The 72089-nt window shown below is 37.1% G+C and overlaps 1 protein-coding gene across 1 annotated transcript; it reads left to right on the top strand.

Annotated features, from left to right (window-relative positions):
* The first annotated feature begins 17955 nt into the window (after positions 1 to 17955).
* On the top strand, positions 17956 to 66869 carry NDUFS4 (NADH:ubiquinone oxidoreductase subunit S4). Its single transcript, XM_049795798.1, has 5 exons — positions 17956 to 18111; positions 38463 to 38541; positions 57776 to 57948; positions 62185 to 62258; positions 66661 to 66869. The coding sequence occupies exons 1-5, from the start codon at positions 18026 to 18028 to the stop codon at positions 66762 to 66764; spliced, it is 516 nt and encodes a 171-aa protein (XP_049651755.1). The 5' UTR covers positions 17956 to 18025; the 3' UTR covers positions 66765 to 66869.
* Positions 66870 to 72089: the final 5220 nt, after the last annotated feature.

The raw sequence follows: 72089 nt of genomic DNA, 5'->3' as shown, positions 1-72089 counted from the left end.
CATACAATGGTTTAGGAAGCCCAAATTCCCCAGAGAGTATCAGATATCCACCTGGTGTCCCTGAGTGCTGGATTTCACATTTAGATCTCTGAATTAACAGATGTGTACAGTCACATACAGGCAGAACGCTCCTTCTTGATACTATGTCTGAGGAGGCTCATGGGCACTGTTTATTTTAAGAAAATCATGGGATATCTTGTGCTTGTGAAATTTGTTCCAAATCTACTCATTTTGGAATGCTAATAACCAGTACTCTGCACAGAGCTCAACTTCTAAGTTTTAGTTCATAAAGCACATCTAAAAAAGATAAGTGTACTTACTGTAATATGTTTCCAAAAAGAAAACAGCCACGATTTGGAACAAAAGCCCCTGAATCTGAAAAACCATACTTTTCTAATATATGCAATCCTATTAAAAAGTACATCTTATGCATTTTTGCCTGAACATTTCGGTACATGAGATTCAACACATTTTAAATCAACTCAGGCAAATAAAATTTATACAAGTCATTATTATCAAAACTATGAAGAAGGGAGGTCACAGAAAGAGGGAATTTTATTTAAAACTTACAATATTTCAGATCCTTCTATTTGCTGTATTAGAAGTGGGGATTGTAAGAGCATTTTCAAGCTTTTTCTCCACAACTACGAATGCTAGAAATACAGTGTAATATGAAGCACAAACTTTTATGCATTCATGTTATACAAGAACTTGAGGATTTTAAGAAACAAACCAAAAACAAATATTGAAAAATATCATAAAGTCATAAGAGTCAGTACGGCTGACGGCCAAGCAGGGAGGACTTCATTTATTCAGAGCTGGTTTGTGTCTATGAAACTGAAGCCTTGTCTGCACTTAAGAACGTCTCTTTTTATTAGCCCCACATAGGGCAATCATACCCCTCATCTAGAAATGGTAATTCTAGCTTAAACATGTTTTAAAGGTATATCCTCCTTCTGGTCAGTGAAGCAAGAGTCACATCTTCAGCATGAGTGCCAGAATACCTACACCTGTGGTAGGGCAGTGTGAAGCACAATCAGGATGATGAAAAAACCTGCACTGCTAGCAAACATAATCATGTCAGTAAAACTTATTAAGTATAACCTAGACTTGAATACACTATTTCCTGAAGAACCACAGAAACCAAGCTGACATTTGCAATTTGCTTTTTCACAGGAGCAAGCAGCCACAGCTGCTTATAAAGTTTTAATAGCTGTTTTTCACTACAGTAGCAAATCATACAAGAACATATCAAATAAGCTTTTATTATAGTCTTGTAAAATATTCAACAGCATGTATCAAGCCCAGAACCTATGTTGTCACTCTTTGTTGTGAATATGCTAATAAAGAAAAAAACCCATAATATTTTGACATATCTGATCCACAGAACAGTAAGCGTTGACTATGTCTGTCATTGTGAAATCCTCATCTTTTCTAATGAAAAGCAAAATATTTAGGTCAATTTTTCAACAACTCATGGAAAAATGCTTGCACATGCTATTTGGATATTCAAACCAAATAAATGTCATTACAATCACTTGATGTGCTGTCTGTGTTGGGCAGATTGGCTGCACTGTTATGTGCACAGAATCCTCAAAGCTTCCTCGGGTTTCAGAGAAACTGCAGATCATAGATGGTATTTTTGTTTAAAGCCTCCATGGGGGGGACGGTGGCTCAAGAGAGTAGAGGGAGTGTAACAAGTGTTGCTTATTTTCACGGGGGAGGTTAGACAGACCAACCATTACACGCACTTTCTCCCCTCTCCCCAGGTTACAGAGCAGCACTGCTGCCCATAAATAAACCTAGGCTGAGGAGGGAGGTGGAGTTTTTTGCCCTTCCACCCCTTCTTTGAAGGCAAGTAGCCCTAAGCCACTGGGCTCGGTACAGAGAGCTGCTCTGGGGCTTAGGTTACTGAGCTAGAAGGCGACCCTGAACAGTATCATAAGGCAGGCAGGGATACAACAAAATCTTCTGATAACACTGCACTGAAAAGGTCACCAAGGCCACAGCACAGGTGTGTGAGTGTAGCACAAAACTGTTATCAAGGTTCCTGGCATAGTTTTAGCTCAGGCCAACTACTCCTCTCCCACCATTTAAAGCTGTATTTCAGGGATTTGTACAGGCCAAGGATCACCCCCAATAAGTATACGGTTAATATAGCAGAAGGGCAAAAGAGCTAGCCATATGGACACAGGGCTTGCCATCCCACTTAGCTTCAGGACCAAAGAACAGCCCTTAGTACATTTTATTCACTAATACAGACACAGCCTTCACGCTGTATGTGTGAAACCCCTTATTTATGTGGTCTAGGAATTGCTTGTATAACTTGCAAGTGATGGAATGACATAAGACAAAGCCACAAATGAGCTGTGCATGATACTCATCTTAATTCTGTAGCAAAAGCACACGTGTATCAACCTGCCTATGTTCCTTACTCCTTTAAATGTACTGCAGAGATTTTTCCTTGGAGAATCAGGAAAGAGAGACAGCAGGTAAGTGAATATACTCAATTAATATCTTAATATGCAAATAGTGTACAAGTAAAACACTAATAACTGAAAATGTGCTTGTTATTAAAATACTTGGGGGAAAAAAATTGATTGATTTGAGTAACTTGAGTGAACTTCACAATCTGTGTTTCTGAATAGGAAAAATGCCAGATTTGGAATAAGTAGTTGCCTTATGGAATCTTGGCGTTTTCTCCTGCTCAGAAATGCAAACTGTGAAGTTCAACTGAGCTATGCAAATCATCTTGTCTTATGCTTCTCTTATTAGGAAATTCTGTCTTGATAGTCTGAGTAATGAACTACATAATACAGTCTCAATGGTACCTGGAATCAACATGTTACTTCAAGAGCTGAGACATTCTCAGTAAATAATTGCTTAGAATAGTTTCTTTCATGCTTAAATTAAAGAGCTGCTCTCTCTTCAGTCTGCTAGGCAGACTGAAGCAAGGAATGAGAAAGAATGAAGCGCCATTGGACACACCTCGTGGGTTCCTGATATCACTAGGAATATCCCAGGTGCTGAGCTCAGTCTGAGATGCTATCTAAACCATGGGATGTGGGCAGGTAATTCACATTTCCTTTCTTGTATGTCACTGATCTGTTTGTATGAGAACAAGTTATCTGACCTGCTAAACAAAAATAAATCATGAAGCTCTGTTTTAGAAAGGTTCACGGAAATTTTTACAAGGTTAAAGCAAATACCAAAATACATCAGTAAAAGACAGAAAAAAGGAAGAATGCACAACAATAAATCATATTAAAATAGCCAGACTACTAGTCTTAGCAAGCGAGTAAGAGGAGTTAAATCACAGATCCTTACATGCCTTTGTTTTTATTTCAGAAAGCTGATTTTACAGCAGGTAATTAAAAGCTACCTGCTTGTAGCATCCTAGTGCAGAGAAAGCACTCTAGTTTTCCAGAAGTAACTAAGCAGAGTCAACGCTATTATCTTCTTACTTCAGAACAGTAAGATAACTGCCTTGTCTCCATTAGGATTTCACAGACTTAGTTAGCAAGTACTAGTGGGGAAAAAAAAAAACAAACTAACAAAAAAACAACCAAGCAAAAAAAGAAAGCAATGAAACTACAGCTTCTGAGACTTCACTGCAATGCCAGCTGGAGAAATCTGCTGGAGAAAAAGTTTGAGCATCCAGGTCAGACCAGGAGCTCAGTGCAGTATTACTCCTGACTCATGAGAGCTGTACTCACTTTGTGTGTGCAAAGTTTGGTGTTCTTTGGAAGATCCACTTTTTTTTCCCCTTGTAATAAGATGAGCTGTTCTCTAATTTTTCCATTGGAAGAACTTTCTGTCTTGGGTAGAACTTGTTTGAGGGTCTCGGACAGCCACCAGCACTTTGATGATTTTAGCTTAGATTTGCACTGCAAAGGTTATGGGCAATCACGCTTGGTAAAAGTGAAATCCAAGCTCTAGCAACATAAAGGCAAGCAGTGAGAAAGGCACAAGAAAACTACAAAATAGTGAGTGTTGCACTTCTGAGGCTAATTTTAGCAATGTGATTTGCTAAGATTCACTAATTAATCCAGCAGACCTAATTGCAGCTAAAGACATCTGTCATAAAATTATCTTGTTATCATCTGAAAATAAAGTCTTGATCTAACTTACTTGGTCCATGCATGGAGGAAGAAAAGACTGTTCTATTTTTTTATTGACATAAGGATTTGTGAGCCAGTTGCCTTTTTTGACATCAACTCTACTTCCATCAAGGTATCTAGACTGCTTGTATACCCTTAAAAGGTACAGTCAAGAAGTCCTTTACCAGGGAAGTCACATCCATCCCTAGAAATTAGGCTCTTTAAATGAAATAAAATGTCACCCATATTTTAAAAAACTGGGATTTTTTTTCTCTCTATAAAAAAAATCAGAATAAAAAGATGGAAGTTCTGAAAGATCACTACAACCATCCTGCAAATTACCAGGGATCTTTTTTTGTAGTAGTTTGCAATCAAAATCCATAAAGCTATGGGGTTTTAGCTTCTGGAAAACAGAAGTCATTAAGTCTGCAAGAGGCCTTCAAGTCATCTTTGGACAGGCTACATGGTAATTGTAGTCTAATTCTGGAAACCTATTGTCAGGAACTGGTGATAGGGACATCAGGTGCCTAGGATACTACAAAGAAATACAACCTTCCTCCAAATATCTAGGTAGAATGATATGGAAATAAAGGACCTTTTGTGACTTCTTTTTACTGACTCCTCTCCACCTACTTTTGCTATAAACAGGATGACTTATGTCAGGAAAAAGCATGACTTGGTGAATTGTCAAAAAGGGAATGAATAACACAAAAACAAAAATAAAATTTGACTAGGCTAGAAGCAACTTCCAATAAAAACACTCCTTAGGAAGTCTTGAGTTTGGAGCTTATTTTTGCATAAAAGTATTTAAACTTCCACTGATATTTACAGTTGCAGATATCCCAATGGTGCCTTTTCCCATTAGTAAGCAAAGTTTAGTTTCTGTCTCACATATTTCAGCTGGTTGACACAGCAAACAGCAGAAGTGAAGGACATTCAGGGAAATCTCTAGCTCGTAGTTCTTGGTTCTTAAAGATCTGGCAGAAAAAGCTTCAGGTTCCATGAGGCTTCCCTATAGATAAGATTATTATCTATAATTACACCCTCTGATCAGAGAATACATAAAATTGCATCTACATTTGAGAAGGGCCAGGAAAGTGATACAAGCAGCTATGGGCTTGCTAGAATGGCCCTAAGAATGTGCAAAAGTTCATAGCAGAAGGCAAGAATAAATGTTAAAAAAAAAAAAAAAAAAAAAAGGAAGCCAACAAGAGATGAGTAAAATGTCAGACATAAATTTTGTCATACTGACATTGTGTGGTCAGATGCTGACATTCTTTGATCAGATAACATATTTGCAGATAAAGGAAATGCAATAGAGATCATCGACCTCAGCATCAGCAAAAATTGTGTTACAACACCATAAAGGAAATTCTTAGTTACGTTAGAACAAGATGGGGATTACTGGAAGAATGGTAAGGCAGTTAAAAAAATGGCCCAAAAGAGGAAAAAGGAGATGATAACAAGTATTCCTTTGAAATGAAGTATCAGACCAGAGTGTTCCTTAAACATCTTGTTGAATATATTCGTTAACTTAATCTTGAGACAAAATCCAAGTATACACATGTTGATAACAAACGTTTAGATACATGGTCAGTACAGATGAAGCTACAGATACCACCCAGAAAAGAACTGGATGACATTGATGACTGGTTAGTTACAACAGAAAAAAGAATGAGACTCCACACTGAGGGACTACTCACAATGATACAAGATAATTGTGTGATATGGATATACTACGAGTCAAACACAATCCCAGGACAGGACAGAAAGAGCAATGAAGCTCTTGAACAGTCTTCCAGAAGGAGTAATGGGGCAAAATTAGCCCAAATCATCTTAAGATGGAACTTTATAAACTTATTAAAAAGGTTATAGGATGTGGTTGCCTGAAATAGGAGGAGACTGGATGAGCCAGAAGATCCCTTTCAGTCCCTATATATTCTTGGTTAAAAGGACCAAAACACCTTGCCACTATTTCTAGAAATGTGATTTACAAGCACAAACCTGCATTCAACAATTTTCTATTAAAATTTATTTTCTTGTTCCAGTTCTTCATGTTGTGAAGCTATTACTGCAAAACTCTTTAAGCATTCAAGACAAGAATCTGAATACAGAAATCCAAGTTGTGAAGGAAAACTTCTAACCTGATGAGACAACACTCAAACCATAATAAATACAGGAAAGAAACCATGGGCTTTGCCACTGTAGAGAGACCTTTAAGACTGAAGGCTGTGGTGATGGAGAAGGTCATGAAGATAACTATTCAAGGCAAAGTTGAAAATAACTTAAATAAGCATTCATGAAATTCCCGTTCATTTTGTAGCAAATCAGTAGCAATTAAACAAAGTTTAATATCAATGTTGAATATTCTGGGGTTTTGCTGGATATGTAATTTTCCTGCTGGCAAATCAAACATTTCTCATTATTTAACTACAAAAATTGTGGATGTTGTGTATGGACTTCATAACTTGGAAATTTTTCAAGAAATGTCCCCAGAAATTGAAATTCAGAAACATGTAAAAACAAGTTTCAACACTGTTGTCTGTGTTCTGAAAGACAGAAAACTAACAAAAGGGAAAATTCCTTCTCTACATTTACTATACTTTATGATTCTAGTTGTGCTTCTGAAGTGCAAATCCCAAGCTGTGAATAAAGAGGGTATTTCAAGTCACTGCAAAATTCTGCCTTTTTTTTTTTTTATCCAAGAAGAAAAATGTGACAAGCTTTTTTTAAAGCTTCTTCTGAAAGTTGTACTTTATTTGCAGTTGCTTCCTAGTTATTTCAGGCATTTTTTTCAGTTCATTGGACTTGGAGGCCTCAGTTCAGCGAAGTATATTAGCATGTTCCAAATTTCTTTGGGGCCATGAATATCACCATTGAATGCATGAAGGACTGTACACTACATGAATGTGAGAAATAGAGCTGGGTTTTAAACACATCTGAGGAGACCTTATAAAGTATTTTAGGATAAAATATGTTCAAAATGCATTTGGTTTTGAATATGCATTTCTAATCAGGTAATATAAATTAGCAATACATTGAATATCTAAACATGAGGATAAACAGTTCCCTTTAAATTGTCTGAACCTGTCAGATGTTACTTATACAGTTGTTACACACCCTAACAAAAAATAATCTTTGTGAATCTTTTGTGAATATTTTTCCATTTCTAAGATTTATCAGAATTAGAAAGAGACATGAGGCATAAGAGGAAATTTAAGCTTCCAGAAAATGTTGCTAATTTCTTAATATTTTTCTGAGACCCTTTAGTTCTCATTCAGAATGACAGTGATCCTCTCTAGACCACAAAGATTCAATAGAAAACCTTGATCATTATGTCCATTTTGTTCATAAACGTACCCTTTTATTTCATCTTGTGCTCTCCTTTCAGAACAACTACCACTTTCTGCAAAAAGGAAAACCCTAGTAGCACTTTTCTCCAGTGAATTCCAGTAAAAGGGGGCAAGCAATAATAGAAGTATGGATTCATGGGCATTAAAATGAAACCATATGGAAACACAGGCAGAGGATCTGAGCAGGAAAAGCAGTGTTTAAAAATTAATCTTTATGACTTAATGTGGATTGTTTGGAACACTGCAGAAGTTCTGAAAACTCTTAATTCAATGCTGCTACAAAGCCAATGCTCTGGAAAAGCTAAAACATCATTTATGTTGTCAGACTGGCTCATCTTAGAATGACAGCCTGGGAAATACACTTTGTGACCTAAATCTAAACTAACAAAAGACTCTGAAGAATACTTATTGTATCTGTCATTTTAGTCACAATTTCTGTGACCACTGACATGTACATGTGTACAGGGAATTTATTACCCTCTTGTAATATTACTACCCTTCACTTTCTTGCAAGGAAAATAGAAAATGAGAAAGAGGAAGGGTGTCTGAAGTCTCACATGGTAAATAAAGTACAAAGAAAGAAATATGAGAACTATAGTAGTATTTAGCCTGTTGTTTATGAAGTGGTGTGTGTGTGTGGGGGGTGTCATTTAAATTACAGTATTATTTCTGTCTGTCTTTCCACTGCACTTCAAGGGTATAAAAAGGAAAACATATGAGAAAAGTAGTCTCAAAGAAGGGTTTTTTTATGATACTTTCCAAACTGACAAGAAGAATACACAGACACAACAGGGATTACAAGTCTCTTTGATGAAGTCTCTCTCATTTAAACTTGTTTCTGCTTTCTTCATGGAATGAGATAATCTCCCCAAAATGAGTATTTTTTTGAAAAAAATGACTCAAAGGTCATTGCTAATGTAAGGCTTAGAGGTCAGAACAAATGTGGGAAGAGAGGTAAGGAAAGGAATAATAAATATGTAGATAAAATTAGAAAAGGACCAAAATGAGGTAATTTCACAAGCCAATTAATCTAGCAAATGCTTAACTGTTTCACTGAAAAGCAGGAAAAGTAATGATCATATAGCCTTTTGTATGAAAGAGCCTTGCTTTCACAACATATGGATGAGTTAGATCCTCCCCGATTTAATCTTGACATGTTAATATCCAAGTCAAAAGGCACAAGTATGAATAACTTCACTATTTGTATTAACTAAATTTAAACTCACTAGGAATACTGAACTGGGTGGAAAAGACCTATTTGTGTCTAACAGTTTCTGTTTCAGATGAAATATAAATTTATTTCTGTGGTTTTTTGTTGTGTTGCAATACAACTGCCTTTGGTGAAAACTAAATCTGATACAAAACCAAAACAACAACAATTTAGTCAAGAAAATGTCACAGAAAATGGAATAAAAAGTGACCCCAAATTAGAAAAGGACTGCATGAACTATTTTCTATTATCATTATATGTTAATTATATGTTTAGGGAATTGTTTTAATTTAAATGATTTATTGCAAAATAATAGTTCATTTTCATTTGACAGGGAATTAATGTCACTTTTGCTTTGCCACTTTCCTGTTGGATGTAAGTCATCTGTTCCTCAGTATGACACTGTCCTGCAGCTGAATGGCTGATAGTGGCAAGCATACTAATATGCTAAGCCTTTTAGTGGCATGGGGCGGAACCATCCCATTCTCCCCAGATGCTGAAACAGGCCTACAACTTACAATTTAATTTTAAGACTCTGACATTTGACTTGGTAAGACATCAAGCTATACTCTCCAAAATTAAGAATGTAAGTATTTCTTATAAGTAGAACTCTTGTGACATTTGTAGTCCCAATCTTGTTTAATTAGACGATGCAAATGGAGTGAAATTACTAATTTATAGCACTTTTTAAAATTCTCCAGACAAATTATGGTATGCAATAGAAATCACATGACTACCAGAATGATAATCTCTTAATTAACTGTTTACACAACTAATGACAAAGCAGAGCTCAGGCCTGTAGAACAAAACTATACTGAGAAACATAGGTAAGTAATTAGATTTATACAGGCTATACTATCTCAGCAAGCAGAAAAATAATGCGCATCACTGCTGTCACTGTGATTTAACCAGTGAAAAAAAGAATTTATAGAAAGCCATTTAGAGAAGAAGATAAAAGGGAGAATTATTGTGACTAAGCAATTGGGTGCCTTAATTCATAAAAATAACAGGACATTTTCAGAAAGGTGTGGTGGGCAAGCTAAAGCTTCCATTGCCAAGCATCTATATTAAAAAAAATTATTCCTACAGCATGTAACTTGACCGGGGGTTATTTTGAGAAGGGCATGGTGTTCCTTCACCAGCACATTGAGTAAAACCAGCACATTCTTCAACATCGCTTATAAACAACAGGGTGTTTTTTTTCTGGACATTTTCTAAATATTCTATTTAGAAAATATTCTGCCAATATATATTTCGGTAATTTACTTCCATGGAAACAGAATCACTAATCCTTAAGAATTCCAACAGCTGCTTTACAGAAATTGTATTATTTTCCTGGCACCACAATCTTTTTTGCAGGAACTAATTGTGTCTCCAAAACCACCATTCCTGGTGCAGTTAATACAGTTATGGTCACAGTCAAAATTTAAAGTACTACATAGCATGCTGCGTTTTAGTAGAAGATTTTGATATCTTCCATCCAAATACAGAAGGTGCAGAAATACATGTGTGGTCTCTTCCAGATCCAGCCTGCCAGTGCATAAGGCAGACAGATACAGAACTTGTAATTCCTTATCCAAAGTACTCAGAGCCAAGGCAAGCATAACCCAACTGGGTTGTTGCCTTCCTTTCTGCAATCTCCTGATTTCAGATTCCAGTTGCTATAGGGACATCCATCTTTCATTTTTATATGGACAGCCACAGATACTGCAGACTTTTTGGCAGCTCTTGTGAATCTTAGACTCTCAAGCTGTGCACTTAAGAGAAAACTTAATTTTCATTTTACAACAAAGATCCAAAATAAAGTTCATGGTTCTGCAGGATACGTTGAATATGCAAACTGAGTAAACCTAAAAACCCCAAATGTCTGGAGGCAACCCATGTTTTTACTTTTTTTTTTTTTTTTTTTAACAAACTCATGACATTTGGGGCCAACTTCTCATTTCTGAACAGTTCAGCAGTGCTAGGTCTGTGACAAATGAATGAAACTTCACACAAGGTATACTACGGTCAGCCTTTTGACCAAATGGAGACCCAGGGATTTCCATGGCAGGGGAATCCCAAAACTGCACAGCGCTGAATATACACTGCCCTGTCCCAGATCATGCTAGACAGGGGAGCTGATTGGGGTCTGCTGCTAGTTTGAGAGCCTAAACATCAGCGTGCTCTGAGCGTCACACGAACTCCTGCGAACAGCAGAAAGAGAGCTAGAAGTAGCTCTTTCTTCAGTCTGGTCAAGAAAAGAGGAGCACAGTGGCAAATCACACACAGATTGCTGCAGCTAGGAGAAAAAGCAAAAGCACTCCTTAAAACCTCTTGCAAATTTTATAGCACAGCAGTTAGATTCCCAGTCTTGTCTGTGGTTCTGAACTGCAGAAGTCCAGCATCCAGTTCTTGCTTCGGTTTGTATGCGGCAGAAACAAGCAGTTGGCCTTGAAAGTCTCGTTTATACAAAAGGGAGGTGGGGCTTATTCAAAACTTAGGACAGTAATTTTAACCCCTCCCCCAATACATAACTGGCTTGCGCTGTTTACTACCACAGAATATTATCAAGCTCATTAAAACTGCATCTTTAAAAGAACATCTACGAGTAGCAAAAACCTTAGTGTTTCAGGATATCACTTAGGATGAGAACTTCAGAGTGGAAGACTCAGTGTCATCCTTGCCTGCATCTATGAGAAGCATCTCATAGTGGTAACTACCAGGGGCTACTTTCATGCTAACATGAAAGGAACTCAGTCTGATCTAGTATTGCACTGTTAATATAGTTGTGTTCTGCATTTCAGCTCTCATAAGGCTAAAGCAAATTCTTTTCCAATGTGTTTTAGTGGACAGCTCAGTTGCTTCGTCAAAATACATTTTTATTACATATTTTCAACAACTTCCTGCTAATTTCTCAAAAACATTAAAAAGCCCCTTCCTTCAGTGAAACTGGTGCCATTCAGTATCTATCTATAGTTGATGCCATTCAAAAAACAGGCAAGCTGAAGAAGTGAGAGACTATTTTAAGCAATTAAATTTGTCTTAAAGAGCAATGGTACTCTGCACAGTACCTATTGTGAAATCCAACTCCAAAATGAGTTATGCATCCAAATGAAGATCAGATCAATGAGAGAAAAGCTTCGATTTGCACAGAGCAACCCCCCCCCAAGTCATAAGTCAGACAAAAAAACGTTAGTTTCAACACTATTCTATACCTGTACATAAATTAACAATTAACCAAGTAATCTTTCTCAGAATTTATTTTCCTAACTTCTCAAATGCATGTATTTATTTTAGCTTACCTGTGATTGTTGTTTTCATAAGGAATTAGAATCCTTTAGATATAAATATTTGAAAAAATACTTTCAGTAATACAGCAAGAAACATTTCCTAATCTTGAATGAAAGGAAAATACAGTTCAGAAAAATGGTACTTCTACTGCACTACATATTATTATATGATATAGTGTTTTCAGCAATATTCTAGAATGACAATGTAAAATCTTTTTATTCCATATTAACCAGTTAAGGTGTTTTTATCCTAAATTCCACATATTATTTCACAAAGCTCCTAAAATCTCATCATCTGAATTTAGGGTTCAAATACTATCCAAAACGTCAGGTATAGATTTCTATAATGGTTGGCTAGAGAGGAGCCTTTTAATTTTTGCAGCATGAATTGGAAGACTAAGCATCAGCCAGAGTCATACTCTGTCAAGACTGGAGAGAAACATTTCCTGAAGCGTTAATTTTCCAGGAACCTCAGGAAAAGCTAAGAAGGAAGAATGACTACCATTAGCATTATCAATCAAGGAGTGTCCAACCTGGACAGCTAAAAGGACTAGAATCTCTAAGAATTGCTCTCCTTTTATTATTCTATGGCTCTCCCACTAACAAATAGTCAGACACACCCATGATCTTTCAAAAATCATATGAGAAAGCAGATGGCTATAAAAATTCAAAGACTAAAATCTGTTTTACCTCCAGTTTAAAAAAAAAAAAAAAAAAAAAAAAAAAAGAAGAAGAAGAAGTGGAAATTACCCTACAGATGTTAATAATTGTCTGGGGTGGGAGTCAGGAAGGGGGGGGGGGGGGGGCTGGCTTCTAAGTAAACAATGCAAAAAAAGACAAAGAGGTCCCTGCTGATGTAAAACAATAAAAGTAGTTTTCTCAGCAGTGTCAGCTTAGCAAGCCTGAGGGTCTGTATTTTAAACCCCAGTGGCCTGACGTCACTCACCCTGATGGTGTGTGTGAAGGAAGCTATCTCTCCGCGATGACCGACCTGAAAAGTGTTTTCAAAGCCCAGTGGGCTAATGTCACTCACACGGACGGTGGATGGTGGGATCTCTCAGGGTGGCAGCCTGGGGGAAGTGAGCTGCAACACCAGCAGCCGACCATCACTCACTCTGATGGCAGGGGGTCAGCTGGGATTCTTTGGTGGCCTCCCGGGCAATAGTTAAAAAGAAGATTTTGGTTCACATGTCAATGTCTAGCTTGAAAGCAGGGAGTATAAAAAGTGATTTTTTTTTTTTTTTAATTGTGGTTCACCAGTGGCAGCAGTGCAGCCAGGAAGGGGAGTTTCCCTGCGAGGCCGTTTGATTGCATGTGAAGCTTACAATGGTGCTGGCTCTGCCTGGTTTTAATTTTTTTCTCCCGTATGAGCTGAGATGTTTTATTCCCCCATACCAAAGGGGGGGAAAAATTAAATCCAGACAGCTCCAACTGCACTTTAAATTTCATATGCACTCAAACAGACTTTGAGAATATTGTCAGCTTCCTTACCAACCTGTCTGCCATATAGAGAATGTAAATAAATACTAAAATTCCCAAACATCATGTTCTTATGCTAACTCATCTTCTAAAGCAGAAATTGACATTTGGGACAAATTCTCCCATTAAATTTATCCTGACACCTAAAGCATGATATGGTTTGCAAAAGACTATGTAAGAGCTGTAGTCTTTGTCCCACTGCAAATACTCAAAAAACCTGCAAGCATAACTGCAGCTGATATTTTGTCAGCAAAAAAGATTATTTTGGACAGAACAGGGCCAAAAGAGTCATTAGTTACAGATTATGATTTTACAAAGATAAAATTTTAAAAGTAGAATTTTCAAACTAAAAATTAGTATTTTAAAAACTAAGTTCCATTCCTATAAAAGTTAATTAATGTGAATTACTTAGTGCATATTAAGCTGTCATGCCTAGATGTCTGAAGGGTTATGTGAGAGTTATCCAACACTGAAATCATAACTTCTGTATGTAAAATCAATACAACCAACAAACAAAATGGAACTGGGAATATAAACAGCTATAGCCAGTATAATCAGTTTGTTTCTATGTTGTACCTCTTTTCTACCAGTTTGCCGCATTAGACTGTCGACATCTTTGAGGCTGATGCTATTGTTTCCTACATAGTTCCTCTATGCCACCCAGAAGAAAACAAACCAATTCAAAGCAACAATACATTAAGGAATAGCTCTAGAATTCTGCTTCTCCCTGCTAACTGTGGTTATTTGAGACTATGAAATTATTTGTACCAGAATTGATTTGCTTGGGCATGGAGTAAAGCTGTGCAACCTCAGCCTTGCAGGAAAAAAAGTAAAAGGTTGAATTTTCCTCTCCAATTCTCACAATGTGTGCAGCTCACATATGTGAAGAGAAAATATGACTCTAACTCTGCATAGTTAAGCTGATAAGCTTTCTCATAGAGTGAGACAATAGGAACTGTGAGCATACTGTACAGCACAATAAGTGCTGGCACATGAACTGTTTCAGTCTTGAGGGACAGTGTTTCACAGTATATCAGTGACAGAAGACCGACCAGCTTGCAGCCAGAATTATGAATGAAAAGTTTAAGCCTTCATATAAGTATGGACTTAGAATGATTCTTCTGCAGTCACCTCAAAAATTGATGAATTGACTTATTTTGGGGAATACAGCATTTAACAGTTCATTTTCTAAGACTGTTACACACACAAATTTATTAGTTTAACCTAAGACATGATGATTTAAAAAGGTGTTGTATTATATGTGTGATCACATTTACACAAATTTAAGCCAATCAGATAGAACAGTATACAGGCAACTTAAACCTGTGTAGGAGTATCTTACAGGTCTACTTCTAAACCGGATGAAATAGTGGGAGACAGAAAAATTCATATCTCTCCTTTTCTCAGGCACCAGACTGCAAGGGACTGTTGGTGCATATTAATTTCATGGTAAACTGTGTACTTGGAATTGCCACACATGCTGTCTCTGGAGAGCTATGGTTATTTGTCTTGAAATAGTCTCTTGTGTTTGTGACTACTACACAATACTTCAGCAACAAATGCTATGGTTACATTAATATTAGTAAATAAACAGTCCAAGGACCCTTTTGTACCCCTGATGCAGCTCAGCTTACGTGGCATGGCTCATATCCATGGAGCTAAACTCTTTCCCCTCTTCTCCCCTGCTCCAAAAACCGAGTCCAAAACCCAGAATGGCCTCATCCACACGGCTTATTAGGAACAGTCCCAGGCCCACGCTAGTTCCCAGGCTGTGCTCAGACATTGTTTGGGATGGTGCTAATTGGCCAGGACCAAAACAGTTCCAGGGACTGTGCTAGCAATTAGCAGCACGTTCACTTGTGCACATGCTCAAGCCCATCGGTCACTGTAATCTAGCACAAGAGGGTCCTGTCTCAGGCAGCTCCTGAATTTGGCACCCTCCTTTGACAGATTCAGTTAATAAGGTGGCAGCTCCAAATTCCAGCTGCCATGTACTTACCTCTGTCCTTCCGCCACCCAAAGAAGAGGTAGCAGGAATTCAAAGAACTGAGCCACATGAAGCACAGAGGCCATTGCGTGCTGGCCAAACCACCAGCTCCATCTCTGACAGAGAAAGAAGACACCAGATACAAAGCTGGATCTACCCCAAAGGTCTTTGGCTGAGCTATGATGATCTGCCAGCTGATGCAAAGTAGGCAGACTCAAACAACTTGCCTCAGTTTACAATGGAGCCCTCAGGCAGCTGCCCTCACCGAACCACTGGTGCCTCTGAACAGCTGTAAAATCTTCCTATGCTTCCACAAATTACAAGACCATTTCTCCTAGCTGAAGCACCACAAAAGGATGGAGCTTAGATTAGCTGAAGTAAATCCAAGTTGGTGCGAATGCCGCCTCTAACCTACCATCACTCATGCACTAGAAAAAGATTTTGGAAGAGAGAGAAAAAAATTCATTCATTTCCTGAGATACAAATATTCCTACTATGTCTATCTGCATGGGACTGAAGGTTCAGTGCAAGAGATAATATGCATTATTAGGCTGATAACTGATAGCTGAAAAAAACCCAAAAAACTTCAGGGAACAGAGTTTTTTAAGTCTTTCTCTCAAAATCCTGAAGAAAAAGTTCAAAAGTTGGGGGTATTTTCCCACCTGCATTTAACAATGGATCTCACCTCCCCATATAAGCCATTTCAATTCATCACTGCTACAAAATCACTCCTGCTGTCTTACTACATCTGACTTTGAACATATTCACTAATGATTGAAAAATTAATTTTAAATACTCCTATCTGTAAAACCACCAAACTTGCAAATCACTGTCCTTACTATGTCTCTGCGTTATGCAGCCCAAAATGATTTTTCCCTTTTCTTCTTTTTCTGCAGCATTGTTGCTGTTTTGAAAGGAAAAACAGTATACATTTTCTGTTCCCCACAATTCAGAAATATTTGATGGGAAGAAAGCATAGGAAATTTCGTATTTGAGAGTGGAAAGTTCTAATAGGATGATTTACAACAGAAAGTGTTTTGCAACCTTTGCCTAATACAAAGACTATGAAACAATGGCTCTAAGTCTGACATTTAATTAGGATTATATAATACAAGGGTGTTTCTTGTTTGTTCTCATCCGAAATTAATGCTCTGTTGATCTGATAACTACAGATGACATTTGTTGAAAGTTTGTTTAACTTTTCATTAGAACTGTTCTTCTTCCATCTTCCTTTATTTGGGGCAGGAAGATGCTGAATTTACTTGCTTATGCAGAATTTTTGTATCTGACAGTGTCAAACTGTGCTGTCAAAATCGAGAACAAGGCCGGTTCTCCTGGAGGAATGCAGAAACAGTTAGTCAAAACCAGCATCTCCTCCTATAGGAATTTCATCACTTTTTAAGAAACTTCTAAATACTTTTTCAGTAAAATTGAAGCTGAAATTTTACCTAAGCTTTTTTCAAAATGTCAGCAGATTTTTAACATAAAAATAATCGGAATAATTTTAAGAATACTCCCCCCCTGCCCCCGAACCAAAAACTTGTCAGTCCTTCACTGTGTTACAGATCCTACCATAACACTGTGCTGTTGCACCATGCCTTTTTGTAAACTTTATGTCATTTGAGGTTTTGGCACTGAAAATGATTGTATTTGACTCCTGATTTACAGCAATCTGTCTTCTTTAACCATGAGCACAGCACCATTAATACTTCCAGGGCATAAGTACTGTTATTTACTTCCCTTTTGCAGTTAATGTATTAAAGGCATGACTCCACTTTAAGAGAACAGGAGTCTTGCCAGTCTTCCTTGCTTGAATGTAGGAAATAAGGCTGCAATTGGTTTAAAACCAAAACAGAATTCCTGAAAGCACCACAGTTACGTTAAAGACTTGCTTATCTTAGTGAACCAGTAACATGGATCCATTTTATAGAGTGAAACTAAGAAATATGTTAAAAAACAGGTGCAAAAAAAACCCCAAACGTATCAAAGCTTTGACATCTTTGTACAGAGTGCACCATTCTGTCTGAGAAACGTAACGGAGGAAAATGGGGCCAACAATATCCGTCCACGACTTCTGGGCCGAAGCAGGAGGGGCTCCAGTTGCTGGGGTCCCCAGGGCTCGGAGCTCCACGCCCGCCCTCCCTCCCTGCCTTGCTGGCCCGCCCCAGCGACCACACACCGGCCAGCCCAGCCACCCTGCCGGGGGCGGTGAGGCCGCAGAGCCCGCAGGCCTGCACCATCCCTCCCGGGCGCTCGTCCCCTGCCGTCGAGAAGATGGCGTCACGCCCGAAGGTGCCAGAAGACGTTTCTGGGCCGAACGCGTAGCTGGGGAAAGGGACGACTGCTCCCCAAACGCATGCATGGCTCCTCCACGGGCCTGCGGTCATCAGGCCTGGCCCTCCTCAGTGCTGGCGACGGGGTGTCAGCAGCCCCCCACCCTTCACCTTCTCCCCTTCCCCAGCCCCCTCGCCATCGCACCCTAACCCCCTCCCTCCCTGCCTCCCTCCCAGCCCGCCGCTGCCGCTCCTCTCCTCTCTTTCCGCCCTCGCCTTCGCGTTTCCTGTCTGGGCGGAGGAGGTTTGGCCCTGCGACGCCGCCGTCTCCCAGTGGCTGCGGCGAGCGTCATGGCGGCGGCTCTCTCAATGTCAGCGGCTCTGAGGCACCTTGTCGCGAGGAGCGGGGCCGCCGCGGCCCGCCTGTCGCCGGCCAGGTAACGGGCACCGCGGGCGCTCCGCCGGCCGGCCGGCCGCGCCGCTGCCAGGGGCATGGCGGCGGCCCGCGGGGGCGGCCGCGCTCCCGAGGAGGCTGACCCGGGCCTAGGGCTTCGCCGCGGCCGCCTCGGGGGCTAGGCCGGGGGCGGGGGGGGAGGGAGGGGGGCGCGCAGGGCCCCGCCGCGAGCGGGGGGCGGCCGGGCTGGCGGCCGGCCCTTGCCCGAGGCCTTCCTGAGGCCTTCCTGAGGGGCTGTGCGTGTCTGTCTGCGTCCGTCCTTGCCGTTTGCCTCGCTGTGACCGCCCTCCCGGTGTCCTTGCGGCGCCCGGAGGTCGGGAGCTGGTGGAAACGGCAGAGGAGCCCCGCCGTGCGCGGGGCGGCGGGCAGGGAGCCGGAGAGGACGATGGCTCCTTCCATCGCCGGCACGGCCTTCCGACAGATTTGCACCCCTTTGCCCTATTCCGTACCCTGTAGCTTTTCCTCTCCGTCGTCTCCCCGAGGTCTCTTGATTTTTTTCAGGAGGTGCGTAGCTACTCTTTCACCAATTATTCGAAATAATGTGGGAAGAAAGTTTATAATTTTTGGTGGCACTTTGCTGTTTGTTTCTTTAATGCAGAGACCTGTATTGAAAGTCCAGTACGTGACCCAGGCTCTAGTTGAAGATGCATGCATGTGTTCACTTCTGTGCATGTCACAGGACTAGGATTTTTGTAAGACTTCTTCTAGTCAGGAGAAAAAGTATAGTTCAGTGCAATTAACTATGATTTGGAGGGTTTGCTTTTCCATGCTACTTAAATCTTTACATATAAATACACATACAAGATAGTTTCAATAATTTTTTTTAAATCTGTGGGGTCTTTATAATCACACACACACACACACACATATATATATGTATGTATGTATAAAACACAGAAATCTATATATACACACATACAGAGAGAAAGAAGGACTGTGACCATACTGTTTTCCCCCACTTTTTATGTTCTGACTGTCCCATCAGTTATGGCTGCTTCCTCCCTCTTAAAATGGCACCTCTTTTACAGTGCTAAAGATTAACCCTCAGTCTCATAAAAATGCTTTGGAATCTGTGAATATGAATTTAGGAATTCTCTATGCTAATGCAGAAACTCACTGTTCATGTTTGACTGCTTGTTTCTCCCCTTCTTTTAGTCCTCTGTGATGTTGACACAACTGTTGCCTGTGCCATGTACTAAATTGGATCAGTCAACTGATTCAGGTTGAAAATAATTTTGTTTGTTTTAAAGTTTTGCCACTCTACCTTTTAAGCAGTTACTCCAGAACAAATAGTAGGACATAGCAGGGATGGGAATGAACAGCATGAGAACTGTTCATGAGCTAGGGACTCTTAAGTTGGCATGTCTTCTGGGAAATTTCTTCTTTGAAATAGTGCCTTAGGTTCCTTCCCTGCCACAGAGAGAGACTGAAGCATTAGTGTCCTTGGATATTTTCAGTTAAGAGGGAGGTTGAAGATACTTGCCTGAGAGGGACTGGAACTTATGCCTCACATGCTGTAGGAGAGTGGCCTGATCATAAATCTGCAGGTTTCTTGGAGAAGAGGGAGGGAAGAGCACTATGAGTCTCTCTAGTTATTTAGTTTTATACATCTTTGCAATCATTGCATGTTGGAAGAGTGAGAAAAAAATTTTCCTTGGAACAAGGAAAAGATGTTTCAGAATAAGACAGTTTGGGCAGTATGAAGCAGTGGTTAAGGCTGTAATCCACTGCATAATTTTTGTAATTAATTATTTTCTTGATTAAGTAGGCACTGAAACTTTACATCTTTCCTCTTCTCAGTTACTGTTTTATATGAAAAGTATTGTTAAACAGCCTTTTCAGTCTCCCTACTTGGAAGGGAGAATCAAGGTACATAATTACAGAAAAGGATTCAGAGCTCTAGATTTTAAATTCAAGATGTCCTCCTGCAGTTCATAGTGAGGTAATAAAATTACAGAGATGCATGGGAGAAAGTGTAGCTTTTGTTTCTGTACTGTCTATGCTGCTTGAAAGCAGCTGTTTGTTTTGTTCTCCTTTGTGGTTACCTTTCTTATATACCATATAATCCTTTGTATTTTACCAGAAATCTATATGACTGCAGTATCATAAATTTCAGTAGACAGGTAGATGGCTCAAAGTCCCATTTCTAGCTTTAGTATCTCACATCTGATTTTGTAAAAAGGGGATAAAGGAATTTCGCTAAGTCACAGAATTGTGAATGGTCTTACAATACAAACCACTTAAGCTTATTTTCCAGTTATAATGATCAGCAACTAGCCAAAAGCTTGCTGCTTGGATAAGCCAGTGGTTTGCAGCATATATTGCAGTTGGATATACAGATCCTGTGATACTGTTTTCCTTTCAGAAAAGTATTTTGACAGATACTGTTTGGTGCAAGTAGCTTCTTTGTTACAACAAATTGAGAGGATATTTGAAGTCTTTGTGTTAATTTATTATTGGAGTAATCTCTGTATTTGTCAATCTGTAGAAAGAATGTACTAATACCAGTATGCTAGCTAGATGTGTGTCTTAAAATAAATGCAGGTGTTAGAATTACTAACAATGAAATTTAACACTGTTCTTAGGAGATGGCTGAAGAAGATGCTGGAATTGTCAACTCTGAGGGCATTTGAATGATTCTTCCATCACTTCAGCACTATGCTTTTGCTTACTTAGATTCAGAGTAAAGTTTGGTCAAGTTTGGTACAGCTTGGTTAAATTACAGTTTCATGTTATTTGCCTTAATTAGGTTGTGAGAGTAATACAACTTATTCTTTGAGTACTGTAGGATTAAAGTTAAAACCTTCAAGCAGTAGTTTCATTTGCAGTGTTTTTTGCAGGTTTTTGCATGTGAACTTCTGGTAGTTCTCCAGTGTTTAGAAATATAAAATAATATAGCTGCCCTCTGATTTTGAAAACAATTCCCAAGATCACTTTCCAATAGTCACAAGAGAGATTCTGTTCTGATTTCCATGAGTTATATTTGCTTCTTATAAATATTATGACATCTTCTAATGCAAAGATTGAATTTATCATTACATGTTTAGAGCACTTCAAAATATGCATGCCCAAGCTGCCTGATGATTCTGAACTGATCTGGTAACACAACAAGTAAATAAGTGTTCAGTCCAAAGTTAAAGAGAACATGCAGCAACTTTCCTCATATCTTTATGAAGTTCTGTATGCCTAGTTTAAATCACTGAAGCAGTGCTTAAATGAGTCCATCATTATTCTGTCTGATGGTAAGCCTAATAGACCATCAGCAGATGGCTTGAGCTGATACAGAAAGTAGCAGTGCCTCTTTTGCTTAGATCACAGTTATAAAGCTTTCGTGCTGTAAGATTTGTCAAGGTTTCAGGAGCTTGAAATTATGTTGAAGGTGCTTTTCTGAGTTTGTGCTCTTCTGAGTTTGACCTCTTCAGGAGGAAAGTTGTACCTGTTTGTCTGTGTTACCTCTTAGTTATCTGCAGCCAAGATTTGATTAAGGGTTATAATTTAAATAATACAGTTACATTGCTTTAAGTTTCATGTGAATTGAAGGAAAGCAGAGGAGGGACTTCTAAATATCTTGTCTTGGGAAAGATTGCAGTCTCTTTTTATATTAGAAGGTACGGGTAGGTAGATCTGAGAAAAGAAAACTTCCAACAAATTTCTACTGAACCGGGAATTGGCTCTTTGTTCCAAAACCACTTAGTATTTCAGAGAGTCCCTTTATTTCACAAGGTGTTACAGTCAGGATACAAACACTAATTTCTGTTGCAGAAGCAGAGTATTCTGTGTGTGCAGGTGTAATACCTGGCCACACAGTCCCTACATTTCATGATAATGGATTGTTCGTGTCAATTCTCAGTGATAGATGATGGTTCTTCAAAATGTATTACCTTACTGTTGTAATTCTGTTGTAAAGACTCTGAACGTGATAGCAAATCGTTTGCTAGTTTGTCATAAATGGATATCTGAGGTTATGAAAGGAACGAATTGTGGACATTTGTGTAGTAGAAAGCTTGTTACTCAATTCATGCTATATGCTCAAGAGAATGAGGCAATGTGGGATGCCGTTTAAATCTTACTCTGTGATTATCGTATACATAAGAGAGCTTCTCCCTCAGTAAAAAGAGAGGAAAGCCATTTTTGTGGGAAAATAAAGAACTTAGAAAGTATAAAACAAACCTGTTTTATTTCTTGTCTTGCTTTTTTAATGAATAATAGAGAAAACATTAACTTTTCAAGAAGAGTTTGTAGTTTTTTTCCCCTCAAGATAATTAGCTTACTCTTTCGTGTTATTGTTTGGTTTGTTGTGTTTTTTTCTTTCTTCAAAATAGTGTTGGCGTTTTTGTTGCATATTCATACTAAGTCATATGTTAAAACAGGCCTTAGTAGGCTTCCCAGATCTAGACCTGGGTAGACTAGAGAGCTACACAAAGATACACAAAGCTCTGACTGCATTTGGTGAATAGAAGTGCTATTTAGCCAGTGTTAGTGCTAGCCAGTGTGACATTTTTGTCAAGTTTGGATTAAGTGGCATGTTGCAGCAGTTGTATTACTTATTATTTCATCCGGCTGTAATGCATGTCTGCTACTTACTCTCATATACTGTGCAGTATAATGTATGTGTGGCGGTGTCAGGTTCAGACACATCAGAAACTTTGGTTTGCATTAATTAAAAAAATAGTTCTGCAGCATTTAACTTTGTCAGAATTAATTCTAATGGCTAACTGCATCTGCAAACAGTACCTGGAATAAAATTTCAAGATAAGACCAGGGGAAAAATTTTTTTGAGATCTTGCCCTTGCTCTCTAAGTGGTGTTTGTACATAGTTTCATTTGGGTTATTCATAGGGGGGAAAGACCTTATAAGATATGTATTTAATTTGAATTTTATGATTTTATCTTGAATGTCTGTTTTGTTTTTAATGCATAACAGAGAAAGTACAGTGAATCAGACTATCTTACAACACAGTAATACAACTGTAAACTGAAATGCAGAATAAAAACTCCAGGGAGTTTTTTGGTCATAAGATTGTGGTGATATGGAGGCTTGGAGCAGACTCGTGGTGAAAGATGTGGAGAGACAAATGGACATAGTGAGGGGAGAAAAAGATGAAAACTGTTGCAGTTTGTACACTTAATGAGCATAAGTTTAAAAACAAGACTCCAGGCAGCACTGAGTGTTCATCTGATCTTGCAGACAGCCTGAAGCAGTAGTTTGGAACAAGTATATGTTCCATATATCTAAGTGTATAATTCATTTAAAACCCAATCCCTTTGACTCTGTCCACACTGTTCAAATAATGATTGTGTGGATAAGAGAGGGTCTAGCAGCCAAATCTTGCATATTCACTGACAATGAAAGTGTCACCAGTGTTTATTTTTTATGTCACATGTCCTCTTATGACAATCTGGTGTCTGGCTCTTGTGAAGGAAGGTCCTCTTTCCCCATCAGTTTTGCATGCTCTGAGGGAGAGAGTGGATTTTGGGCAAGTAGGATGACTTGAGTCCTTTTGCAGTACTTTACACAGGATCTTAAAGTTGCTAATCCACCGCTACTTGCTTCTGTCCTGTAAGAGTTGATGGCACAACAACATACTGCTTTATTTATGATTGGTGCATTGTTTGTGGATGTGCACCTTTATTATGAGGTGAGAGTGGCTCTGGTGAACCAGAATGGTGTTTCAGATTTCCTTTTTTGGCTTGTCTGTTTGGTATTAGGGGAAGTAGGATGTAGGAGTGCTCCCCGTTTCCTTTAAAATGGAAAGCGGAAGCTTTGGAAAGCCCCATTGAAGGAACAAAGATGTTGGATATAATGAAACATTAGAACAGTAGGATGTTGCTGTCAAAGTGAAGAATTCTGTCACAGATTAGGGAAATGAAAAAGTGAAAAATACCATCATTTAGTTTAGCCTTCCTCTAATGCACAACTTGGCTCCTAGTGAGCTAAGATCAAGATCATTCTTGTTCTTAAAGTTGTGTGGGATTCCCATGATGTTACTTAAAGTTCAAGTACTTTCAGTATTGGTCTAGGTGAGGAAGAGGATGGGTAGAAAGATGTGAAAGTAAGAGTGGCAGAAGGGAAAAGAGGTTGGGAGAGCCAAAGTTTGAGAATGGGGACAAGGGAGAGATGTGTTGTTCTGGAAATGGCTGGTTTTCTATTGTAATTATAGAGAAGTAAGTAGAGCAGTTGTTACGACAGCAGAATCTTCCTGATGAGGCTTCTTAAATAGCTGTTCATTATTGGGCATATAGCATGGAATGACTTATTTTAATTACATTTGGTTCCTTCACTTTTGGAATTAGAAACTGAAAAGGGGAGGAGTGACAGCCTTTTCACCAAGAGAAGGTTTAATAGAGACAAGCAGAGGGATGTTTAAGGTATGTTTGTGTTGAAAGGTAACTAGTAAATTAAGTGATGTGTTTGCTTCTGCAGTGGAACAACTGAAATCTCTTCTTACCAGCTCTTGTGGTAACTAGTCATTGTTGGCTCAGAACTGCAGGTCACCTACCTAAAGTTTGGCATATCTTTAAAAAAAGCATTATTATATGCTAGAATAACTTCTTCAGTAAATCTACTGATCTGAGGACCTAATAATCTCTATGTTGAAGATTTGAAGAGGAGTGGAGGTAGGAATAAAAACCCCAAACCCCACCAAAACAAAACAAAACCCAAACAAAAAAGCCTTGGAGGATAGATGTGAAGTTTGTTGGCACTAGTATCCTACAACAGAAGGACATAATACTTTCCTTCAGGGACTAAACAATTTAAAATAGGTTCTGACACTGTGTTTGAAAATGACACTTGCTTTGTTTTCAAAACAAAACACCAAACTTTTTTATGGAAAAGGCTTTCATGTTGGTATTTCCTCTTTTCCTTTGGTATCTCAAAGTTTGAGAGAAATGTATTTGTAGAACTTGTTACAGTGACTTCAAGCACGTTTTTTTGTCAAATAAAGAAATTTATAGGAAGACTATGAAATGCTATATGGATACATGGAGAAGGGGAATTCGAATGCCAGCTGTAAATAGATAGAATTTCAAATCTATCCTAACAAAATAATAAAATTTGCTTTAGCGGTGGTGGTTTAATATATACTGTTCAGCAGGTTTAACTCATACTGGAAAAATACTACTTTTTGGGTTGCAAAAATGACCTTGATGTTGCCTTAGTGTAGGTTTGAGCATTATGACTCAATTAATCTTGTTATGCCATTATACATCTCAGCTTGATGCAATATTTATATATGATTGGAAAAGCCCAGAAGACAGTTGGGTTGAGTTGTATTTCCGACTGATAGGAACTGTCACTTTCAAAGCTGTTCTTCACAAAAACAGGCACTATCAAAGTGTGCCAGTGAGATTCAGAAGTTAAGTTCCAAAACCCAAAGTAATTTGAGAATTTAATTGATACCATCTACCTCAATAACATGCTGCTTTGGCCTTTGACTCAACTAGACACAAGCAAAATAAGTATCTGATAGTTCATTTTTTGGGAGGAAATAAATGCAAATCAAATAAACAGTAGGAATTATTAGACCAATATACAGCTCTCAGTGTATTAGACCAATGTAATAATTCTTCCCTGTGGCACTGTGGGAAATCTCGCCTATTGTTAAGCACACGCTGATGAAAAGTGAGAATGGAAACTAATTGTAGTTAATACGGTTAATATTTTTAGCTTTTGTCTGCATTCTAAATTTTGAATGTTGCTTACTTAGTATGGTAATAATTATCATCATCCCCAACCTTGTGACTGTTTCTGTCTTTTTTTTTTTTTTTTTCTTTTTGTAGAGGAATTTGTGAACTTTAAGCATGCTTGAAAACAGTGTTATGCTTAAGGTAAATTTCTGGAGATAAAAAGGCAATGTTCTGTCTGGGACTAACAGAGTCTTGTTCATAGTTGCTATGTTTCATGCGATTCTTTGTGATGCAGGAAAATATCTGTTCTTAAACTTGTGCATTTTTGGTTCTTTTTGAGTGAACCATGTCTGCTTGCTTTTTTTGTTTGTTTTGTTTTGTTACCATAGGGCCGGAAATTAACTTTTTCATATTTTGAGAAAAACTAGAAATTAAAGATCCCACCCCACCAGGCAGCTATTGATTTTTCTGCTGTGGGCCAAATTGTCTGTTATAGATGAAATTGTCTGTTGTGAGAGACTGAAATGCTGAGAGGCTTATGTAGTTAGTAGGGAAGCGTGAATCTGTTCACAGATGGCTTAAAAAAATCCCAAATTAAAAAAAAATCTTCTTTTAAACTTTTATGTTTCAGTAAATTTGTATAATCCTTAAGACCTTATTGTTTTACACGTTTTATCTGTATACATGTTTTCATTCTCATGACAATATAGTAGATCTTGATAAGCTTTTAAAATTCTTTTGTAAGAATATGATTCTGAGTGTGTTACAAAGTAAGATCTTAAGATCACATCCTTTATTGTTCCTAATAAAAGGTATTGTTAAACTAGCAGGAGGCAAGCTGAACAGTTAACATTACCTTCTTTATAATGCATATTTCCATATTTCCTAAGAAATGAATGGCATATTTCTGACTGAGTTTCAAAGTGCAGTTGTTCCCTCCTGGCAGTATAACAGTATGTTTAGGTACTATTTTGTTAACAAGCTGCTTTCTAACTGCAATAATTTCTGTCTGTCTTCCTCTTCCCTTGACCTGTGACTGATGTTGAGGAAGTAAATTAACTTTTGACTCAACTAGACAGACTGTAGGCAGCTCCAGAATGTGTGTGGGCAAACAATTCTTGCAGCAGCTTATTCTTGGAGTGTTAACATGGAAGATTTCATAAACAACTTCTATTCGTTATTTTTTAAAAATCAGAGTTGATGTACTTTATATAAAATATTGCATTTTAAATGAAAAAACCGCAGAGCTCTTCATGCAGTAGCTTTGACTGTTCTGCCATGTATTCAGGGAGTATTTATATGTGCTGTGTAAGTTATCTAAAGGGAGATTTTGCAGCAGTGATGTTTTGTCATATGTCAGTGTTGATTGTGCCTACTAGAGAAAGAGACAAATAATCTGAAAGTTGTTGTCTGAACTGGAATTCAAGAATAAGGTTTGCATTTGAAGCACCAGTTTTGCCTTAAGGGTTTATTCCACTTTAGAAAAGAGTGAGCAATAGCAAGGCTAGCAGTCTCCTTTCAGAGACCTAATAGCTGTTCAGATAGTAAGAATATGAAAAGAGACTGGCAAAAGGAAAGAATAGTACCAGTGGAGGAGGAGGGGGTCAGTGTATGAGTACAAGAGAACACACAAATAGGGTAGCTGATGAGGTTATTTTTATTCTCAAAGGTGAATTGTCCAAAAATGCTTGTAAGGTGTAGTTATATTAATAAATAGCGGTAAATGGAAAGAAAATGAAGATAATTGTGGAACAACAGGAAAGTAGACTTCATTTAAGTAGCTTGGCAGTTTCATTATATTACTCTTATAATCCACAATAATTTATCCTTCATCAATTTAAAGAGTTCCTGTCCCAAGACTGCAGATGCCGATACAGTACTCTCTAGAAGAAAGGACTTTTTTTTTTTTTTTTCCTAAATTGGTGCCATGTAATTGTTTCTTGCACTTGCATGTAGAATAGCAGTTAGAGGTTTGATGTGCTAATTTTTTTAAAACTTCTGTTGGAGACACTTGCATAGGTTGCTTACATTGCAGCCTACCATTTGTTTTAAGCTAAAGACAGATGTGTATTGTAGAAGCTGATTAATCACACTGCTACCCACAACAAACAACCTCTGTGCTTATTTAAAGAAGTAAGATTTAAAATTGATCATTACAGAGAGACTACATAAAAATAAAGTCCTCTGCTTTGGTTGCAAAGTAATGAGGCTGAAAAACGTGCAAATATATCACATACACTGGAAGAAAACTGAATTTGATAACAATTAATGACTAGCGAAGTGTCAGGGAGCAGCAAGGGCTGGCTGCTTCTGAAGGTAAGGCTGAAGAAGCTGAGGGTGATCCTAGCAGGCACAGTGCCCTCACTGACTAGGGCACAGTCCCACAGCATCTATACATGAGGAGAGCTGGGTGCTGGTAACAGGGTCCATCAACAGTGTCAGACACAATGAAGTAATGAGTGAGGTCCAGGGTCTGTCTGGGGAGTCCACTCAGGAGCAAAAGGAGCCAGAAACAGGTTTGGAGACAAGCTGCAACATGTGTCTGAAGTTGGGTCTGAACAGGACTGGCGCTGTACTGCAGCTTGGGTGAGGGGTCTCGCCAGGCTCAGAGACAGAAGCCAGGGCTGGGGGCAGATACACTTAATGATGTCACTCAGGCAAGGGCTGAAGACCCAGAGCTGAGCTTAAATGGAGCTCCAGGGCCACAGGCAGGGGGTGTTCATGGAGGCTCTGGGTGAGGCTGGTCATGGCCATTAATACCTGTTAGTGCCCTTAGGGTACTGATGCATGGTCTGACAGAGTTTGTCTCCAGCCTGTTAATATTAGAGCACAAGCTGACTTGAAAACTCAAATTGTATTCTTGCATGTAAGATAGCACCATTGGTGTATCTTCTCTGCATGTAACTCAGTAGGCAAAGATTTACTGAAATATTGTGGGGGTTGTTCTACTCAGAGGTGTGTGAAAAGGAAGTTGGAAATACGTCAGCAAAGGAATGAAGTGGACAGGCATAAGAATTAAAAAATCAGCTGCAGTGCGATTAAGGGGTGTGATAAAATGGAGAGCAGCTAAGGTACCTGGTAACTGGAATGGCAACAGTTCAAAGAGGAGTTGAGGATGAAAGCTTGATGTCAGGAAGGAAATCGAAGAGTAAGGTGGCTGAGGCAAGGCAAAGCTGACAAAGCAAGGGTGAAATAAAACCATACGCAATAATATTAGCTAGATTATCCCATTCTCATCTAGAAAAACTTCTGAGACCATGCAGTTCTGAAAAGTGACCTGCTTCTGTATGTCACATTCCACTTGTGAGGCATTTGACTGTCTCTAGGTGGCTTTTATGAAGTACTACAAACATAAAGTAATTGATGGCTCTTAAATACATTTTGTCATAGATTCCCAACAACTGAGGCTTACTAGCCAAATACTGCATTGACTTTCGTGAACCATTATAAACCAAGATGTAGTTTTCCAGTAGCACTTTAAAGGACTCTTTTTTTTTTTTTTGTACTATAGTTTAGTTCAGTAGTTTACAGTTCAGGTGTTTGATGGCATTAAATAAGAAAGAAGTTGCCTTTATTTATATGCCATGTTTTACAGACCTCGCTATTACCTTAGATTATTAGAGTAAGTATTACTTAAGCCTGTAAGTGCAGTCAAGTAGAAAGGCTAAATCAAGAGGAAAAGATAGAGGTGAAATACAGGACCATACTAAGCCATAAACCAGTTTGCAAACACAGAGGAATCCTTACTCATTTTTTTGTTTAGTTTTACATGATTCAAAGGCTCTTGTTCAAAGTGCATAAACTTCCCTAAGACAGAGGTGGGTTGTGGCACATTAGTTTCATTCCTTACAGTTTTGGAATTAAACCCTTTGACTTTTGTTGTTCTTACTATAAAGAGAGCACAGTTTTTAGTTACTGTCTAGTTGTATGAATGCCTGAGTGTGTGTGTGAGTGGGGAGAAGTTTGACATTTAGAAACCACTAACAGAGCTAATATGTCACCTGTGTATTTTGTCTTTACTCCCTACATAACTTTTCCCTGTTCCTTTTTAACTTTTTTAGGCTTTCTAACTGGATAATGTAAAATTCAGTTGACAGTTGATATGGGTTATGCAGCATTTCTAGTATTATTTGCCTTTCAGCTAACTTGCCTACAAGAGGCTTCCACTGGTTCATGGGGAACCTGCCGTTCTCAGATTGTGATCTGAGGGTAATTTCTAAGATTAGGTCTTCTGGTTTGGACACCAGCGTGTAATGAAATTGCTGGTCAGCAACTGTACAGGTGACGTTAGTTCAGAGCTCCTGTTGCCTGACAGCAGTTGGACGTCTTACAAATTATGTATTCTGTTGCTGTAAAAGTATTACATCAGCTCTTCTTTCATAATGAGTTTTATGATTTCTACTGCAAAAATATTTAAATAATTTTGGGTAATTTTATTCTTAACATGTTAAACCCCTCTCTCAAAAGCATTTCTAGTCTGTTTGCTGTGATCTGGAGAGATCACTGGCATACTCTGAGTCATGTGCATATGGGGGTCTAGAAGCACTGGCATGACTTTGTTCAGAAGTTTAGTTGCAAATAATGACTGAGTTTATGTCCAGGCACACTGAGAAACATCCTGGCATAAGTCTGGGACTTGCAGAGAACTGTTTCAGGATGTGAAGTCCTCACTTGCTAGTGTGCTGACTTGAACACAAACTAGCTCTGTGGATTTTTGCCTCAACTATTCCTCAGCTTAAGCTGTTTTCATTGTGTGTATGCTTGTGCCATGCATGTACGTACCTAATTAATGCTCCTACAAGGCATAGTGCTCAAAAGCGTGGTGGAGACCTGTGTAGCTCTGCAGGAGTAGGTTGAGCCTGCCTGTGCTTTACTGTCTTGGTGTTGCAGAGCCTTCTGAAGGGTTGTGCTGGTCTTTGTTGTGTACCCGGTGGTATTAGCTCTCATAGCTGGTTAAAGAGCAGCTCAAATGGGCCCTGTTTGAGTCGGGGGTAGTGCAGGCTTGGCACTACGTCAGAGCTAACTTTCTTCATTCCTTGTCGACCCTGAAAAAGCTGGTTGAATGAGGGAAACTGATGGTGTGCAACTCAAGCCATGTCTTAACAGAGCTGACTTTTGTCCTGGGGACTTAACTGGAGTGCCAGGAGTGGCTACAGTGTTCTGGTCTTATGGTAGTTCTGGAAGGAATATGGCTGTGTTTGCATAGTGCTTGTGGTTCAGCTGATACCTTGGTTGTCTAGATATGTTAATAGCATTCTCCTATTTGTAGGATAATTAAAGTAGAACTTAACTGAAATTTGATTGTTTTCTACTTAATAAAATGTTTACTACTTGAAAATGTAACTGATTTAATATTTCTAAAGGCAGGTGAACTTTACATTTAGCTTTGAAGATACACCCTAAGTTACAAGCCACAAATCAAATGCTTGAAGTATTTTCATGTTTATTCAGTACATGTGTGTGACCATTGCTTCTTTTCATAATGCAGATTCGAATAACAGAAAAACACAATCAGTTCCTGTCCTGTTTTCCAAATTCTCACCTGGAAAATAAATATAAATGTTTTGCATATGAACTTCTTAGCAAGTAGAAGCAGTGTTTATATATTTCTATTTCAATTTTGATCTTTTTTTGCCAGTTAATACAGAAATTTCAGTAGTTTAGATTAAATACATTGGTATTCCTTTCATCCATTCAGAAACATGATTTAGTTTATTTATAATTTAACATCATTTTGTGGGCAAAGGAAAAATTACGATGTGCCAATATTGTCAGAGAATGTAATTATTTATGTGTTTGGCATTATATTCCATATTTTGTTTATGTTGGGATATAAGAAGAATACTAAATGTGTCCTTGTAAAAATAAAATACCATTGACTCTGTTAAGTCTTTACCACTTTAATTATAATAGCAAATCTAATACCAGTGAAGTGTTATGCCACTCTATTTAAGTTCATATCTCACAAGTTCAACTTTACAAGCTATCTTTATAAAAATGCATTATATTGGGGCTGAATACTGTGATCTGTACTGTATTTGACATCATATAACAGGCAATCACTAATGTCTGTATATTATATGAGAGAACATTATACTGATTTGGCTTTAGTCTACTTAAGTGCAGTGTGTCACTAGGTTGGATGCTATGGAAGTTCTGAGCCGGCAGTGTTTCCATGTTCCTTTTGTTCAGAATTTAATGTCTTTATAGTGGCTGTACACGGTGAAGCTTATATTATTCCTGATAAATGCCATAATATTAAAAAAGGTTGGTTTTCTAAGAAAGATTATCTGCTCAATGTGTTGAATGTTTTTTTTTCATGGCTTCTGCCTATAATGTATATTCACACCTATTGGTGCACTGGTCATTCAGTATCAGAATACTTAAAACACCATTTAGGCTTACTTCTTAATGACTGCCTTCATTTTTCATGAGGCACCTGAGGTTTTCTTCAAGACTTTGTTTCGCCTCTATGTTGTGATCTGATTACCTGTGCTGTGATATCTGGTTTTCTTTAGCATATGTCCAACAGTTGACCAAAAGGGGGTGCTAATAGATCAAACAGTCAGATGTGTTGCATAAAGAGGTTAAGGAGCCTTTTTTGTGTGCAATGAATTCAATCTCAGCTACTGAATTAGATCAGGTAAATACAAGTTTTCACATCTCGGTGTTGTGTAACATGCCAGTCACAGCATTGCTCTTCATGGAGGGCTAATTCATGCCTTGTAAATATGGCTGCTTCTCACCTTCCACTAGGCTTGTGGGGGATTCTTCATGACATTTCCAGAAGCTTTGTGGCAGGCATTCTCTTCTATGAGACTTCCATTTATTTTTCCATTTATGCAGTCAAAAACCAAAAGCATATAGGGGTTAGACATAGGTTATTCAGCAGATATTTAAGAAGTTCAAATTGGTTAAATTTTAAAGATTGAATACAGATATCCAAAACTACCAAGATAAATGTTCAAGTCACGTGCCTTAATGTCCTTCATCCTGATATCACAAAAGACTTTCACTGCCCATTTTTTTACTGTTTGTTTTTTCCAGTTCAACAGAACTGGTTAATGGCATCAACAGAGCTGGGGCCTCTAATGTAAGAAGGGAATAAGAGATGTATGTCCCCTGCAACAAGGAACTCTGCTATATGCTTATTCCACAGTTGGATAAGGTGTTCAAGAGACCCGATGCTGGTGTAAATATTGTAGTGAAGACTAAAGAACTTCCAATGGCTTCTCAGTGGACCCTGCCATTTATGTAGCAGAGAAGTGGAACCCAGATGGTGGTGAAAGGGGAGCACACACTTCTCACGGAAGACATGTGGTTAGATGATCATAGCATTTGTTATTCCAGGATATGCACTACCTGTAGAAATATTTGAACTCTACAAATTCATATTTTCCACTAGTAGTCATCATTAATTTGTTCTGTTTTACTGAACTAATGTAAGAGTATTTTTACAAGTATTTAATAAGAAGACTGCGTAATGTAGTCTTTGCCAAATTTCTACTCCTGTCTCTACACAGTATAAAAGACATTTAGATTTTCTGTAAGACTCTAAAATAACTAATTGTAGCCATAACCCAGTCTAGCTGCAATGTTCAGGTCTATAGTGCCTCTCTAATGATCTGTGCCTTGTGGAAGAAAAGTGACCTTAACCTTTTTTAAATTCCTCACACTGAAACCCAGAAATATCATTAAAGTGTATTGTTTAATAGCAGATATTAAAGCAGAGTTCATGCTGAAGCAGGACCAGGATCAGATTGATGGTAAAGAGAAAATTGTATTACACAAAGTTACTTTTTAAGTGAACTGTAGAAATGAGTATAATGAAATTACAATAAATGATAGGAATTATTAAATGATAAGTGTAAAATGATGATACGGGATGATGTAAGTAAAGTTCAAGGAATTTAAATGCCCAACACAATGGGATGGCTGGGGGAGAAAATACCACTTTCATAATTGCAAACCAAATAACAATTTGAGCGGTCGTCTCTGTAGCCAGTTCTATAGCTGCTATATGTTCATGCCAAGTTTTCCATGTTTGTTGAAACACAAAGACACCTCTGTATCTGTGTGACAGACTAACATGTAGAGAACAAAGAAAGAATCTTCCGTTAAGAGAGTGACCAGAAATTTGAGAGAGGGATTGGGGAGGAGTGTGATGCCAGATGCATATGAAGGAAGAGGCCCAGAAAGACAAACTTAAGCAAGAGGAGAATTTTGCTGTCTATGAGTCCCTGTGAACTAAGTGTGGCATCTTCACCAGCCATATGGCCAGGCCTCCTTGATGAAATAAAAACTTTTTAGGGACTAGAAAACCTTTTGAAGGCTTGGTTATAATCCAAGAAGCTGCAGATTGGATTAGCCACATACTTTCCCATAGTATCCCACATTAATGTATGTGCAAGATGATAAAGGACATGAGTGACCATTTTTTATAAACCTTAGTTTTACTTTGTCTACATAATTTTGAAGGTTTTTTTGTTTTAAAAGGCTAACTATTATAATAAACACAGGCTTTTACATTTAAAAGCTTGTTTGTTCATCACGGGGGAGCTCACTATAAGAAAAATGTTTGGGCAGATCCACAATAGAACTGTGGCCAGCTTGGAGTCTTGTCATGCTTTGTTTATTAGATAGTAACTGTGAAGGAAGTTTGTCTGATCTGTGTTTTGAATGAGACATTAATGAGCCTAGAAGATAGCAGGGTTTATTGTTGCTAGGTATTATGTGTAAAACTTTCTGTATAGTTTCTGAACTTTAGAATGATATTGCTGGTCTATTTATTTAAAGTAGTCTATACAGTAATTTTAAATCAAGAGTTTGATTAGTCTTGGAACAGGGTAAGAAATGGAACTTCCTGCTCTTAAGGCCTCATCCCAAGATGTTTTGACAGGAAAGAAAAATGCATAAGCAGTCAAAAAAAGGCAGAACGGGATAACGTGGACCCATATTGCTTACAAAGAGAAAGGAAGAAAGCAGAAGTAGAAGCAGGAGGAGAACCTTGTGAGAATGGAACTGTAAAAAGTATGCTTTATACTTCTGCAAGTTTATCAGTCACAAAAGCTACCTAAAGGTCAAGGTGGATGTGGTCAGAGGCAAGTATTAATTGGGAATTTTGTGAGAATTACTTTACTGTTGAGAACAGAATAAAAGGTTTAAATTCAGTGGTCACTTAAGTGATTTAGGTTGTAGATTAATTTAATTTGAAGGTAAAATAAATGTTGTAAAGTTTATACAATTTCTAAGGGGAAACTTGAGTGATGAAATGATACTTGTCATTGTGGGAGTTTGAAAAGAGAGGATTGTGTGAAAGAGGTCTGTTTCCTGGTTATCTCCTCAGTTAAGTGCCTGACATTAGGGACAAACTTGCAATGAAACCTGTTGAAAATTAAACAAGCACTCTGGGAATCAAGTAACACTTTCTATTAACTTTTAAATAGTAGTATTTCAGATCACATGATATTTCAGAGTTGCTGGTATTTCCAAGCTCCAGATTACTTTCCTGTGAGAGATGCAACAAATGGAGTATCAACAGCCTGTCATCTTTAAAGCAAAATTGGTGCTTTATGTGTTTTTACACAGAGTCCCCTCCATGGACTTATGGTTCACATTCCTAGTCTAGTCCAAACGTCAGTTTTCAACCACTTTTCAAATACTAAGTTCTTAAGGAAAGTATGTTCTTTCCAACTCATTGCAATCCAGGGATGAACAGAACGCAGGGCATTTAAGAAATGTACAAGTTTGCAAATTCCAGTAACAGTTGGGCTTTTCCCAGAATGATGTAGTCAAGAGGAATGGCTTTGAAAAATGATGAAGAGGAGCAGAAGTTGACTGAGGTTAGTAAACTGTCTGTCTGCTTTTGTAGAAGAAGAGCTATAACATCATGGAGAGCTGTAAGGTGCGATGCCTTGCAATTTATATCAGTTGACAGACACATCTTCTACAAAAAACCCAGCTCCCTCTGTATGCAGTGTAGAGGCATCTCAGAGAGAGTGCCCGCCTTTATTCTGGTGGGATTTTTATCCTGCTCTTTCCTATTAACTATAATGGTATGAAATCTCTTTTATTTTTTTTTTCCTGCAAATACAGAAATTTCTAAAATGAGCAATCATATGTGTAAAAACAAAGTAAAATGACATAATGCTGAATGGCATGGCATTTATTCTTTTCAAAGCTGATTAATGCTTTTCCAAATTAAAAAAACAGACAACCAAATTCGAACTGAATTGTGCTAAATTTTGTTCCCAGTTGCATTTATATTACGAGAAAAAGTGTGATTCTGATCAGCCTTATTACTTAAATCCTGACACACTCAAATCTTTACATATTCATCGGACCTCTCCACCAAACAAAGTTCAGAGAACGTCTTGATTCATATTTTAGATTATTTTCTATCCACAAATGACCAATTTGATTGCAGAATCCAATGCCCTTCTTTGGCCATATATTAAGTAGTGTAGCAAACGGTGTATCATGTGAAGTTCTAGAATACCCACAGAATACTGCTTTGACTAAAATTACTGGGGTGGGGGAGAAACTAATTTTCATATTATAATGGTTTTGCCTTGTTTAAGGTTGGAAAGTTTGTGGCTTCAGCTGCTTACCACTGGAACTCAAGTGTAATGCTAACTGTTCTGAAGGCTTTTAGAATAACCTCTCTTGGTGTGTTTTTTAATAAGGACCATCTAAGAGCCATTTCTTGCAGCATACTGCAGTATCTGTCTATTTGATTTTTATGATGTATTGCTTTACATGTGCAGATTAAAAAATGACAGCTGTGTTGAGCCAGAAGCTCTCTGGGACAGATTTTGAGCTAACAGTGTGGTTATCATGTCAATGTTTATAAAATTCTTGTGGTCTCTTGCACTTGAAAACTTCATCTTGTTCTTCAAAGTACCCTTCCAGACAGATTTTGTCATCTTAAATAGAAATAGATAAGTTTGTCTATGTCACAAAGTTGGGTGATTCTATAAACTTTGTGCTTTGAGTTTGTTTTTCATGATGCAGAGATCTTTTTGAAGTTGTTATTGGCAGATGGAAGGTAATTTAGTATAGTGTAATCTGTGTTAGAAGTACAGATTTGTGGGAATCTGCATTTGAAATACTACTGAACTGAACTTTGTTCCAGTTGCTTAGTTTTATAAGGTTCTTGTGGCTTTATAGTCACTAATTTCAAATTCCTTTCTAGTGTAGGTTTTACCTCCTAAAAACTTTACTATGCTAATATTGTCTGAAAATTGAATGCTTGTTTAGTTAATGTGTTAAATCCAGTGCAGCTAGATTAATTAAATGCTCAAGTTCATATCTTCAAATGCGTTCTCACCAGAATTGGCAAAAATTAGGGAGGGATTTGGGATTAGAAGACATGGTAGATACATGTGTTATGGTCTGTTACTCCAGTTAGGTCTTCATTTTTCCATGGCTTAGTAGAATGCGGTAGAAGATACGCTCTTTTAATTCTACAGGTTTTGAATGATTGTGTGCAAGTTATCAGTTCCTGAGACACTTTCTGGGTTACTGACTATTTATTTAACATTTATAGTTTATGTGGGGAAGGGTTAGTTTGGATAGTACTGCAGATTTTCTGAAAGTCTTGGAATTTGTCTTTAAAAGCTGTGGTATTTTTAAAGGCACCTATGGATGGTCTCCTGAAAAATTAGGTAAACATTACCAATAGCATTAAATTATTAGAAGTATGATTATAAATATCCCATAGGCAAAATCTCAAAGTTCATTTGCATCTGCAAGCATGTCTGGCTTCTGAAATAAGGTAGTCTGAAGAACAGTTGAAATGAAAGTGGCTTAGTCCCTCTTACTGTTCAGTTGTCTATATTCTTGCATTTTTGTGCCTCATTTGTTTAAAATGACCTTAATTAAATGTGAAGCGCACCATTAGCTCCGAGAACTGGGCTTTTTGGCCTGTTTCACTTGCTGTTGCATTATTTTGCCAAAAGATGATTTGTACTCAAAGGGCCCAATCCTGACATCAGTGACATAATGCAAATTAAGAGCAAATTTTACTTCTTAATTCAGTGATGTAGAATTGGGTTCTGTGTTTTCGTCTGTACCTTACAGGTTTAGTAATTATGCAAGAAGATTAATCATATTTCTTGGAAACAAATAAGGTGACCCATACTGATATACAAGTGAAGCAAAACAGTCGTGAGCTTTGCCCACTCAAACCCAGAAAATTTTGTTTGAATTATCAGCTTAGGGTTTGTTGTGTTGTTTTGGGGGTTGGGGTTTTTTTATTTGTTAATATTCAGTTGTTAAAGTGTAGAACTGGAGCTTTACCATCACAAATAGATTTAGGATTTTTTTCCTCTGATGCTATCCTTTTAAGGATCAGAGTTCCAGAATGCTTGCAGCAGCCTTGTATTTTTCTGTCTGTTCGTGACAAATCAGCTACTGTACATTCATATAGAGCAGTACAGTCCTTGCCACTGGCAGTCTCTCTGTGACAGAGAGCCTGTAGGCTGACATAAAGTGCAGCCTGTTGTGAACTGCTAAGTGGGAGTCTGCCAAAAACTCAGCAGACAGAACTAATTGGGGAGAAAAAGGATTTTTGTGCCCTCATCTCTCCCTCTTCAATTTTTTTTACAAGACGGATATTGTTAAAGTAACTTGTTTATGTAAGATTTGTCTGCCTCTATTTTCTCATTGCATGAATCATTTTTTAACTTCAAGTCTTGCACCGCAGGTCACTGAGCACTTCCACATGGCGGCTGGCACAGGACCAAACTCGAGACACGCAACTCATCACAGTTGATGAAAAATTGGTAAGGGTTTTCTACTGCATACTGCTATGATACAGCCTTCAGGGTTATTTCTGCACAATAGGCATTCAGTATGGTATTCTGTGTTCTTCTAGGAAAGGCGTTTAAATGTGAACTACAAAGCAACAATCCTTCATACATTTTTAAAAGGGGAACATTAGTAAAACATAGGTATGTGAAGGAAATGTGGCATTCAAAGTGTTAAGCAATATAAAATTATGAGTACCTTGTTTATTATATTATGGCCAAGGACCAGTATGAGCTGTAATTTATAACAAGTTTGTTCTTTTTGAAATTTGGGTATATTTTCTGTATAGTGAAATTATACAGAATTTGCCAGTTTCCTGAAATTATCTTCATTAGGACCCATATTACTAAAGAAACTGTGTAAAGAAGCATGATGCAAGATTATTGTTACTGTGCATATATACTCTAGCTTTTGAATATGCATGAAGGTTAGATTACAACTAGGAACAAATGCATAACATTCTTCTGCTAATCAGTAGCAGATCAGAAATTTGGCAATCTTTTCTTGTAAGTTCTTCCATAATGTGTGGTCTGTTACTCTAGATGCAACCTGACACTTATGTTTACATTATTCAATACTATAATTTTTGTAAGACTTCTGGGGGGAATGCGTCACAGCAGAAGCATGCTTTTCATTGGTTTTCATATCGCTTTTGAATCTTCAGGAAAAAAATTTGCCATCATATGTACCAGACAGTTCATATTGTATGTACTTTCTTGTATCCCTGAAGCTATATTAACTACTTAAGAAATATTTGGAATTTGTATTTATAAATTGAACATTTGTAATGATAACTACAAGTTGGGACAGCTGAAGTTTAACAGGCTGTTGGAAAAAAATGCACCTAATTTAACAACTCTTTAGGCCTTTTTTTTCCTCATGCTTTGTAATATAGATGTAGCAATAATAATTATGGGTAAAAAAATTCAGTTCTTTTGTAAACTGTTCCTGAATTTAAAAAGTAATAGTATAATTTTTGGTTTAAAAATTAGGGAAGAAATTAATACTGTATTCTAGTGAACATGATTATCTTGTTAATCTAGTTGCATAACTTGGAATTCAGGAAATTTCATGTAATGTACAAGAGTTCATGAGTCACTATGTAAATAAGATTCACCAAGTCAATAGACCTGCATTTCCCTAAATGAATTATGAATTGTGTTTGATTGTTGTAGCACTGTTCTATAACATTAATATATATATATAAATAGAGTTTTTATAATATATATATATTTTTATATAATTTATAATTATACAGTATCTTTCACATTTCCCTATTTTGACTTTGGGTGATGGATAGATCTGGAAGACACTACAATGTAAAGACAGACCCACAAAATAAATACTCTTCTATCTTCCATTTTGTATTTAAATGTACATTATCCTAAGTAAGGCTTGTACATTACCCTGTCTAGCTATGAGTTCATACTTCCAGTTGAGTTAAAGTGATACTGTTTTGAAATGTAACTATTCTGTTCTCTTAGTGTCCGTGTAAATGAATTGTAAGTGAAGTGGTTGTTTCTAGTGTTCTCATCAAGTTGAAGACCCTCATATCATATCTGCTGGGATTTTTTTTTTCAGATGTCATAGTAGCAACCATTGAATAATTTTGTTTAATTTTGATACATATAATGTATCTAAATGATTATTTTATCCCCAGTTTTTTAAGTATTAGGTTAAATGGCAGACTCAATAGTATTTTCCTGCAACATTGTGCATGTAGGCGTACATTCCAGATGCACGAATCTCTTTTTTTTTTCAGATTATTGTAGGGCCTGAAACAAAATGATAGAAAATTAGAATAATATTTTAAAATTTTCATTTGTATATTTAGTTAAGTTTTTGGAGGAGTTTCCATAATGCCATAAAATATCCAATAATTGATGTTCTGTTAATGGGCAAAAATTTATATCCCATTAGCAAGGAAGATTTTCACAAAGAGTTTTGATGTGGTTTTCAACTCTTCAAGGATTAGGAGGAGTTCTCTAGACACCTGTTAAACCTCATGGAAAAGTAGAGTACTGTATTAATTTATTTTAGGTTGTTTCAATAGATTTCCTAATTTTAAGTAGGATTAATTACAACCCATTAAAACTAATTTAGCACATTATATTAATTTTCTGGTTTTTAAATAATGTTACTAAGCATAATAAATTATTTCTATGCAAGTTGTAATTAAACTATATTCCAGAAGTTGATGCTTAACTTTTAATTAAAAAAGACCCCTCCTCTTGTATTACTGCCAGATATATGCATCTTATTGTTAGAAATCATTATATCATATTTTGATGGATTTGTTGGGTTTGTCGTAATTTTTTTTTTTTTTTTTTTTTTTTTTTAAAGCCTGGCATCACCTTACGGGTGTTTTTTATATGCTTCTCAGAAAGAAGGAGCAAGAACAGGCAAAAAATGGGATATGGTTATCCTTGTTTGCTTTACTCCTCTTGTAACTTATTTTGAAACTGAACTCTTCTGTGAGCTGATGTTTACAAGTCTAGTAGAGTAACTCTGTGGTTATTGAAAGCTTTTAATTGCATATTGTAGTTGCATTAATCTATTTCCAGTGGTTTTGTAGACCTTGTATTCCTATGTGTACATTCATATGCTAGAACTTGATCAACAGGGATTCCTTTGAATTATCTAGAGTCCCATTTGGTTCTGTAAGTACTAAAATATTCCTTGTCTTGGAAAACACAAATGAAATAGAAGGGGAAAGAGCATCCTGACTTTGAATTATTATGCAGTAGTCAGTCACCTTCTTAGTGCAGCCCAGCATGTGTTGAATACAACAGAAAAATGAGTCCTAACGAAATAGTAGAAAATACAGTAGTTTAGACCACATTCATTTTTCATATTAGAAGAAAGTGGGACTCTCAAATATAAAAGAAGTTAAATGCTCAGCCTGTATAGAAAGCATCCAAGAAATGATATCTCGGTTACTAGCTGTTTTCAGTGAATATTGAATAAAATAACTTCTAACAAACAGTTAAATCCAAAGAAAATAACGTACAAAATGAACAAAGCTGAACAGAAATATAGTTCTTGCATCACATTTTGAATCTCTGGCCACCAATTAGGTCATATTCCAAGAGTCTGGACAAATAGCTGTGTGAAAAGTAGTCTCTCAAGACCCCGCTTGCATTAGGAAATTTGGGCTATAGAGGACAAAGGCTGTCGGCAGCAAATCTCCCTCAGGTCATGTTCCAAATGATTTAACTGTTTGTGCGTATGGAATAACATAGCTTCCATCATCATTAGAAAAAGCTTCAGTGGTTTTGCCTAAAATGGGGGTTTGAACTGTTTTAAATTACTGTGATTTGTTTCAGTCGTTGTAAGTATGGTGCATCAATACTGTTTGTTGTAGCTAAAAGTTGTCCAGGTCAGCATGTGTGCTTTAAGCAGGCTTCCCAGTCAGAGCTGGTAGTGCTGCATTGGGGGTGTCTAGCCTGGAGTTCTACAGGCTAGGCACTTTTGTGAAAGTTGCCGTCTGCAGTTAGAAGGTACCCCCAAATATATGCCAATAAAAGGACTTCTGTCCTGTTCTTGCTGAGCATTTAAGAGTCCCACTTTTTTCTAATATGGAAAATTAAACGATACCAATCTTGCAAGAACGTTTCAACATTAGAACAACTGCCAGAAAATATCCTTTGCATCTCTAAAGCAGAATATTCCACTGCTAATATATATGCTGTCGCTCAAAGCAGAAATTATTGCAAGAACAGTTGTAGGGTTTGGTCACTGGGGAGACCCTAGCAACATTGTGGAGCTGTGGATCAGCTGTTAGTTGCAGCCATGCCACAGATGTTTTTATTCTGTATCAGACCAAGATAAAATAGGATGAGTTGCTACACAGAGTTAAGCATTCAAGAGCAGTGCTATCAAGTGCAATTGAAATGGTACTAAAGTAGTTTTTGCAGCATTGTGAGAACATGTAGGGACAGACTGTATTACAAGTGTGACAGGCTAACTACAGTGATGCTGTTGACATTTCAGCACTTGTCCTGAAATTGTTTTAGTTTGTCTATACTGTTAACCTTTTTTTCAGTAATGGTTCAGAAGTCTCAGTACTGAACCTCAACAGAGGGCCAGTTTCCTTCTGATTGTAGACAAACTCTATACATAACTCGGTAAAGATAACTTGCATATGCCAAATTGGGAGCAGAAATTCTGAACCCCTTTTTGAGGATGAGCAGTTCATGCTTTTCAGATGATGTTCAAGAGGAGCAGTAAATGCTGTATACTGCAGCAGCCTAGGCCAAATCAGATTAATAAGGGGACTTAATGGATGAGGGAAAGGCTGTGGATGTTCTTTACCTGGACTTTAGTAAAGCCTTTAACACCATTTCCCACGGCATTCTCCTGAAGAACCTGGCTGCTCATGGCTTGGATGGGTGTGCTCTTTGCTGGGTGAAAAACTGGCTGGGTGGCTGGGCTGAAAGAGTGGTGGTGAATGGAGTTAAATCCAGTTGGCAGCGGGTCACAAGTGGTGTTCCCCTAGGCTCAGTATCAGGCCAGTTCTATTTAATATCTTTATCAAAGATCTGGACGAGGGGATCAAGTCCACCCTCAGTAGGTTTGCAGATAACACCAAGTTGGGAGGGAGTGTTGATCTGCTCATGGGCAGGAAGGCTCTACAGAGGGACCTGGACCAATTGTACGAGGTTCAACAAGGCCAAGTGCCGGGTCCTGCACTTGGGTCACAACAACCCCATGCAGCGCTACAGGCTTGGGGAAAAGTGGCTGGAAAGCTGCCCAGCAGAGAAAGACCTGGGGGTGCTGGCTGACAGCCGGCTGAATATGAGCCAGCAGTGTGCCCAGGTGGCCAAGGAGGCCAACGGCATCCTGGCCTGCATCAGAAATAGTGTGGCCAGCAGGAGCAGGCAGGTGATCGTCCCCCTGTACTTGGCACTGGTGAGGCCGCACATCAAGTACTGTGTTCAGTTCTGGGCCCCTCACTACAGGAAAGTCATTTTCCCAAGTAACAAGTGATAGGACAAGAGGAAATGCATTGGATATTAGGAGGAATTTCTTCATTGAAAGGGTTATCAAGCATTGGAACAGGCTGCCTAGGGAAGTGGTGGAGTCACCATCCCTGGAGGTATTTAAAAGACACGTAGGCGTGGCGCTTAGCGACATGGTTTAGTGGTGGACTTGGTAGTGTTAGCTTTATGGTTAGACTCGATCTTAAGGGTCTTTTCCAAGCTAAATGATTCTAATAACTATTGTGAAATCAGTATCAAGAATCTCAGCAGCTTCCTCTTGGCTGTCCAGAGGTAGCAGTTAGTGTCTGTTCTAAGTGTTTACTACTGCATAATCCAGGAGTAGCACAGTATTAATAGGATTCGCAGAACACGAATCTCTTCAGCAATAAAGTTGCGGAAACACTCCAGTCCATTTTTTCTAGAAGACTGCATTATTAGCAAACATCACACGGTGTTTTCGGGATTGAGTCATAGTTTGTTCACCATCCAAATCCCAATTTTGGCTAGGCTTAGAAATTAGTGAAATTGTATAATCTTTGTTTGATTAGAGAAGCATAGACTTTACTATAATAAACAATGATAATATTGCAGCTTAAAATAAAATATACAAACAAGTGAAAAATAGCCTGGAATGGTAAAACTACTTCAAATCTCAGTCTGATAGTCTGCAGTGCTGTGAAACAAAGGACATGGCAAATCAAGCTTTAACATGCTTTTTAAAGTGTGATCATTGCTAGCAGCCTTTCCCAAGAACTGAGAGTATATAATATACTTTACTGCTTTGGTTTTCAGAGTAATGTGTCATAAAATTACGTGCGAGACAGTGTGACATTGCATTTGAAGACTGTATAGGAGCTGGTTTTGCAACTCAGTGAAGAGAAACACTTGGCAAAGTATGCATTTATTAAAGACAGGCTTACTAGATTTCCTTTTCTTGAAACTACTATTCAGCCAAGAATTCTCCAAGCATTACCACTGTGTTAGATAATAAGGATATAGTGGATGTTCTATGTTTTGGTTTTTCAAAATGCTGTTAACCCCTTGCGGGTTATTCCTTGAGGGTGAGTTCAAGCTGTTCCTAAAGTAATTTAATGGGATAAAAGAATTTGGAATAATCTTTTCTTCATTTAATCCGCTCTAGCTGCAGTATTTATTCAACTGGTTACCATAAAGTATTCAGTTCAGGACAGCATTCCTCTTTAGATGAGGAATGTAACTTACAAATTTTTGTGTGCCTTATATGTATGACTGTGTGATAGGGAGTTGTCATATTCAAAGGCTACAAGGCACCAGGATGGTGATCTGTGAGGGGGGTTCAGATGGAATTACCCATGCCCTCCCTCTAGCCCCAAAGTTCTCTCTTGTAGGTTGTATTCCTTCTATTTATTTTTTCCTCTCAATTAGATCAGCAGCTTGCATTTTGCTTCAGAATAATGAAAAATGAGTGAGAATGAATAAACTTGTTATGTAAAATGAGGTTAATACAAGTGGGGTTTCCATGCTTCACTTTGCAGGTATATTTTGAGAAATAGTTTCTAGCTTTGGCCAAAATGGCCTTGTATATGAAGCCTGTGGTTTGAAGAAGTACTTTTCTTCCATCACAGTTGTGTCAAGTAAGCAGGTGATGAGCTTATTTGAACTGTGTTGTACTTGGGATTCAAGATAAAAGTTGTTTGCTGGTGGTTTATAAAATATTTAATACCGTGTGACTTGTCCTCTCGTTACACTTCATATGCAGTACTTAGTGTTTGGTTTGCATTCAGTCATCTGCAGTTGTGATGCTTGACACTTGAATGATACTAGTTTCTAGCATAGAAAGTGTTTAAGGTATGAAACCACATTCCAGAATTATTTCAAAGCTAAATGTGTTCTTTCAATAGAAGTTAAATATTCAAAAGAGAAAACTGTTTGCAAGTAAGAGTAACATATACATCTACTTTAATAAAAGCGCCTCATTAAAGAGTGGGTGTGCATAGAGTTAAAAACTTAGACCTTTACTTCTTGTGGTCACTGATAGTTTATTTGTGAATCTGCATTTTTGCTGCACAACATAATCTTTTAAAAAGTTCTTTTTCTCTTTTTTTTCTTTTTTTTTTTTCTTCCTTTTTTTCCCCCCTTAGTGAAGACTAAGAAGTTTTGCTCTGGGAAGGAAAAAACTCACTTGGATAACTTTGTCAAGTAGCTAATGTGAAATTCAATATTTTAAAGGTTTTAATGGTTTTGGGGATGGTGATAATCCTTCTCACTTCATGTACACCATGCTCTTCTGCCAAAGCATATATTTATTGCTAAACAGTGATTTTTTTATTTAAATAATTTGGCAGTTCCTTCTCTATAGTTTTGGCTGGTAGTTGCATTTGGTGTTAAATACAGTACATGCTCAGGTGTAGTTGTGTGTGTAGTAACCAGATTATCTAGCTATGTACATGCTTTCAGTACTGCAAATTCACTATATTTTGCTGTTTGGTAATTAAATCCCTCTTCAGTTGGAATATTCTAGCTCAATTCAGCCTATACTGCTTGCTACGACTTGTTTTTGTAAGCAATTGTAGTTTGATGAAGCTTGCAGTGGTTTAGAAAACCCGGTTGGCTCGATACCAAAAAAGAGCTTTCTGTAAGAATGTCTGCAGGCAACAAGTTACTCCCCATGGTAAAGAAGCTTTCTATAAGTCTGACAGTCCCAGTAAAGAAATTGCCATCACTTTTAGGTGTCTTTTCACAGCAATAAATACTGCTATATTACTAAATTTCAGCTTGAGATAATTTTGTTTTTCAGTTTAGAAAACTACATATTTTTCAAGTAGCCCAGAACGTCATATAAAGTGATACGTAGTTGTATCAGTGAGAGAAATCACGCTCTCATCCCTATGTAGGTTTATTTGTGTTTTAGGATAGGGTAAAGGATTTGGATTTCTTTGTCTGAGAGCCTTTCCTTTTGGTACATGGTACTGCTATCTCTGCTGGGTATTGGAAGGAGGAGTGTTTGAGACTGAGGTTACGCAACCTTCTGACATTTCAAGTGTCTGTTTTGTCTGGGCTTCCTTCATGCAACTTTCACGTAGAAGAATTTCAAGGCTTTAGTCTGGGTCAAAGAACATGTCTCTCTGAAGGGTATGCAGGTGATTTTGTTTGTTTCATTACATAGTATTTCTTTTTCTATCAAAGAACACTGGTTTTGAAGAGCTTGCTATGATGGCTGCTCAGAACAAATAAAAAGAGTGTCATTGTGCCATGTTTAGTTTGTCTGGCTTCCAAAGGGTTATTGCAAATACTTGTTTGGTTTTGTAAGTCTAAATATGAAAGCAATGTTTCTAATCTGCTAGAAAGAATAAAAGTAAGCCATTGATATAGTCTAGTAATCAACAGAAGTAAGAAGTAACTTCATTTTTGGAGCTGTTTTGTTGAGTAGATTTGCTTTTTAAAAACTAGATAGTATTTTCATGTTCTTATAAAACAATACCATTATCTGAACCTCTTCTAGAACACCTAAGTTAGTATCTCCTGTTATGAAGTATTTCTGTAGATGACATGAATTCTTCTTGTCCTGTCAGGAATAGTGAATAATCAATTCCTTGTAGAGTGCTTGCTTTTCTGTTCAATCAAATGTGTCTTTCTGCATTTTTGCAGTATGTCTAAATTTTAGATTTAAGACACAAATCCTAGCCTAACTAAGAAAGTTCTATGTACAGGCTTGAATGCTGTTTCTAGTCATAGAGTTCTAGCTGAATCATTTTATCAAGACAGAAGGGAAAAGCTTTCCTTCTTTGGAAAGCCCAATAATCCTGTGGGAATCCTTGAACATCTTGGTCATGCTGCAAGAGAGGTTGGTGCTTCTTCAGTACTACCTCTTTCTACTCAGAAGATCAATGATGGAATGGAACCAGATGCTCTTCCAGTTCTTGATGGCTTGTTTAGGAGATATCTTTGAACTACTTGAATGGCTGCTTTCTCAAATTAGGAATGTTAACCTGTGTTAGGTGGGGACATGGGCCATGGAGAAAGCATCTGATGTTCAGATCCAGAGTTTTAATATGCAATTTAGTTCTTAAGTTGTGAAGCATGCACTGCATGGAAATTGAGCAATCTCTTATGTATCTTTTTAGCCTAGTCAGTTCTATTCACTCCATAAAGCCCATTGGCTTACATTTAGTGCAAAAGAAGATATTTGCTTGATGGGGAAATAACTTTTATCTTATTACCTGTTAGCCTGAAAACTGGGTTAACAGGTGAAAAGAAGCTGAGCTATAAAGAATTTCTACAAAATGCCAGTAAGACATACCAAATACAGTATTTTTTAAACAATGTTGTAATTACGTTGCAAATGTTTTTAAAAAACTAAGACTATCATGAGTAATTATGATTACAAACATCTGAAGAAGTGGATAGTTTTTTCTTACAGATTCATTTTATAGATGTGAACATATATTCATGTATAAAAATATTTTTCTATATAGGCCAACATCATCATCATAAATCATGTATTTTAAAGTTTTCACTGAGTAGCATGGTAAACAGGCAGAAGCTTTTTTAAGATCAAAATTGTAGTTTGCACTAAAATTTTATTCTTTGTTCTTCTGTTTTGTATTTTTGTCTTAGGTGCATTTTCTTAGGACCGCATTTTTGTTGCCACGTCCACTCCATCTGAAAGCATTGTTGGGTCAACTAATTCTGTTTCTCTGATAAGGGAGAAGTTGAATATCTTATTCTGTAATGTCTGTTTCCAATACAAATTCTTACTTTTTTATCACTGTTTAGTAAGCACAATTGTACATTGTACACTTCTTTGCTGTTTTTCCCCACAGTAATAGAAAACTGAATGGAAAGATGTAGTGTATCAAATTGAATTACCGAATTTAATTGGTGACGGGTTTCCTTCTATTGTATCGGGAAGTATAAGAGCATGATTTCTGTCCTATAAATAACGTTAAAGGCCAAGCATATGAAAGCACAAATTACAGGGATAGACTTCTAGATAGAGCAAGCTAAAAACAGTTTGTGAGGTAACACTAATGCATTCTAGTTATGATTCAGCTGTTTAGAGAGAGACTGTAGAAAGCTTCCATTCTAACTAACCATATAGATAAATATAAAGAAACCGTTTTTGTCCCGTGGTATTAAGCAGTGTATTTTATTGATGATGTTGAAACAGTTGAAGCCCCATCAACCCTTCCCATCCCTGCCAGGGAATAATGACTGTGTTACTGTTGGAAAAAAACCTTCTAAAACACATTTAAGGCTTAAAAGCTGTGTGCACTAATTAACAAAATACAGTGAACATTTAAGCTGTTAATAGCCGCAACATCCCTGATGCATAGACCTTCAGTATGCTAACACTGCATAACAGTTCTCTATTGTGCATCTCTTTAACTAGGGTAACTGTGTCAGTTCTTTTCTTGCTTCACTACCTGCTGTGTATGGAAATTATGTACACTATTTAGCACTTGCTTTCAACTTTTAAAGTCCATGCATATTACATAGAAGCATTACATCTTGCATTAGGGTAAGGGACAGCTTTTAACAGGTTTGGCTTCCTTGTAATTTCTTAAATGCAACTTTTCTTCTAAAAAGCATGCACCAACAGGGATTTTGTTCTAAATTTGCATTTCTTGATTGGGGATTTGCTTCTGTTTTTCTTCCTTATGTCTCACACGACTTGTTACTATGTGCAAAGATCTGTTATAGAAATCACTTTCTTTATAAACAAGATGTAAAAGATAGAGAATGTGCATCACAATGAGGGCAGGCATTGGTTTACATGAACTCAGGATTTCTCAATATTGTTCTTAGTAGCAGACCATGCACTAGTATGACAGTATCGTCAAGTTAAACTTTAAAACGCTGCTTTTTGCCTTTTTTTCACCCCCACTTCAATAAATGTCTTTTTTTAAAAAACAAAAGCTTAAATAGTTTGTTAAATTTTAACCCTCAAAGTTAAATGGTGTTCCACAGCTACCATTAAGTAGGGAATTAAAAGAACACCAGAATGCATGATAATGAAATAAATTAAAAAAGAAAAAAATTATTATTATTTGCTCTAGCTGTCAGCCCAGGGAGATTGTTAGCTAGTTGAAACTGAATCCATAATGGATGTTTCATATAGTGTAGTGATAATCTTTCTTGCGACTTCATCATAGGAAATCTTCCTAGAGTTATCAAGTCTTAAGACTTTGCTGTACAATGAAATTTGAACTCAACAGCTCAGACCTTAGGATATTTGCTGTCCAGATTAGAGTATGAATTGGCCAAGGTGTTCCTGCTTCACAGGAGCAATTGCACTCCTTAATGTGTAAGTAGTGTCCCAGTTCACTGCTAGGCTCTGAACATCATGCTCCCTTGGGTCTTGCAGCCTGAACTGGTAAGGGAGCTTTCCACAAAAGGGAGAAAAGGAAGCCCGGCCACATATTTAACACAGATTAGACCCCTTCCCCTCCAAAGGCTGAAGATGATGAAACAAATGGAAAATTTCTTAATGAGTACTTTAAAGAAAGCTTTGTAAGGTTTTGAAATGGGCATAGAGCAGATCAGAACTGCTCATTTTCTTGTTCCTGACAGAATTCCTGAAAAACAATAACTTTATAAAATTCACTTAAGTCTATGCTTGTTATTTATTTTGTAAATACAGGTAACTTTTAATGGATGTTAAAGACTTCACTAAAATAGAATCAGAAACACACAAAAAATAGAGAAATTATTCCCAATGTGCAAGAGTAGCCTGAATTTTGACTCTCACTTAAAATGTGGAAGACCCCACCCTGAGCTGCTGGTTGGGGCTTTGGATGTCCATGATAAAAACTACATTTTATAGACTGGAAGCTCATGTGTCATCTTTAGTGAATAACTCACCAAGATATTCTTGAAATATTATGTTTAGCTTTGCAAGCCAGTCTGCTTATTGTGACTTATGCTAAGAGTATAGCATAAATAATCAGAACTGCAAACTGAATAAATTTTATTTGAAAGAATATACCATCACTGAACTACAAGTGAACTACAATATAGTATATATTCAATATTATGTACAAAATTGAACTAATCAGGGGAATTACTACAAAGCTGTCTATTCTAGGTGGGCCCTAGCTACTAATACTTCTGTCTTCTTTCCCTTAGAGCTCCTTCCTGCCTGTTTTTTTCTGTTTTCCAACTGAGGAACAGTATCTGGAAGAACAGTTGGTTATGGTGTTAAAGCAATAGAGTGTTGCTGTAACTGTAAATTAGTCTGGAGAGGAATTAGATAATTTCAGTTGTTCAATTATCATTTTTCTAAATACATGTAAACTAAGACTGCCTCTCCTTTTATTTGAAAGGTCACAGTCTAAAAACTTTGTTGTAGTCTTATTCTTAACTAACTGATTTTTTTTGCATGTTTTTTAATCTGAGGATTGTGAAGTTCTTGTAGAATGCTTGAAAGTTGTGCACTGTAGAAAACTCTGTATTTTTAAATGCCTTGCAGGTAATAAAAAAATATCAGCCACTTGTGTATGTGGAAGCAAAAGATTTGCTTACATATGCTTTGAATGAGTTCTAGAAGGTATGTTCTCTCTAAATCTTGCTGTGTTACAAGAAAAAGTAGTTTACAAGATCTGCTGGAAGTAATTCAGGCTTTTTTCCCACCTTGTTTGAGATAAGCACGCTGTTTATCATTTTCTCAATTTGAAGAATGTCATAACCACACTGGAGTCTCTGGTGACTACTAGTAGCAACATCAATCTATATTTATGAACTATATTCTCCCCTGACTGCCCCTACTTTCCTCCATTTAATAATGATTTTCGTAATTTCATTCATATGGAGAAACTGCAAAGTGTAAACCCACATATTTGATCCCCCTTCTCTTTAATTTCATGATACTTACCCAGACAACATTTACAAAACTAAGACATACTGTTACAGGAAAAAAAGTACATTGTTAATAATTAAATAATCATTTTGTCTTTCTCTTTCATTCTTTCTTGGCAGAAAAACTATACTGAGCATGAAATATCCGTCTGTGCTGGAAGTGGGACTTACGTGTTTCGAATGTTTCATTTTTAAATTTCTAAAATGTTGTTTACCTGTCTATCAAGAATGCAGGCTGAATGATAGGTATTTTTTGCATGTTTGTCAAGAAAAATGCCTCTCTGTTTTAAGGCTTGTCACTGAGAGGTGCAAAATCTGGGATTTTTGTTTTTATTTTTAGTATTATGTTTCAAACTAACAAGTCAGCAGCTTTTGCCATAACTTTTACCATTGATCACTTTTATAAATACAGTCTTTCTATGACTTCTGCAGGAGACAAAAGTGAATACAAAATTTGGGAGTGCAATGCAGACGAAGTAATGTGTTTTAAGATGTGAAAGAAGGGTTGGTGTGGGGCAAGTTTTCTACTTAGTAGTGTGAAGTCGTGTTCCAATTTGTAGAGAGCACCTGGGATTTTTAGAAATCCGGTCAAGTATTCCTGTTTACTCTTTCTGTTCGCAAGTGATGTTGGTTTAATCGTGTGTGGGATGTGTTATGCCATTGTGTTGGTAGTATCTCATGCAAGCAGCATGGAATAATACTGAGCATGCAGAATATTGGGAAAGTGGAGTGAGCCTTTGTGCAGTGGGATGATGGAAGTTCTCAAGGAGCTTTTGCAAAAACAATGAATGCTTAGCCATCTCCTTGGCTGTGAAGTACAAACTGATGAATAGGGTTTGCTGAAGCTAACAGCACTTGCGAATGTTGGACTGTTTTGGATGCTGACACCTCCTTTGCATAATGGCAGTCAATAGTCTAAAAAAGTCTATTACAATATAGACTTATGTTGATTCCAGTAATGTGACAATTTCTGCTTCTATTAGACTCACTTCTCAGTATATCCTTTTCCCCATACCCAGTTTCTCTTTAGCATTTTCTGCAAAACTTCCTGTGGAAAGTGGAAGTTATTATTCTTCTAATAGAAGCTTTCATGCAATCATTATTATTACTGAATACTGTTTCCTCTTTACAATGTTCGGTTTTCTTTTTTAAAATATGGTTCTTTCACTTCTTTTCTCAACTTCTTTATTAATCATTCTGCAGGATGGTTAGATGGGAGAACATGTTACCAGTAACACCATGTTGTACGCAGATGACTGTGATAATGCAAAAGGATTGTGAAGCCTGAAAGAAAACTGTATTCTGTGTGATACAGAGTTTCCTAAGGGCAAATATGCTTTTTTCCCTTTGTTATGTCTGTAGCTGTTAGATAAGTGTTGTCTGACCACATTTAGTTCATTCTGCTCCATTTTTCCACTTACAATTTGCATAATAGATTCTGTTCTCTTACATTTGTTTCAAAAATACCGTCCGTATTGAAGCATAGAAACGTAAATGTTCTCATCCTGACTTACAGCCTAAGCAGCTGAGCACACTAAATAAAAAGCTCCTTTCACAGCAGCTATTTTGTGAGTATTATGCAAGATGTTCTGTGCTTTGATATAACAGCTCCTAAAGAAAGTGTATTGCAACATGAATGTATAGCAAAACTTTATGCACTTAGTCTGGTAAAACAAGTTGGGGTTGGGGAAGAGAGCAAGCTGTTGTAAACTCCTGTGAAGTACAGAAAACTTCTAGTTTCCCTCCTTTCTAACAAGTGTAAACTATTGAGGTTAAGTAGGTGGGGCAACCGGAAGTAATTACTAAGGCCAGTGGCATTTTTGTGGTTTAATAAAGGCAGAAGCTAATTATTCAGTTTTTATTTAAGTGAAATGATGCCAAAAAGGAGGTTCCTGCAGAGCAGCTGCACTCCTTCAGTGTTACCCTGATTTACCACAGACACAACTGTCACAAACAGAACTTTTAAACTTGATATATAGCCACGAAAGTAAGGAGGCCTTTGTCTGGAGTGCATGCAGAAGAACTCCTTTATACAAATCAACCGGCAGATGACGGACAATGATGAAAATTTGATTCTTTGAAGTCATAATGGTCATTGAAATGTGTGAAATTCTGGTATTGAAAAGAGAGCAGCTAGCAAGACTCTAAATCCTGGGTGGTTGCTGGAAGCTTGCTGGGAGGTTTTTCTGTGTTTTGACATCAACTTCCCATTGCTTGTTCCCTGTTTCCTTTATTAAAGAAAAAAGAAGGGGGGGTGCTAAACAGTAGATAGTTGACAGTGGTTATGTACAGTTTTTGTCTATGCATGGAAAGAAATGTCATAAGAGAAACATGACACCTTTATGTACACCTGACCCATCTATTCAAAACCACTTGTTTTCAGAGATACTTTCAATCATTTTGTCTCTTACCTTGAATTTTGCCTCTTCCCTTGAATCACAGAGTTTCATTTCTTGTCCCCTTTGGAATTTGTGTCATTAGTGGAGTATTTAAAAGAAGGAAATTCTCATTTCCTTTAAAGTCATCTTCATGCCGAATACTGCTTTCATTGACACTGCCTCTGTGAACCAGTTTTTCTCCCTGCTGTATAGCACATTTATCGTTTCTTATTACTCTTTGAGAACAGCTTTGCCAGACTTTCCACCATGAAAAGTGTTCTTAAATAGTATAAGTTATAATAAAGACAAAACCTCCTCTTAATTTGTAAGCAATTTGATGTGATACATGCTGTTTAAAAAAAATGAGTGTTTTGTCGCTCTCAGCTTATTCCAAGAGCCAAAATGACTCAAAATTGAGTATTTTTTTAATTAAAAAAACCCAAAAACTCAGAGGTTGCTGTTTAAAAAAACCTCCTCTATATATTAAGAAAAACAGAATGTCTGAATGTACCTTTCAGGTGATAGCCTGTGTTAAGAATGTGAAGCAGTGTTGTTAATTTCTAGTAAAGCAAACCTATACAGTTCAAATCTTGTCTTTTATATTGTCACCTTATTATTTAGAATTTGAATGCCGAACACCTCACTAATATTTTAATATGCTAATATAGCAAAATTCAGTAAGGAACACTTAAAAAAAAAAAAAAAAGATAGTAATGTGAAACCAGCTGTCAAAAACATCTTTGTTTTGGAAAGTTGGTTCACAGGTAGTTTCAGTGAGAACTTGAACTCAGAACAAAGCACTGAAGACACAGTAAAGAGTTCAACCCAGTGCAGCATAGTTCTTTTCAAGTATTATATTGTTTTAATGGCATCTTGGAGCGGGAGCTTTAGCCCATTGAAATGTCGCTTAAAGGACAGGTTCTTCTGTCACTAGCTGGAGCTGTGTGGATGAAATGATCACAATAGAGTGTTGTAATGCATTTTAAAAGTGTGAGAAATCAGTTTGTCTAGACTAAGAGTGCGCCTACAGGGAATAGGAATTTTAGAGTTTCTGTGCTCTTTAGGTGTCAAGTATGTGATAGATGCCAAGCCTTTTTATTCCATATCTTTGGCAACAGCTCAGCTATGCTACAGTACCTTACATGTCTACAGCAAGCAAAAACAGTGATTTTATGTCAGGACAACTTGGGCTTCAGAAACCAGAAACTCGTTGTCCTAACAACTGTCTGTTCAATTGCCAGCTTTAAAATGGGGAAGATACCAATAAACAATTGCTAGATTCCCAGAAGGCATGGAAACTTTAGCTATAATGAATCAAAGTATGAAGAGCTAGCAACACCATGAAGGTATTTGAGTTTCAGAAAGTAGGCAGGTTTTAGTTTTCACCTGGAAAAGATTTTTAGGGGATGAATCCTATATTATTAGTGAAATAACTTTGATTTGGAGCCAAATGAGTGCCCAAAAAAACGTGGCTTGAAGGGACTTAAGGTTTGTCTGGGGTTTGGATTTTATTTTCATCCAGATGAACAAGTCTAGGCATTTCTATACTACGGTTATCTCATAAATATAGCATTTGCTGGTTTTTATACTCTTTTTAGATTGTGTTCTTTATGCACCAATATGTAGTATGTTTATGGTTCTCTGGTGTGGAGGCTTCAAAAGAGGAAATTGTATATGCCCATAATGTTATTTAACATACTATCTTATTTTAATAATTCCAGATAATTCTGGCACAATTCAAAACCCTCTAGATATGAAGCATACAAAAAATAATGCACATATGAGTTGCGGAGAATAAGAATAGAAAAAAAAAGTTATAATTTTGAGCTATTTTGAAGGTTGCATATTTGGAGGTATTTGATGATAACAAATCCAGAATTTTTGCACGCAGCAGATTATTTCAGAGGGAAAAGAGAATTTTTTTTGTGAATATTCTTACATTTTCTCAATAGTCATGTCTCTTAAATACAGAAATAAAAGGCTAATACAGTAGCCTATTCCTATAAACAGGCAAGGTAAATGTTGAAGCCCCACCTGACTTTACTGCAGGTAAAAAACCCTTTTTGTTAAACAAAGCACTTTGCCAATTCAAATAAGAAAACTGAAAGGTATTTCCTTCTAAAACTGTGGTTTAAGCTTCAGCAGTCAGAAATGCCAGGCTGTCAGGAGGTGTTTCACATATGTGTTGCAACATTCCAGTGACTGGTAGTGTTTCTTTTTCATATCAGTGCTAGACTCATATTAAAAATAAACATTACTTGGTCCTAATGAAAGTATCTGTAATGGAATTGTTAAGATATTTTGATGATTTCTTTTGGTAGTCTGTATAGAAGTGTCAGAAGTTGGAAAATTAGTGTACATGCTTGTTTGTTTCCCCTGCTATTCTAATTGGAAACGCAAGTCAAATGCTTTAAACTTGCTCCCTTGTGTAGTTTTGAGGGGCTGATCTCCCAAAATTTGTTTTCTGTAGTAAAATGAAAAATGAGACTTGCCTCACTTCAAAGGATGATCTGGTGACAGCACCAAGAGCTTTTAAGTGTGCCACAAAACAAAATCCCACAAAGTTAGTAGCTACAGACATGTAAAGCCACAGTGTTTTATTTAAACTTGTTTGCCTTTTAATTCAAATCATGGCAGTACTGGCAAGATGAGTTCAATATACCCAAAGTTTTGCTGCACTTTTGTACTGGTTTATCATTTGTTCCTGCAGAGAGGAGGGGAAGGGAGGGGAGGAGAGGGACGGGCAGGGAGGGAGACCAAGGAGCTCCCACTGGCCTTTTAAGTATGTAAGGAACAGGAGTAGTTTAGCATCCTTAGAGATGGATTTGATGTTTGATTTCACTCTTTACTAGGGTGAACTGACAGGTTAATTTTATGTAATTACTGTTTAGTTTTTAGCGAGAAGGTTCACTTTGATTATATTGGATGCTGCGGAGGGTAATTTTTCACAGCAATTCTTGTGAGGTTTTTCCCTATCTTACTCTTTGTTAAAGTCAGTTAATATTTTTAGGTTGCATTTGTGATCTTCCAGTTTTTATCTTTGTTAGGTTTATTTGTTGAGGGGGTCACAAGCCAAGCCTTCCTAGAGGAGGGCATCCTACTACTGACCGTATACAATGTTACAAGCCTTTTTTTCTTTGAAGGTTGGAATCTCCTGAATCCTTTTGTCCTCACAAAAATACTAAACAATGTTGCCAGTATCAAATGTTCCTATCTTGATCTTGAACATCAACAGAAGAATTGACTCTCAGAAGCTGATATTCATAGCTTGAAACGTGATGAGGCGGTCAATTTTATGTAATAACTAGTGGTTAGAGAAATAAGAGCGCTGAATTCTACTACCTGCTGTGCAGTCTCAAACAATCAATAGATTGTGTGAAAGATAACCTCCTGTCTCTTGCTTTATGCTAAGCATAGTTTCTTGAGTCAGTGTGGATGTTGGTTCTCTTAATCATATACAGACTTAAGCCCAAGTGAAAGCACTTACACTGCAGCACATAGTTGGCTGGCTAGGATTTTGGTGAATAGTCCTTTCATAGGAAGTTTAAGCTCCTAATGGCAGTGTAAAATTTCGGGATTTGTCGATGTTTCAGTCTGTGCTTCAATGTTTTCTTTAAGGCGGAAAGAAGAGTTTATATATTTCCACATTTGCTTTAGCTGGTGCATATTGGAGCAGTCCTGACTTTGCAGCTGTGGTCAGAGGATGGGAGGGAATGCCCTGTCCCTCCTCTGGCACTAGCAGTTGTGTAGCTGGGAGATGAGCAGGTTCAGGTAGCTAGCTGATCCATGCAAAATCTAATTCAGCCAGGGGAAGAAGAATGATAGCAGTCACAATGTGTATCAGCTTCAATTTATACAGCTGGATTCATAACATACTTTTCTGCATTGTTTTTTCTTTTTTTTTGTAACTTAAAAAAATAAAGCATGAAATAATGTAAAAAGCACAAGTAGTATTATTTTACAAGCCTTTTATGAGAACCCTTTTTTAACAAGTTCCATTGTGTTTTTCATAGGATATCACTGCTTTAACTGGTGTTCCAGATGAGCACATCAAAACCAGAAAAGTTCACATTTTTGTTCCAGCACGTAATGCAATGCAGGCAGGAGTTAACAATACAAAGAAATGGAAGATGGAGTTTGATAACAGGGAGCGCTGGGAGAACCCTTTAATGGGCTGGGCATCTACGTGAGTAGTTACTGAATTTGGAAATACTTTTTCCTCTGTATTTGGCTCTTATGAGTCAATGTAAATTTTAAGTTTGAAATATCCTTTCTACCTGTAAATCTACTTGTGTTTTAACAGTACTTCTAGTAAGTGGTTGGGTTTGTTAGTCATATAATTAATGATCTGTTATGTTTAAAAGCAGATTTTAGCTCACAACGTCATCTGGAAGAGTTTGAAAATAGTGTTAACAACCAGAAATTTCAACGACTGTGTTTGTGGTGATGTTACTGTATGGCAGCATCAGAGAAAGAAGGTTATTAGTTACCTCAGTTGCATCTTTTAAATTCAGTTAAACATAAAATAACAATGCTTAGCTTCTGGATTTATTTTTTTTTTACAAAGTTTTATAACCCTGAAGATCTGAAATGAGTATCTATAACTATAATGAGGATCCATAACTAATTTAAAAAAAAACCCTAAACCTATTTAAAATATTACACTGCTTGTTTCAATGTTGCTAATATTAGTAGTAAAAACTGTTAAATACACCAAGATCCAGAAAACTACTCATCTTAGCTAAACTTGCTATAATTTTGAGATGTAAGTATAACTCGGATGCAACTAGTTTTTCATTCTTTTTCCCTATATAAATATACTACCTACATTTTACAGTGTGGTTAGGATTCCTGTGAACTGTGAGGACTATGCCAGCAATTCTCGTGACAATATTGTAATTTTGATTTGAAGCTGTCTTGTTTGAGGCATATTCAGAAAAGTTAATGATTCTACTTAAAAAAAAATGTCAACCACTAGAGATTATTTTTCAAACTTCACAAAGGATACAATGTGTATTGAAAATGTCTGGCTGCAATCATATTAGCACTTACAATCGAAGAACACAAAATTCTCTGAAAAAAATTTAACACTTTAAGTATTAAATATTTTGAGGATGCATTTTTTGAGATTTATTAACATTCTAAATCCGGTCACAGAATGATTTTGTTTGTTTGTTTTATTTCTTTATAAAATAAATGTGTCCAGAAATATTAGTTCAAAATAACTCTGAAGTCAAGTCTTCCTGTTATGTTGGTTTCCTATAAAAAATTGAGGAGGCTCAAAACCTGTAACATCTGTGTTGTGTTGGTATTGCAAAGCATTAGGGAAGCAAAGCTCCACTATCATTAGATGAGAAAAAATACTGAATATTAAAATATTAATTGTATTAAAATAGTCTGTTAAAATACCCGTTTTAAAACTTTAAGCCTCTGTATAACAATGACTGCCTCTTAAGCACGTCCTGGGGTTTTTTACCACTTCATCTTAAGCATATTTAAATTGCTGTTTAAGAGGATAGGATTTCAGTGATTTAATACAGGTATGCCTTGGATGACTTGACTACTGCAAGTAGGTACTACATTTAGCAAGTAATGACCAGGTTGTCTCATGGGGCCTCAATTAATTAAGTGATAGACTGTTGACCAGCAGTACACCTTTCCCTCTTTTCTTGTGTGCCCTGCAAGTGTCTAGCCATGAAGTATGGTCTATTTATACCAGTGCACAGATTATGACACTGTAGCAGGTGCCAGCAACACCTGCTTTAGTTCAGGTTGAATTGAGCTTTTCTTCTAATCCCCCTATGCTTTTCAGCTGACTTTAACGTCCCTAGACAAATTATTTTCTGGGTGGGATTTTGCATGATTTCAGTCAAAACAATGGCTTTTAACATTTCTAACAGTTATAACTGTTTGTGCTAAATAAATGACCTAGAAAAATGAGCCATGGTATTAAGGGCTTACCTGTATGTTAAATTGTCCTGGAGTGAGTTTATTGTGGGAATTTAAAAAGGAATGGCTATTTTGAATGAATCCATCTATGCATCCATTTTTATTTTGGGGTAGGGAAAGGAATATTTCCTGTGTGAGCAAGTGCTGTGTTGAGAATTTACACTGCTAGGTTAAGGGCTCTGTAAACTAGTTTGTATCTGTTCATTTTTTAAGAAATTCTCACAAAAGCTATTAGTGAACATTCTGGTTCTTTCAGGTTACCATTCAACACCCAAAAATGCCTAAGAAGAGTTTCTTCTCTTCAGATTTCATTTCTGCAGAGAACAGTTCTTAGAAATTTTCCCATTTAATAATGTAATGGGATTAGTGAATTAGAGCCCTTTAGGGTCTAGGGATTAGTGCCCTTTTCCTCTGAACTCAATATACTTATTTACCTGTAGGTCTTTGCTGTATTTCTGTCATTTTATAGTCTTGTTTGCTTTTTTTTGTTGCATTTGTTTTTTCCTTGATATAGGGTTTTTTTCAGTGAAAATTATCCAGTTGTAGATCTAAATAAAATGGACCCATGGCGTTTTTTTTTTAATTAGGAGTTTTCATTACAGGAATGCCTATGGATAGTTCTTGAGTACATCTTTTAGTATAAAGTTGTAAACAAAGAAACATGAGAAATGTGTGGTTTCTATTGTACAAGATCTTAGAAAAGAAGAAAATGTGGAATCCCGGTTTGTAGTGACTGATAAAACAGTTTAGGCAGGCATAGGAAATCCTGCAGCACTGCTATTGCTGACATTATCCGGACATCATGCTCGCCATCATGAACTCCAGTTTGCTCACAGATTATCACAAATTTAAACACACAAATAGCTCATTTATAGGAAGAAATAAAAAAAACTGTGTTTAGATTGGATGAAAGATGAACCCACATGAGAACAGAACAAATAATTTCTGCATAATCCTCATTTCCAAACTGCCTCTGTCCTGGAAGGTTTTCAGCAAACTTTCTGTACTGAACAGTGTTTCACTGCACTTCAAACTTAAACTTCTTTGTTCCCACTTAGTCGTGTTCAGAGGATTCTTCCAACCCCAATAGTGGAAAAGAAAAACCATAAGCAGAAGTTGTCGCAATGCTATGATATATTTGGATCACTTGATTCTCCACTGATCATGTCATGGACCAATTCTTAGTTCCTAATTCTCCTTGCTACCTTTGTAAGAGAAATCTTTAAGTGTCTTTAAGAGGGCCTATCTTAGTGCCTTGTAAAGGTGTAATTTCTGCCTTTATCCTCATCTCTCCTTTTTTTTTTTTTTTTTTTTTTTTTATTGGGGAATATATTGGATATAAAGTGAACTCCATTTTTCCATGGGTACATCAGATAAAATTACATTGTTGTCTTTGCTGGAAGCTAGATTCCCCCTCTTACCCTCCCCCTCTGCCAGTCACAGGCTTTGTCCTTTATTGTAGAGAGTTCAGTGTATCTTTGGTTGCTTTTTCTCTTCATTTACCCTTCTAGCTTCAAAGAGAGAACAGTTGAGAGGCAGCTTCTTCAATAGTTCATTGCAATTTGGTCTCGTCTTCCCAGTTGTCTCCCAGGCTCATGTGCAGTGTTGTCTCAGGGAAGCATTATCTAGTCATTGTGCTGCTACAACCAGTATGTTTATTTCCCTAAAGGTTTTGTAGATTAATTTTTAGAACCCTTCATCCTTTGTCATTGTTCTTAAATTGAGCTTTTATAGCAACAAATAAGGCAGTTTGGTTTTTTAACTGAGATCTTAATTTGTTTTGAAAAGCTTTTTGCTGTTTGATTCCTTTCAGAAATGCAGTTGAGTAATAGCTGATCATCTAAAACTAACCGCTGTGTATTTAGTCAGCTAGCAGTTTGTGTTTCTGGGCTTCGTTTTCAGTGGTGGCCTGTGATCTGCTTGCTGTCCTGGAATAATTTGTGGAGGTCATGTGACACCTCAGCCAAAGCTGAACTCTTGAGGTTTTTTATGTACTTTTCAGTCTCTGGTTAATTCCTGTTCTGCTCACTTTCATATTCTGCTCTTTTCTGTATAAGATTATTCTTCCAAATAGCTGCTCTGCAGGCTCCTGGTCTCCTTGAAGTGTTCAAAATTACCTTAAGCCTACTGATCTTCCAAAAAGAGAGGGACTACACAGCTTTAAAATAAAAAAATTGTTGCAGAGCACTTATTATAACCTCAGGAGGTCATTAGACATGTTTGTCTAATAAACTTGAAACATTAATTTCTGCAAGGAGTTGGGAGGGAAATTTAACAGACTGAAAGAGTGAAACAATACTCTGCAGAAAGTAAGAGTGAATCCTGGAAATAATTCAAGAAAAGGGGACTTTGGCTTGTGAGGTTGTGTACTACAAAAAGTTACGTAATACAGCATTTGACTAGCTTTTGAGATATAGATACAATTATTTTATATTTCAAATATGCTTAAAATTTGTCATCTGATATCTTACAGAGCTGATCCTTTATCCAACATGGTTCTTACTTTCTCTACTAAAGAAGATGCCATTGCCTTTGCTGAAAAAAATGGTATGTATTATACGTACTGGGTATGAGGGATTCAGCTTTCTATAGGCAATCTTGATCTCAAAGTATTAACAACAGAAAAAGTACAGGGTAAAGTATCTTCTGTCTATTCCACAAAAATGGTAGGCCATTAGTTCTCTGCTTGAGGAGGAGGAAGACGGGGGGAATAGTTCTGAGTGTGCCGAAGGCATTGAATCTAGGCCTTCCACTTTCTGGAAAAATGTCCCAGCCTCTTAGCATTACTATTACAATGCTTTTGCATGTGTCTGTGTCTTGAATGAGAACTGAGTCTTGCTCAAGTCTTGGAGGAAAATTAATAGTTTATCTTTAAGAGTATCCAAGGCTGAGGGTCCAAGCTACATGGCAGTGGGATTTTTGCCCTGAAGACTTGATGTGAGCATCTGGATTCTAGTCAAGGAAAGACTGTCAGAACCCTTGTAAATGTTTGATAATCAGAAAAACTAAATTAAGTGACTACCAAGTAAGGATGTTGGACTTCAGTTTTGGCCATGTTGCAGAATGGATTTATCGTAGAATCATAAAACATCTCAAGTTGGAAGGGACCCATAAGGGTCATCAAGTCCAACACCCTGCTCCTTGCAGGACTACCTAAAACTAAACCATATGACTAAGAGTATCATCGAAATGCTCCTCGAACTCTAACAGGCTTGATGCTTTGACCACTTTCCTGGGGAGCCTGTTCCAGGGACCAACCACCCTCTCAGTGAAAAACCTTTTCCTAATGCCAAACCTGAACTGCCCCTGATGCAGCTTCATTCCATTTCCTGTGTCCTGTTGCTGGTCACCAGAATGATGATCAGCACCTCCCCCTCTGCTGCCCCCCGTGAGGAAGCTGTAGATTGAGGAAGTTACAGCTAACTCTTCCCAAGGACAGTACTAAAGGCTAAACTCTTATACTTGATGATTGTTCCTATTTGAGAAAAAGATAGTAGAAAAACCAGTATCGTTACTTAATATTTTTAATGCCAGTGATGTATCAGAAGGGTTGTGTCTGTAAACTTACTTGGTTACTTAGGCTTGTATTTTTCTCACAGAATTATGGTACTGCAAGGAGTATCCATAATCTCAGCCTTTTGAATATTCAGCAGTCCTTTTATGTGTTGCTGTGAATTTTTTGCAGCCTTTTTTTAAAAAATGAATTTCATTTTCCTTAAAGAGCTAGGCTTAATGCTTAGTGATCATGGATGTGAGTAAGATTAACTGCACTGAGTTAAAGCCAGGAATAATGCACATGGAGCGTAACCTGCTTCAGAAGTCTTCCCTGTGGTCTACAGCTTTCAACTGTATTTAGTCTGGAGTAAACAGATAGTGAAGTTTCTTGGTCAGACCAAATTACGCAAAGTTGTTAGATGGCTTATGTTGTACACCCAAAACCCAGGGTAAGTCCATTAACATATACAACTAAGAAGCTAAACCATCTAATGTGCAATTTATTTGAACTTTTTAATGGTAAAGGCTAGTATTTAATTCCTCTATTCCTCTTTGAATCAAGTTTTTTTTTAATTTAGTAGTCTTAATTTTATTAAAAAATAAATCGTATAGACAAAGAAATTAATAGGGTCATCATATTTGCATTGGATATAGCAATTACTGTGCAATTTAATAGTATTTTGTAATGTTCTGTGAACAAATATGAAATTTGGGAGAATCTGGTGCTGCCTTACTTGTGCTTCTGTATTGTTCATGCTCTTTCTGTTTCTTGGAAAGTTCAGTCTATATGAGGAAAAAAAAAATTAATCCTGGCCTATATATCACTGTTTTAATGAGCTACTTATGTCATCTCTTTGGACTTGTTATATTTTGTCCTTTCAAAATGCAGATTCACGTAAAATACTTGATTTGTTCAGTGTGGAAAGTTTACGCTGTCACTGAATTGGTAATGAATCTCCATTGTATGAGAAAACTACAAAGACATTCTACCAACTAAACTAAGGCTGTGACTTAGTATTAATATTATTAGTTCAATACTCGCTTGTCTTGCACCCTTAATTTTACCGTAATTGAGATGTACCAGACTTTTCTGTGGATACTGGCTTACCTAAATTGTTACTCCATTTTTATTTAAGGTGGCTTAGTTTTATGCATATGATATGTGCATAATATTTTCTGTACTAATAGCTTCAGTATCAGATGTAGCTGGAAATATAAATTTTACAATATTTAGGTTTGCTTTTAGAGAGAAATGAGAACTTAGGCACACATTTACAATGGAATTTCTAACCTGGGTTGTTACTGAAACATATCTAAGTCTAGGAACACAAGTATTTACCTCTTTGTCCTTCCTGTATGAACCACCCAAGTTTTCCGCTACAAAATTCCTGAAGAACCTCAAGTTTAATTTCTGCAAATCCTAGATATTGCAGGTGTTTTTATATGACTGGGAGACCTAAGAGTTCTCTTTCACCTAAAAACTTCAGGAACCTTAGGCAAGCTATCTTTCTGCCTGCCCTATCTGATGTGTTTTTCTAATAGGAATAACAGCACTGAATACAGTAACGGGAGAAATTTCTGTCCAAAATACAACAGCTGACGATGGTCTGAAGTCAAAGCAAGGAGGAAACACTTGTAACTGGATGAAATTAAAAGTTTAGTCTGTTGACCTAAATTATTTTTTGTCCCGTTGGACATCACTGAGGTAGTTGCTTAAAAACATACAGCTTTAGTAACAAGGATGGAGAGTTTTTCTACTCCCCAGTAACCTTTAGTCAGGTGATGAGAGTGTTCTTCCAGAGATGATGAAATCTGCTGTCTATCTGCTTGGCTTGTATGGCAGGGTTCTGGGCAAGATTAACCTCCCTCACCATTATGGTATTTTTATAAAAGTGGCCTCTGCTCTCTGTCATGAACTGAAGGTGCCTAACTCAAGCAGACGGTTCCAAAGTGTGGAGCCTTATCATATATGGTGGCCTCTTGCAATCCAAAGTTAGATGTAACTAACTTTGTGGATCTTGGATGGCTATGACAGCTCAAGTCATTGTGCTGGCAGTTGCGAATCTCTTTTGGAGGCTCTCAGCTCCTCTCTGGTATATAAAGAGATGAAGCAGTAACTTGGGACTGTGGATTCCATTCTAGCAGCCAAGTGCCTCAAAGTTAGGTGTTCTAATGCTGTATGGTGCAATACCAAAGTCTGTCTCTGGATCTAGTTCTGGATGTTTACTCAAGCTTATATTTTTAATCAGAACAGGAGGCAAAAGCTAGTGTTCTCACAGATGGAAATAATATGTTTTTAAATCCTCTATTCCACTATTTTTTTATGGAGAATAGTTAACTTGGAAGTTAACATTGGTTCAGCCTAATAAACATGAACAAAAAGTTTGTGTGACATTTGTGATACACTGAATTGAGGCATAGTGACATGATAACTTGTGTATCTTACAAAATGTGTTTTGCTTTATAGATGTATCTTGAGTGTTTTCTGTGAACACCTTAAATGTAAAAATTCAGATATATGTTAAACATTTTAGGACTTAGCAAGTTTTTGTTTTAAAGGAAGAAGAGTATCATCTTACTAGTATCAATTAAAACTGTGTACTTAACCACTTCTAGCTTCAACTTAAGTATCTCAACTTTGAGTGAAATGTTGCAGCTAAAGAGACCAAACTTTGGAATACTGAGTGCTGCCCTGGCAACTTTCCAGGCACCTGGAGGCTGCAACCAATTTGCATTTTGATTTACATAAACACTAATGTCTCCACCTCCTCTTTTCTGACATTTTTTTAGCATTTCTCTTGCTTAACTATCACATAATTTACTTGTCTTCTATCACTTCATTCCCTTTTACTCCTAATCTTTTATACTCTTATAAAAATGTTAAGTATTAAACTCCTTTCTAATGCTGAAGCTTTTTCTTTGCTATTCCTTTCTTTGGTGCTCCCACCCTTCTTTTTCCTCTAGCTTTCTAAGGTCTCCATTCTCTCCCAACCTTTGGGTTTGATATTCTGTATGCTTTTTTTACCATGTTTCCTTATCTTTATTTTCATTTCCTGTCCCAGCACACACAGAGCCTTAGTGCTTCTGTGATGCTATGGAGCTATGGAGCCATGAACTTGCAGGTCAGTCAGTGTTCCCTGTTGAGCTTTTCACTGATGAATGTCAAGTTTTTTGCAGGAGTAAAGAAAATTCAGGTACATAGTACGGTGAAGTCTTATCAACTGAGAGAATGGGCATATGTCACATCTATGGCATTTCAGTATTCTCTCCTGCCAACTACAAAGGAATAAACTAATGGATGCCTACATGGAGAAAAAGATGTTAAAGTTAAAAGGTTTAAGTTGTATTTGCTCTATATTGTATGCTAAGAATATTTAGAATTCTCTTTGTTTCTTCTCTCCCCACCCCCCCCCACCCCACCCCCACCCCCCCCCATCTCCCCTGTAACCTCCAGGCTGGAGCTATGACGTTGAAGAGAAGAAGATTCCAAAACCTAAATCCAAGTCTTATGGTGCAAACTTTTCTTGGAACAAAAGAACAAGGGTGTCTACAAAATAGGTTGGCATTGGCTGTCTGACTGTGAATAAAGTCAGCTGTGCTATATTTATAGTCCATGTATAATACATCTCTTAATCTCCTAATAAATTTGACCTTTAAACTACAGATGCATCATGTCATGTCTATTTAAAATGTTTTTGATGTCTCCAATTGAACCTGTTACAAACTTGCCTATAAATAGATGAGATTTGGAGTGTTCATACTTCTAAAAAATTGCTGTACTAGGAATCTAGCAAAAGGAATGTTTGAAATCAGCTGCAACTTTAAAGATTATGGTTTATCTTTCATGGTAATTTTATATTCACTATCTTGTTCAAACTTATCAGCCTTGCATATACAAATTCTCTCAATAGAAGGTTTTCTTCTATACAAGAGAATTTTTTCAACTGAAGAGCAAAGTATGATATGTAAAACTTAACATTTGAGTATAACTTAGACTATTGTGTATAAGTGTATATTATATAACCTCCTTTCTGCCCAAATTAATGTTGTCATTATTCCAGAAGCATTCATGACTGTAATAGAAAGCACTGTTTTTTGTGTTGGGTATGGGGGAGGTTTAGTCCAAAAGATTGAGATTGCAATTGTTTCTCTGTGATGTTCTTCAACAGTGAAACTAAGCCAGTTATATATTCACAAATTAAGTCAGAAGAGTGTCAGGTGCCTCACACAGCATTAGCATATACTAATTACATAATTATAGTTCTGTTTTTTTATTGCTAGTTACATGTTTATCTGCACTGAGGTTTCCTGTTGCCTAACAAGAGATGTGATAGCATCTCAGCCTTAACATTGAATATATAGCCTAAACTCAGTTTGTCTTACATGACATTAAATCATTAATTCTAATAATGCACAATATTATGTTTGGAATCCTTGGTTACATATCTATGCCTTTTGATTTATTCACTTTAACTTTTACTTAACAAATTGAGATATCGACATGTGATCAGTGAAATCTATTACAAATTGGGAAAAGCTCTACCTTTTTCATATGCATCTGAGAGTTTTATCCCAACTGTCACAAAAGAACAGTTGAGATAGCTCTGTCCACATAGATCTAAAGCATGGTATAAGTGCTATGCACTGAATTCTAGATAAAAGAAGGCATAAAACTAGCTTGTGTTGTCCACATTTGATTATATTAATGTTTCAGCTTTAACCAGCTGCCCTATATGCTGGCTAACATTTGTTTAAAGCATTGTTTTTGACCCAGTTTCAGTGTAATCAACCAGTTGGCTGATATCGCTATTTTCCTATCACAGACAAGAACTGTAACTCCAGTTCATTTTCCTATTGAATTTTGAATGCTGCATTGTGCAGTGGAGCCTAAAGTCCTCCAGGAACGCCAAAGTGTACCAAACTGGAATCCTAACAGTTCAGAATCTACTGCATCTCTTTGTTTTCTGGCAAAGCTTAATATGCTGATCTTACTAAGAAGACAGTAATAAGAAAAGTCATGCGTTGTTTTTCTCCTGTCTTTTACAAGTGAAGAGCAGCAAGATCTTAATTTAATAGTCTTCAAGCTTTATAAGATTGTCAACATTAAAATGGAAAAGTGCCTAGATACCTAATGCAGTAGATGCACACCTTAGTTTTTGAAATTATGTAGTCCAGGGAAATGACTGATAAATGTTAGATACCTAACATTATATTTGGACATCTGATACATGAAATTGCTGTATGATAATCTATACTTCTTGTAACTACAATCAGTTTCACATAGGGCACAGGATTTTTTTTGTTTCTTCTGCTAAGAGAATGGAAATATTCAAAGGAGAATTCGTTAAGTCCCCTTCCCTTCCAGAGGAAGAAAGCTTCTTCTTTTTTTTTTTTTTTTTTTTTAAATGCATATTTTCATTATGATTCTATACTGTGCACCCCACCTTGAAGTCTTGAAGTTGTGTTTGAGGCCAGACCTTCTGTTCATCTGATCACTTTCCTAGGACTTGGATTTTTTTTCTTGTTGGATGGCTTTTAAGAGTGACCATGCTGATAATGGAAGAGAGTTGATAATCATTGCTGAAGTCTTCAAACACTAGAAGTGAAATTGACTGCAAGAGCTTGCAGAGGACCAGTGCCAACAGGAACATATTTTAGAGATCCAAAAAATCTACTAGTATCCTCAACCATTGATCTGAAAATGGAAATCTAAAGAGATTTTGAGGACTCAAAGCTGATACAAATGCAGAATGAGATTAGAGATTCATCTTGGTGGTAGGTGTAGCTGTGCTGCATCCAACTAATCAAAGCTTTTCATGGCAGTAATATTTCAAACCTCTGCAAGTATCAAAATCATTAATGGGGAAAGAAGAAGTTTAAAGCTCCCAAACAAATAGAACATGTTCTTTACCCAGTGGGATTTGCATGCATCTGAGGTATTGTACCACCTTACATGGCAATAACAATCGAAAGTATTAAAAAATTATAAGACGATTTCATGTCAGCATTGCAGAGGAGCCTTATGTAGGTGTTATGTTTACATTCTTTTATTGAGCTGTGTAGATATAAGAGGTTTTCTTTACAGTTTTGTAGCTTCCATTATTGTGGAAAGTCACGCAAAAAAATTAACAGGCTGGTCTGAAGTAGTTTACATTTGGACTTGTGTAGATATATTATTGTGTGAAGTTCTGGAGGCAAAACTCTGCTACTGGATGACGTCCTTTCCTAGTTCTAGCAGATTGGTCCATAGTATCACCAGTTTTTTGTAAAAGACTTATTATTTGTCATTGCTGTCAGCTAGCTAAATGTCACAACTAGATTTGGATTATTCCTGTCAAGTCTGGGTGAAAGTTTCTTCTTTTAAGAAGCAAGCAATATTATAATCTTTTTCCTCCCATATGCTACTACTTTTACTCCCATCAGCTCTATGAGGTGTGTGGCACTTTTTTTTTTTTTTAATATCTCTTGACCAAATGAAAATTTTCATATGTGAGTTGTGAAAGGTTGGTCACTCCAGTACTATAATTTCTGTTTAAAACCAGGAATGTTTTGGTGAAATTTTACCTTTACTAGTAACCTCCCTCTTTTTTTTTTTTTTTTTTTTTTCATTTTACCCCACACTGGCATTTCCCCCTTCCTGCCACTTTCTCCAAGTTCTTTGCAATGAATTTATTCCATGCTATTAAATACATGTCTGTTTACATCAATTCAGTGATGAGCCACAGAAAAACAAAACCCAAACCAACCCTGTTTAGCTGTCTTCTGAATGCTCAGAATGGTCCTAATCTTTACATTTTATGGCATTTCTTTTACCTAAGCCAAATTGAAACGCTGAAAGTAAATGCTCCCTGTTTCATTGCTGACTACAGATAACAGTATCTACTTTGCAGTATAGTACTCCCTACAAAATGTGGGTGGCATACCTGCAAATACTTCGATATTTTGCATAGTTCTGTTGTGATAAAATGACATTTGTAGGATACTAAGTTATTTTGAAGATTGGCAGCATTCATAATTCCAACAGACAATTTTTTTGTTGTAAGCAATGCCCTACAACTCTCTAAATCATGGTGTTGTAATGGAACCTAGAGACTGTCAGGAAACTAAAAGCACAGCTTCAGATTTCTAGAAGTGTATTCCTTAACTGTGCAGTTTGATGGATAATTTAAAACAAATCAGACTATTAAGTGATACTATGAAATGGAAAATTTAATTACCCTTATCTGCAAAGTTTTGTCATGTGGTAGAAAAGGAGAAGCTCATTTGGACTAATTTTAGCTTTTGCCTGTAATTTCACACCAGGAACTTGTGTAGTTTGGTTTTGCCAGTGATACAGTTCTCTGACCTTATGTTTGGTTACTGGGCATGCCAACATAATTTTGTTATTCCAAAAAGAAGAAAAGTGCAAATAAACCTGAAATAACTTTTAAAAAATATATATATTTTTAGGCAGTTGTATAGTAAGTTATGGTACGTCTGGTAAGGCAGCTTGCTTTGATAAATCCTTGTTCTTATTCCTACATTCTGAGGGATTTGGTTTTAATAGGTACTTGATTAATGCTGGAGTATACCACGAACTTCACAAGACTGCTGAAATAAATGTGCCTAAAGCAACCTGAATAGAACAAAAAAAAGGCAAATTATTTTGAAATCATGTTAAAATGTGCATTTCAGTTGGGTCTAAAATACTGGTTTTTCACATCCACATTTATCATGAGGGAAGGTAGAAAGGTCCCTGTCTTGAACACTTTCTGCACAGAAGATGTGAATGAAAACCTTTTTGGACAAGTTGATTAGAATAAATACAAAGGTCGGACAGTAATCTTGTGAGAGTCCTGAAGGAATAAAAATTTGAAACTGTAACTATTAGCTGTGGCTTAAATATTTTGCTTAAAACTCCCTCTGAATAACAGCTGACAGGTTTGGGTTTGGGTTTATTGGGTTTGTTGGGTCGTCCCGTCCCCCCCCAAGTCCCTACAAATAGTGCTGTAAACAGATACAATATAAAAATGATGCATCAATTTGGCAATTTTAGCTGTAATTCACTTTTGTGTTCTTCAGAGGATTTGGTGAGTATGGGGACAAGGTGATTCAAGTAGTCCATTTGGATTTACAGAGGGCTTTCAAAAAGGTCCCTTATCAAGTTACAGAGAGGCAACAGCATACTTAAGTATCTTCTGTTTGAGGAGCAAATCTATAGGGTGGAATTAGCTCTTCAGTCTACAGGAGAGAGAACTGATGATAAGTGTGGTAGTGGCCTCTAAAATCGCAAGTTGTACAGAGGATAGTGTATAATTATTCGCTGTTTTTCATACAGAGGCAGATCAACAAATTTATGATGATGCAGCTTAAAAATAAATGAGTGCATTTTCACATAGCAGGTTTTGAAATCCATTGGCAGCTTTTTGACTACCAAAACTATATGCTAGCTCAATTCAACAGAAAAAATGCATGCAGTAAAAGTTTGTATTAAACATAAAATACAATCCTGTTCAGAAAAATCCCTGAGCTAAAGGCTGCTGACAGCTGGGGAAGAGTATCCTTGGAGTAGCCCTGTTTTTATGTTCTTTCTTTGGCAGTCAGTATTAGCCACTGCCAAAGGTCGGTTTGTTCAGGTGGGTACCCTGACCTGGCACAGAATGGCTGTTCTTAGTACTATTTGCCAGTATGGCATTCAAACATTTAATGCTATTGTGTTTGTCAATGTTTTGTGATTGATTAAAGACCACCTTTTGAGTGAAGAAATTATCGCAAACAATTTCCACTTTGAAGCTGATGGAGATACACTACTGACCATTGTGATCTTCAGTGATCATCAGATTTTTTTAAAACAGGTTATCATACTCAGACACCTATGTGTGGCTAAATTCCACAGATTCAAAA

Source organism: Accipiter gentilis, chromosome Z (assembly GCF_929443795.1).
Source record: "Accipiter gentilis chromosome Z, bAccGen1.1, whole genome shotgun sequence".
NCBI lineage: Eukaryota > Metazoa > Chordata > Aves > Accipitriformes > Accipitridae > Astur > Astur gentilis.
The sequence above is the reverse complement of the archived record's forward strand: the minus strand, read 5'-3'. Positions and strand labels throughout refer to the sequence as shown.

Excerpts from the sequence above, each read along its gene's own strand:
- NDUFS4 (XM_049795798.1), top strand. The coding sequence starts at position 18,026 with ATGGCGGCGGCTCTCTCAATGTCAGCGGCTCTGAGGCACCTTGTCGCG. Across the intron at positions 18,112-38,462 it reads GCCCGCCTGTCGCCGGCCAG|GTCACTGAGCACTTCCACAT; the intron begins GTAACGGGCACC and ends CTTGCACCGCAG. Across the intron at positions 62,259-66,660 it reads TGCCTTTGCTGAAAAAAATG|GCTGGAGCTATGACGTTGAA; the intron begins GTATGTATTATA and ends TGTAACCTCCAG.